Here is a 57,048-nt window from a genome sequence, read left to right as displayed (position 1 = left end):
ACTGACATGCACAGGGCTGGGCAGACCGGACTTTTTCACATCCAACAAAAACCATGATGACTTTTCAAATGTTTTTCTTGCACCAGAAATCCTCAAATTCTTAAAGCTAAACAGTGTTTAAATCAAGGTAGCACTGCATGCCTATAAAACATCACATTAAGTGTTTACATTAAAAATAAAAACAATGATAACAGGATCTGGATTTAAGTCAGAACTCTGCAAAGGTTCCACTGAAAACCCAACTCCAAACACTACCACCCAGGGGGAGAACTGATTGTGAAATACCTTGTTCGCCAGAAAATATTCTGACTGTGCCTCTTGGCCATTTAGGTACAAATATTCCCGTTAAATAACCAACTTTTTTTTCTTTTTAGGGCCGCACCTGTGGCATATGGAAGTTCCCAGTCTAGGGGTCGAATCAGAGCTGCCAGCCTACACCATAGCAACTCAGGATCCGAGCTGCATCTCTGACCTACACCACGACTCACAGTAACGCCGGATCCTTAACACACTGTGTGAGGCCAAGGATCCAACCTGCTTCCTCATGGATGCTAGCTGGGTTCTTAACGAGCCAAGCCACAACAGGAACTCCCTAACAAACATTTCTTAAAATATGTCTTTAAAAAATAGGCACAAGAAGCAAAACTAAAACCTAGACAGCATACGATCTATGCCTAAAAAAGCAAAATCTCCCTAAATTTTCTTGTTCTGTATTAACTGAGTTTAAGAATTCTACTGATTCTTGCCCCACAAAAAGGGAGTAAGACAAGCACTCAAGAAACCCCTCACAATGAGCTCTCCTAAGGAAACTCTCCAAAGCCCCTGGAAGGGAATGCTGCCAAGGCCAAGCCCAGCTCGCGGGGCCCCTGGAGACCAGGGGTGTTTGCACACTCAGCCCCTCCCCCACAGGCAAATAGCTGGTTAATCAGTCACCTTCCAGTCTGGGGCCTTTCCTTCTCTCCCACATGGAACCTGTCACCAGAACAAGTCAGATATGCCACTCAAGCCCCTTTTCAAGCAAATGACTGCATCCACGACATCTTTGGGCAAAGATGTGTTGAAAGGTCCATGCTTGATCCATCTTGAAACGCCATCCCGTCCCTTCCTGTCAGTGGTCTGAGTGACCCTCTCGTCACTGCCTTCTCTTGGGGCGTGACTGTCCCAGTGATGTTCTAGTTAGCATTTGCTGTGGGCAAAGGGAGCTTCAAACAGGCCGTCAGAAGTCCCCGGGTTCCTCTGTTCCTCCTCAGGAGAGGCGGCAGGTCGCCCGCTCAGCAGGGCACAACCAGCTCAGCAGAGCATTTACTTACACGTGAAAAGCTGTCAAGGTCATCGTTAGGGGGTGAGGGCGGCTCTACTGGCTCCCTGGGCAGCACTGTCTGCAGCTGGGCCCTCCCTTCCTCCTGGGTTGGGAAAGTGGGCAGCAGGGTTCCGGGCAGAGCTGGAGGCAGACGCTTAGAGGTCCCCGAGACAGGACACTCCTTTCAGTGCCCAGGGGGCCCGGGCCGCTGCCCTCCTTCAGGCTCTCCACTGGAGCCCCGTGCCTTCGGGGCATCTCCTCTCAAGGACCCTGGGAAAGAAGTGAACTTTGAGGACACCAGGAGTGTCTGAGTCCTCGTCTCAACCCACGGGCAGCCTGATCCTGCCTCGCTCTCACTCCCTTAGGCCAGCAGAACCTGCCCCATGTCACTCCCAGCCTTAGGAAGCCCGCCTCAGCCTGTGCCAGGAAACCTAGGGGTCCAAGGGGGCATCGTCCTCTAGCTGCTGTTCTAACTAAATTAGTGAATGCTGGCCCCCGGTGGGCCCAGATTGCTGCCCAACATAGAAGGCTGCTGTGTCCTCTCTTGAGTCCGCTTCTCTCCTCAAACCTCCACACCCCCCTCGTACTCACTCTCAGAGTTCCTCCCAGTTCACTGAGCAAATAGAAACAAAGAATTCCCACCGCCACATCTACCCACCCGCCTGCACCCGTGCCCGCATCCTCCGTCGTGGGGTGTGCCGGTGACCCTGGGTCCCCTGTATTCCCACCCAAGGCCTCCCTCCCTCACTGTGCATTCTCATTCATTAGAGTGTGCTCAGCAGCATCTCATATACTACAGGTCGTGCTTATCTGCTGTGTGTCTCCCTCACTAGCTCCACGATGGCAGAGATTCTCACTGTCCCGTTTCCTGCTCTGTTCCCCACATCCAGAACGGCATCTGGGATGTGGGAGGCACCCCCCTGTTTGGTGCAAGAATGCACAAATGATTGAGCCTACCCACTGAAGCCCTGGGTCCTCCCTCAGCTGCGGTCTTGGAGCTCAGGAGAACCCAGACCAGCACCCCGGCAAGAGCCCCACTCACAGCTCTCGCAGTGGGGGCCCTCCCGGCCATCCCGGCACTCGCAGCGGTAGCTCCCGTTACGCAGGATACAGGTGCCCTCGTTCATGCACGGACTGGGTTTGCAGAGATTAACTGGCTGCTTGGCTTCTGCAAGGAAGGACGTGCCAGCAGGTGCAGCCTGGATCGGGCCCCAAGACCCTCCCCCCAGGAAGCCCAACACAGAGGCAAGGCCACAGGAGCGGAGTCTTATACATATTAATGTCGCTGTGGGCCCTTGAGCCACAGCTGGGCACGTGGTTGGGCCCCACACTGAGTGGCCAAAGACCTGACTTCCACCCAGCCTTCCTACACACATACAGACTCCTTCTCTTGGATGGGCCATGCACACAGCAGCGCTTACTATGATGAGGGCCACATACTTTTTTAAAGGTGAAAGGGGAGTTCCCTGATGGCCAAGTGGTTACGGAGTCAGCATTATCACTGCTGTGGCTCGGGTTCGATCCCTGGCCTGGGAACTTCTGCATTCTCAAGTTTGGGACAGGGTGCCTGTATTCAATTCTCTGCACCTTAAACAGTGAGGTGTGCCTCCTGCAGGGTTTTGTGAGTGTGGGATGTAGCACACAACCTAGCAGGTGGAAGGTGCCTGGTAGCTGGGAGGAGCTGCCGTCCTTGTAATGAGGTAAAGGCTCGGGCTGAGGTCCCCACCTTGGAGGGAGCCCCGAGGGTGCGGACCCCCACTCACCTCTGCATATCCACTCGATGAGCGTGTCCTGGTGATGGCTCAGGTCTTCGTAGGCCGCCACGTGGATCAGGGAGTCCCGGGGACCTGCGAGCCTCCGCAGTGCCTCCCTCAGGACAGGCCCCACGCCCACCACCAAGACAGAGACGCCGTTGTCCCTCAGCTTCTCAGCAGGGACAGCCGCGTCCTCCACCCCCTGCCCCCCCGTGACCACTATCACAACCTTGGGGACACCCGGCCGGGCGCCCATCTGGACCGTCATCACCTTGTCATAGATGTGCAGCAAGGCTGTGCCTGCCGAGCCCGCCCCACCCAGGTAGGGGGCCTGGCTCAGGGCCCGCAGCACCGTGGCGCGGGTGGTGTGTGTGTCCAGCCCGAAGGCTGTCTGGACCTGGCCGCCATACACCACCAGGCCCATCTGCATCACGTCGGGGTTCACGTCAAACTGGAGGGTGCAGCTTCTCAGGAAACTCTGCATCCGGGCGAAGTTCTCGGGCCCCACTGAGGCCGAAGCATCCAACATGAAGACCAGGTCCAGCGGCCGGGCCTGGCAGCCTGCAGAACAGCAGAGTGGGCCTCAGGGGGTGGCCAAGCGGGGACTCTCTGGGGTGAGCCAATCTGCTGTCTGTCCACTGCAGGATCCACCCGCCACCCTCTGCGAGAGGTTAGCAGGATACAGGAATGCCCGGCTGGACGGCATTCCTAGCCTCCCTGGCAGCTGGGTGTGGCCACGTGACAAGTTCTATCTGATGGGATGTGACAGAAAGTAATCGTGCAATTTCCAAGTTTTGGCCTCAAAGGGAGGATGCTTGCCTTTCACTTCTCCTGCCCTCTTCCTGTGGTCTGAGAAATGGTGACCTTGGGGTTAGAGGTGGAAATACAAGACAGCGGAGCCACTCTGCTGGCCTGGGCTACTCACCTCTGTTATGTGAGAGGAATAAACGCCCTACTATGTGAGCCCCCGAGCTCCGGGGCTTCATCCACGCTCTGGTGGATGCACTATACCCAGGCACTAATAATACCGTGTGCACATCAAAATGCATCATACTGCCTACCCTCAATGGGCTCACAGGCATAAAACCAATGCACAGTAACAAACTATGTGAGCAGCGGTGGAGGAAAAGAGCAAGGTGCTCTGAGAGGGACCAGCAGGGGTGGCTGGGGTTAGGGGCTGGGGGGTGCTTCCGGCTGGTGTGGCCCCCCCTCCACCCCTCTAGGCAGGAGCCACAGAGGGGCCTGCAGGGGCTGGACCACAGGAGCTCTCAGATGCCAGCGGAAGGAGATCAGCTGTCATTCCAAGTGCAGAGGGGAGCCACTGGAAAGGTGTCAAGTCTGGAGTAAGAGGCTCTCACTGATTCTTAAAAACCTCTCCAGCACAAGAGAAGTCTGAGAAACTGTCACAGTCAAGAAGAGTCTAAGAAAAAGGACATGAAGACTAAATACAGCGTGGTGCCAGGATGGGATCCTAGGAACAGAAAAAGGGCATTTGGGAACAACTAATGAAATCTGAATGAAGTGTAGTCTTTAATAAATAACAGTGCATCCGTATGGTTTCACTTATTGTGACAACTGTACCTGGCTAACATCTTCTAAGAGGGACCCTGGGTGTGGAGTATCTGGGATAGACTCCTTACACAGTATACGATATACTGTTACAATTTTCCTGCAATTCTCAAATATTTTTTAAAGAACCCCTTGGGCTGCCAAGGGGAAATGAGACTAGAGGGGCACAGTGGAGGTGGGCGGGTGGACACCTGTTCCTCGTCCCCGCCCACAGGAAAGTCTCACCTCCAGTGAGAGAGACAGCTGGGGCTGAGGAGCTGAATTCCACAGGCAACTTCCCACTTCCCACCTCTGCAGAGAAACCGGGGAGCCCCGCAGAAGAAGCGCTGCAGCTGCTACACCTCTGACTATGGGCCAGGCTCCTGCCCACGCGCATGTCCACCCCCCCAGACAGAACTCTCCGGAAATCATGAAATCCACACAGGTGGGGAAGCTGAACAGAGTAATGTCAGAACGCACCCCAGGGAGAAAGGCCAAGCATTGTCTCGTGACGGTTTTGTTCCACTCGTGTCTGCCTGTGGGCATGAGCATGTGCTGGAATGCATTTTTTTTTTCTGTGGGCTGCCAAAAAGAAACTGGGCCGCTGCTCTTTTAGAGCTTGCATAGTAGATCCAAAGCTTGTTATCAACAGTGACCATAAAGGGCAGTACCTACAATTCTGAGTGCCCACGCTGAGCTTACTCTGTACTAGGGAGTATGTTGCTTGTTGTACTTCATCCTCCCCAAGGCCCCTCTGGAGGTGCTACTGTTGGTAAGCTGAGAAGTTACTCCTTGCACGGGCTGGTACGTAAACAGATTGGGCTGTGGTTCCAGCCCCCAGCACTGGCCCTGGTTAAGTAGGAACCAAAAGGAGCCAGAGCCTGCCACGAACCTGCTGGCCGACAGCTGGTACCGGCATGGGTACCGGTCCTTACCTGGGGGTGGCTGGCTGCACAGGTGCCCCCGCAGCTTTGGGATTTGGTTGAACAGGTCCTGTGGGCCGGTGTAGACCATGACGCGCTCCGGGCTGCCCGTGATCTCCTCCAGCTCCGCCTGCACAGCCTCACTGCCCACACCCAGCAGGAGCAGCTCCCGGGCCCTCGCGAAAAGTGCCGGGCCGGCCACCTCGTCCTGCGAGCGCGCCTCAGTCATCAGGACCACCACCCTGCGGGGCCGGTCCTGACCTGTCCAGGCGGCGCTCCCGAAGCCGCGCTCTGCCACCTGCTGCAAGGCCCTGCCGGTCAGGGTGGGACCGCCGCCGAAGGGCATGCCGTCGAGGCTCTGGACCAGGTCCGGCACGCCCAGGTACTCACCCACGGGCACAGCCACTGCCAGCTTGGAGCTGTAGTGGGCCACGCCCACGCGTGCCCGGGACGCCTCGCCCAGCACTGCCTGTGCAAACCGCTTCACAAAGGCCTTGGCCCGCTGGAAGCCCTCTGGGGTGGCGGCCGCCGAGCTGGCCAGCAGGAAGAGGATGTCCACTCTGCACTCCACGCTCAGCTTCGGGGCTGTCAGGACCACAGCAGCTGTCAGGCTGTGGGGCCCACAGACCACTGTCCCACCCGGGTCGCCCAACCGCCACGTGGGGCCTGGGTTGCCTCCTGCCCAGGAGGGGGATGGGGCCGGACACAGAGCCCCCTGGCTGCCACCAAGCATCTCCACCTCTCACTACTTTTCCAAAAGAAAAACCTAACCTGTAAATTTTTTCCATTATGGTTAGTGCTTCCTATGTCCTCTTGGGGAAATCTTTTGTCTACCCCGAGATCACAAAGATAACGCTCCTGTCTTTTCTTCCAGAAGCTTCACAGCTTTGCCTTTTACATTGAAATCTATGATCCATCTGGAATTGCTTTCGTGTAGCTTGTGAGATAGGAGGTCAAGATATGTTTTTTTCCCATGTAAGCTCCTATTGACCCAGCACTACAGTTTTTAAAAAGGTATATAGAGAGTTCCCATGGTGGCTCGGGGGTTAAGAACCTGACTAGCATCCATGAGGATGCGGATTTGATCCCTGGCCTCGTTCAGTGGGTTAGAAATCTGGTGTTGCTGTGAGCTGCAATGTAGGTTGCAGATGTGGCTTGGATTTGGCATGGCTGTGGCTGTGGCTTAGGCTAGTGGCTACAGTCTGCTTTGACCCCTAGCCTGGGGACTTCCACATGCTGTGGTGCAGCCTTAAAAAGACCAAAAAAAAAAAAAAAAGAAAGTTATCATTTAACCAGGCCTGTCCTATGTGTGAAGTACTCTACACAGTCTTATTTCAAACTCCCATAACCACAGGGGCAAAGTCGATTATAATCTTCATTTCACAGTTTTAAAACCAAAAGGAGTTGAGGTTCCTCACTCTTCTTGGAAGAGAGAAGGAGACTCTGCCACAGCCAGGACCCAGTTGGGCTGGCTCCAGCCTGCAGCTGGGCTCAATGATGCTCAAAGGTCAAGCAGCAGCCACTGTAAAGCTAAGAAGCCAGGAGCTGGGTCCTACCTAGGGCTCTACCACCTGAGACACATGTCCACAGAGCCCTCGGGGTCTCATTTGAGACATCAGATCAACGGTGAACTTAGGAAGCAGGTGGCACTAACTCTAGGTCCAGTTTCTACCTCGTAGCTGAGAGGGTGGCAGGTGAGAAGCAGGAGCATGGGCGCCACTGCTCCACAAAGGTCAGAGTCTGGGACGCCCCCGCCTGCACACGTACCGCAGTCAGCCTCCCCTCTGAAGGCCGGTGGGCAGAGGCAGTGGTACCTGTCCGGTCCTTCTGGAACACATGTGCCTCCATTCTGGCATGGCTGCGAGTCACAGGGGCCTATCAGAGAGGGGCCTGTCAACAGCCTGGAGTGAAGGGATTTGGCCGCCCTGCCCACCAGGGCCCAGCCCCTTCCTCTCCCCAGATGCACTAGGAAAAGAGCCTCAACACGTGTAGTGAAGAGAAGGGAAACAAGAGAAGTGCGTAAGGGGGACAGGGCGTGGGTGGGAAGAGACACTCAGTGGTGGGCTCAGTAGGGCCCTGTGTGAATTACCCAGGTCCGGTGGGATCTGGCTCCTGGCTTTGATACTGGGAACCTGTGTGATGGACTTAACTGTGTCCCTCCCCCAAATTTATGTGTAGGAGTCTGGACCCTCAATACTTTAAAAATATGATGCTATTACTTAGTCACATCACTGTAATTAAAGTGTATGCTTTTGTAAAGGAGGAATTAATGGAGTTAATTCTGGGCACTTAGGCCTGCAGTTCTGTCAGCTGGAGTTTCGTGGAAACAACTGGGTGCTTGTAACACCACCAACAGTGGCCTTTCCCTGAGCAGCTACTATGGGCCCAGGTACTGTGCTAAGTCCTACGGGCATGATCTTGCTTCATGCATTCAACCAGATGAAGCAGACACTGTGAGTCCCCATGTCACAGACAGGAAGCTGAAACTCAACAAACAGAAATCATGTCCTGAAGGTCACAGACTCGGAAAGGGGCAGAGCTGGGACTCAAACCCAGGTCACGCAGGTTCCAAAACCCTAAGTCCTTGAGTTTTTATTTCTGAGCAGAAACAACCCCACCTTCAGTTCCTTCCATGTGTTGAAACTTTAATATGAGATGCACATAAAGCCCTTCGCTGAAGGTCAGTAATGTTGAAACTTTAATATGAGATGCACATAAAGCCCTTCGCTGCTCTGCCTTCAGAGGGCAGGCTCCTGACCTCATCAGGCGTAGCAAATCCACACGAGGGCTGATGCCAACACACTGCAGTGCAAGTCTGTGCTCCTGGGTCCATGCGTGCACCAGACCCTGGGCGAGGAGCAGGGAGGGCCCACTGGGGAGCCCGGCTGAATGATCTTAATGGTTCTGACCGGTCCTCCTGTTTGCATGGGACTCTGTGGCTGAGGAAGCCCCCCAGGGAGCATCATCTATTGCACCTTCACCAGGATCCCAGGCAAGATACGCCCTATCATCCAGAGCAGGGAAATGGGGGGTCCAGACATGGGGCAAACATTATCCCCATTTTACACAGGAGGAAAGTGAGGCTCAGGTGTCTCGCCCAGAGTCTGGTGCTGGATGTGAGGCTGTGTGCAAAGCTGGTGCTCAGTGCAAGCCCCTCCCTGCCTGTTGTCAACGCAAGGCGACCTGGTTAAGGAAGTCATTCCAAAGCCTTCACCCCATCCTCGGTGAAAAAGCACCACTGAACGAGGGAGGCAGAAGTACGGTGTGAACACGTCTCTCTACCCTGGAGCTGGGCCCAACAACCCCCCTTTCTGCCCCAGGAGTCCAAATGCCCCTGGGAGCCAGCTGAGTCCCAGGGCCAGAAAGAAGAGGAGAAGCCAAGAGGCAGACTGTACCTGGGCAGGTAGTCCTGTAGCAGGTGGCAGGGTGAGATAAGAACACTCTCTTCCAGCTACAACCCAAGGAAGCAAATGGTAGAGATGAGAAGTTTAACAGGAGAGGTGATTTAGAAACTCAGAGCTGACAGAGGATGCCGATGCAGAAGCGAGTCAAGACACTGTTTTCTTTCTTGATTCTACCCCACTTTTACCTGCATGGAGAGTGGGAGGTGTTTCAAACTACTCAAAGGTAATTAAAAAAAAAAAAAAAAGATACTGTCAGTTGGTTATCATTTCAGAAGTTAAAGCAATCCATGTCCAATACTCTGAACTAGGGGAGCAGCTTTCTCTTACAAGTTCCTTTCTGGGCCCCACACGATGCAGCAGGCGCAGGAAGTACTGAGATTAGATAATAGGCAAGTTACGCTCCTTCTCTGATCTCCAATTCCCTCTTCTACGCAGTCACTCTGTCTGTAGGTTTCAGCTGCTTTCCCCGGAACCTCAGCGGAGAGGGAAGGAGATGGTGTGTCCAGGGCTCCCCCGGTGCCTCAGCCCCCACCTCGAATGTGCTTTTTCTGGTTTGCACAACAAGTGTCCACACAAGGCTCCGCAGCTCAGGAGGGTTTGCAAACCACTCATCTCCACCTCTGAGGTCTATTTGACCGCCACCATTCCTGTGCTGGCTTCCATACTCCAGCTGTCCCTATTGTCACCTCAAGTCCACAGCTACCTGAAGAGTCAGTAATCTCTTCCAGATGGGGAAATGGGTTCACAGGGCTGAGTTAAGTTGCCCAAAGCCACACGGCTATCAGAACGCAGCAGAGCTGGGATCCAAGCCCCACCTCCAAAGCCCAGGCACCCTGCCCCCTGGGCCTCCCTGCTCTCCTAAGTCTGTAGGGCAATGGGGCGGCTGCAGCAGGAAGGGCTCCTTGTCCCTTGGGCAGAAAGTCTGCCCTCTTGGCTGGTGGCAGCTCTAAAGATGGCGTCATCTAAGGAGACTCTCTGGTCCTTGGCCATAAAGTTCTCTCAAACTTTCTGAGAGGGCTTCTCGTAGTGAGACTCCAGCCAGGGCTGCCCACCTGAGGGCCAGGCGAGCTCAATGGGCTCACCTGAGGGCAGGGTCTTTCCTGAGGCAAAACATCCACTCGGGATAAAAGCCAAGTCTATTAAGGACTCAAGGGGTTGCTGACATCAACTTGACCGAGCCACCAGCTCATTACCGAGGACTCTTCTCCCCCTCTGCATCTACTCCCAGTGGCCTCATAAAATGACGTGTCCTAGCCCAGAAAGCTCCACAGGCCCTGCCCTCCCCACCCAAGCCTGCACAGGGAGCCAGCCTTGAGCAAACACTGTCCACAGGCCATGGCCTGTACTCAGCTAGTCCTCCACCTCCTTCAGGTCTGGACTCAGATGCCACATGCTGCGCAAGGCCTTCCTTGTCACAAAACCACAACCCCAGCCTGCGTTCTTTCCCGACAGCACTTAGCGCCACCTAAGAGCTCACTTAAGGTATTCACTGTGTTTATGGCTGCCTCTTGCTCTCCAGGGCCGATTTGTTTGTGAGGTGCTCATGCAGAATCCCCAGGACCTGGGGAAGTTCTGGGAGCTTAGAAGAGCCTATTTCTTTTTCTTTCTTTTCTGTTTGTGGTCACCCTGAGGCATATGAAGTTCCCAGACTAGGGATCAGCTCTGAGCTGCAATTGAGACCTACGCCACAGCTGCGGCAATACCAGACCCTTACCCCACTGTGCCGGGCTGGGGGTCGAACCCGAGTCCCAGCACTCCCAAGACACCACTGATCCCATTGTGCCACAGTGGGAATTCCCTGTATTTCTTGAATGAGGGGATTGATGAAAAGCTTACAACATGCATTATTCTAGGAGCCCGCAGTATCAGTGCGTTCTACATATTAACTCCTGTGTGCTCCCACCAATCCTGGGGCAGGTCCTGTTATCACCCCCTTTCTAAATACAGAGATAGACAGCAGGGGCTTCCCAGCTCATTAGCAGTGGCGCCTCCAGGGTCTGAGCACAAAGCCATGATGTGTACTCGACCCCCCAGCCTCTCCCAAGGCTCCTGGCTCTGGATGCCTCTGGATGGTTCCCACATCTTTCCAGTCCGCTCAGGTAGCCCCTTCTCCATGATGGGCAGCACCTGGAAGGCTCTCTCTGGAGTCATGAGTCACCATGCCATCTCCTCGTTGCCCACTGTGTGGCTCAGAGTGGGCATTTACACGTGTTCACCAAGGAATGAAGAACTACCTCCTTTCACTTAAAAGCTCAGGTTCAGAGAGAGCCTCTAGCAGCCCCCAACAGGGCTTGAGGCCCCACTTCCTGTGACCCAATGCAGGGCACAGCTCTTCCCTGCTGGGATGGCGTTTGGACTGTGTATCGGCCCAGCACGGCCCCCATGGCTTCTTGGCCAATCCACTTATTGCTGTGTGCGTGCTCTGATCTTACTGCCGAGGCCAGGCCCAGGCCCAGGGGTGTCCGGATTAGCAGGGCAGTGGCTAACAGCCGGGCAGCAGGTGCCCCTTGAATGCCTGAGCTCCGTCCTGAATCCAGCAGCCCCCACGGCCTCCACAACTGGAATTCATCAAGGATCTTGAGCCACTTGCCTCACTCAGCCCCTACAAATATGGAAACTGGTGCTCAGAGGAACCAAATTACCGGACCACTGTCCCAAAGCCAGACCACTTCTCTGTGGGACCAGCTTTCGGCTGACTTACCAGCCTTCCAGAATGGCCGTGACTCTGCCCCCATCACTCACCCTGGGCGCCTAGGGGGTATGTCTACAAGACTGTGACAATGAGTCACTGGGACTCTGCCTGTGTCCCAGAGCTCTGTGCCTGGCTTCCTCCCAGGTCTCCTCCGATCTTTGTCACATGCTCCATGGCTGTAGCTCATGAGGACTCGGCCATCCCTGCCCAGGCTGTGCCCTCAGGCTCTGGCCCCAGACCTTTGGACGAACCTGGAGAAGGGACAGAGTGCAGCCAGCACAGCGTCGGTCCCCCGAGATCCTCTCCAGCATGGGGCGTGGCCGGCAAGCTCCCTGACCGTCTCCAGCGTCTTGCGCTCACAGGGGTGAGGCTGGACCTTGCAGTCTGTGTCCGCCGCGCACGGGCGAGATGGGGAAGACAGGGTTATGCCTCCTGTGCGACCTGTGGCTGTACCACCCTCAGCCCTGGTTCCTGCTGCGCAGAGCACTCGGGGGAGGGGCAGCCAGTCTGCGAGCATCTCCTCTGCACAGGCCCCGCCCCACCCAGCTCTTCCATCCTGTGAGCACGTGAATGTTTTATATAAAACACTTCACTCTAGCTCCTGGGTGGACCCTGACAAAGATGACTATGAATACAGGGGTCTCACCCCCAGATGGAGCCCACCCTGTGATGACCATGGCGGGGGAGCTGGCTCGTCTTCCCAAGCAAGAGATACAGGCATGGGAGCCCCACCAGATCTGGGACCTGAGCCCCGAGCCTCTCTATCCTATGAGACAAGCTCAGAATTTCCAGCCAAAGACCCCATAGGGCCTGACACAGGGGGGCAGAGTGGAGCAGAGGGCCCCAGGGCCAAGTTGCAGGGGCCCGTTCCTCTTGCCCTTCCTCTCTGGGGAGTCTCCTGAGTCCTGACCTCTGGCCTTGGGGATCCTTCCCCACCCCCACCCCACATCTGTGTGGGCAAGGCCACTCCTTCCAGCTTCTTACTCACCTGGAGAGGTGACGGTACAGATGGCAGAGCTGCTGAGGCTGCTGAAGAGGCCGTTGGCGGCGTCCTCCACCTGCTCGGCCATCAGCACGTGCTGCTCCGTTGGCTCGCTGGCCAGAATGTGCAGCTCCTCCCACCTGTGCCCCGGCCCCAGCGGAGAAGTCACTATAGCTCACTGGCTGGCACTCACCCACCTCCTGCCCACCCCCTCCCAGATGCTGGGCTCCTCGGAGACAGCCCCTGCCACCCACTGACGCAGGAGCCACTTTGCTGCGAGCTCAGCCCTCTAGGATGCAGGTAAAGGCTAGAAGTGGGCCAGAGAAAGACCTCAGCTACGGGTCGTGATGTGCACAAGCTATAGTGGACGGATTTCCTCGGAGGGTAGCCTCGCACTTGAGCTGTCAGCTCTTATCTAAGACACAGTCCCAACAGATCTAGCTGTCTGGTTTTGGAACCCATAGCTGGTGAGAAAAATTTAACCAGAAAGGAAATGAAGGCAAGTGGTTCTGGGTGACTGCACGGGAAGAACACACAGGAACAGCTAGTAATCCCAAGCAGTGGAAAGAGCTCAAAGGCCAGCGAGCGACGTGGGGCCTGTAGAGGAGGCAGCTGGCAGACTTCGACAGCCAGAGGGCACTGCTAGCACCCAGAACAGAAACAGTGTGCAGGTTATCCTCCCCTCAGGCAGGAAGAAAGGGTTAAATGATGGTGAGAAACCTGTTCTTACGAAGACAAGACAGTCAGTAATGCATATAGCATCCTGCCCGTCAAAAATTCACCAAAACAGACCACGGTTTGGCAATATGGCAAAACCCTCATGTATCGCCAGACTCCCTTATGTAAAACTCTCCATTCTGTGAAGCCACCTTTTGCCTAGTACCTAGGACAGCGCCTGGAACACCCAAGGGGCTTCTCAGTTCCCAGCTCACATTAGCATTGGGTGGGCAGCTCCCCGGGCCCCCAAAGAGACCTTTTTAAAAGCTCCCTGGGTAATTCAGATGCTCAGCCAGAGGTGAGACCATCAGAGAAGCGGCTCAATATACACTAAAGGAATCTGAAGCAGCAGCAGGCTTTACTCTCAGGCAGAGCCTCATGCTGCCCGCTGCAGTGGTTCTCAGACCTGGGCGGGCATCAGAATCACCGAGGGCCAGAAGACACAGACTGAGCCTCCTTGCACTCGAGTTTCGGATTTGAAATCCACGTGTGTGCATTTCTCACAAGCTCCCAGGTGATGCTGATACTGCTTGTCCGAGGAACACACTTGGAAAACCTCTGGTCGACAGCAGGCTGGCCTCTTGCTAATGGTGGGGGGAGGGGTCAGGTGGGCCTGGGAGCCCAGCAGGCTTCCTCAGAGGCTTCCTGTGTCTGCAGCTCAGCCCTTCAGATCTGGGCGATGGCCCCTCTCTCCTGGGCAATAGCTTCTTGACTTCTCTAAGCCAGGGATGCTCAAAGGATGCCAGAGCAGTCCCCAAACTGTTTCACCCTGATTCAGAATCTGATAAGCACAGACAACAGCATTTAGAAACTAATTGTATGGCAACTTATCAGAATCACTGCATGTCTCTTGGGTCAAATAATAAGCATCTGAACTTCTATTTTGTCTTTTTTTTTTTTGTCGTCACATCTATGGCATGTGGAAGTTCCTGGGCCAGGGACTGAATCTGAGGTGCAACTGTGACCTATGATCCTTAACACACTGTGCTGGGCTGGGGATTGATCCTGAGCCTCAGCAGCAACCCAAGCCACCACAGAGACAACGCTGGATCCTTAGCCCACTGTGCCACAGTGGGAACTCCAATTTTGTCTGTTTTTTTATAGTTCGAGAAGCACTAGTCCAGCTAGTAGTTGAAGAAAAAGCCCAGGCACAGGCCAGTATTTCCACCCTGTAGGAGATTCCATCCTCCGTGACAAACCTTTGGGCAATCACTATATGCAAGGCCCTCTTTTTAGCACTGTGTGGGGACGAGGGTGGGCAGTGAGCCGTGAAGCAATGTCCCCTCTCCTCTCTCAAAGGGCTTAGATTCCTTATATCTGAGGACACAGAAAGAGCCAATGAAAAGGCAGCGTGTGTTTAATACCAACCTACTGGCAGTGCCAACAATGACAGCAGTGGTCACCACTGCCACCAGGACACAGCATAGTGCAGGACAGCCCTGCAGTACCTGCAATCTCAGATGCCTCCTCTCATCTTCCTCTTTCTGACCTGGACATGCTGGTCCCTGGTCGTCTTCTCACGCTGCACTCTCCGACCAGGTGATCTTATTCAGGCTTTAAATACCATCCTCAATTTCAGTCTCAAGGCCTGTCCTTTCTCCTGGGTTCTCTTATATCCACCTCCCTGCTCAGCTTTTCTACTCAGAAGGGGCTGACACAGAACTCCGTTTGCCTTCTTCCTCTCCTGGTCTTTCCCATTTCAGTAAAGAGCACCAGCGTTCATGCTGGGGCTCAGGCCAAAAGCTTCGATTCTCCTCTCAACACACCCACATCCAGGAAGCTGGTCGTGCCACTGGTCTGCCTTGCCCAATAGGCAACCACGCCTCAGCAGGGTCACAGCTGCTTCCCTACTACAAGCCACCATCACCTTGCATGTGAGCTGCTCCCAAGCCTCCTAACGAGAGTCTCCACTTCCCCTCTTACTGTTTCTCCCTCTGCCCCATCCACCAGCCTATTCTCTACCTGGCAGCCAGCGTGATCTTCTAAAAATATAAGCTAATTCATGGAATCTCCCTGCTCCAAAGCCCCTAAAGATTTCCCAGACTACTCACAACAAACTTCCAAGTCTCTACAGGAACTCACAAGTCTCTAGACCTGGCTCCTCTTCTACCTTATTTCTTGCCATTCACCTTTTGCTTGCTGGGCTCCAGCCACTCCCTGGCTGTCTTACTGTTTCTCTAACACACGAAGCTAGCTGCTCCTGCCTCAGGGCCTTTGCACGTGCCATTTGCCTATCTTGCCTCCTCTTTTCCCTGTTATCTGGAAGGCTTGTTCCTCACTTCACTTGAGTTTCTGCTCAAAAAACCAACTCCTCAAAGGAGCCTTGCCAGAACCCCCTGTCTGAAATAGCTGTCCTAGAGTTCCCGTTGTGGCTCAGCAGGTTAAGGACCCGACGTGGTCTCTGAGGATTCGGGTTCAATCCCAGGCCTTCCTTGGTAGGTTAAGGATCCAGTGTTGCTGCAAGCTGCAGCATAGGGCACAGCTGCAGCTCTGATTTGACCCCTGGCCCAGGAATGTCCATATGCTGCAGGTGAGGCTGTAAAAAGACAAAAAAGAAAATAGCTGTCCTCTCCGTGCCCACCACTCCGTAACCTCTTACCAATTTTATTTTTGTCCTTTGCATTTTATTTCCACCTGAAATTGTATTACTTATTTATCCCTTCACTTGCTTGTTACCTAGTTCCTTTCTTAGAACAGAAGCTCCAGGAGGGCAGAGTTCTGTATTGTCTCTGCACCTGAGAACTAGAATAGTGTTTGGTGCAAGGAAGACAACTGATGTTTACTGATTGAGAGAATAAAAAACGTAGTTGGTCCTCCCTATCTGGGTTCCATATCCACCGATATGGGGGGCAACTAAGGGACATAAGCATCCCAGGGTTTTGGTATCTATGGCAGCCCTAGGACCAATCTCTTTGGATACCAAGGAACAACTACACTAAAAGTCACAGAGATTTCTATGCAAAAGCGAGGTGCCCAGACAGGAGTCACTTCACTCGATCCCCACAATGACAGCCCCAAAGGTCTTCTCCATTTTTAGGGCTGAGAGCATTGAGGACCTGTGCCCCCTCTCTTCTAGGAAGGCCTATTTCAGCATCTGGAGAAATGGAATTAGAGAAGGGGGCAGCCAGGCATGGACCTCCACTCTCCTGGTCTCAGGAGTGGGTCTGGGACACAGACTAAGCAGAACACATTCTTGGATTATTCAACTTGAAACTGGGGAAATGAGTCTTTGTTTCTCATGGCAAGATGTGAGCTGGGGAGCTGTCCACACCCACAGTCCCAGCTTCCTGAGAGAATCAGGCTGAGCAAACGGCACAGACAGTGGAACTGGGAGACAGAAAGAATCTTAATGGCACTGAAGTCCCTGACCCACTCAGTGCAGTGAGGTGTGTCCATGAATTTCAACTTCTGTCTAAATAAAGTTTCTGGCATGTGAAATCAACCATCTGGACTAAATTAAAGATGATGCAAACTCAGACTCACAAAGACTTGGAGCTCCCGGTGCGCAGGCGACAGACGATATGGCAAAGCAAGGGAAACACAGATCCTGGAAGGACCAGGATGGCTTTCCAGCTCCCCTCTTTTCCACGGCTATGACGTCCCCAGGCTGACCCAGAGGGCTGACCCAGGGTGACCAAGTCTCTTACCTGGGGAAGCGGATCCCCACGGCAAACACAGTGACGTCCCTTTGCTTCAGCTGCTCGGCAGGCTCGGCCACGTGCCCTTGGGACCTCCCGTCGGTGACGATGAGGAGGACCTGGGGCACAGAGGCATTTCTGCCCCCAGGGAACCCTTTGCGGAGAAGGTACTTCAGAGCAAGGCCTGTCTCTGTGCGCCCTCCTCTGAGCTCACCGAGAAGGAAAAAGCAAAGAACGAGTCAGTCCTCCAGCGGTGAAGATGGAATGAGAGCCTGAAATGACACTTCTCCCAGGAGAGGCTCAAAGGGACAATTCCAGCAATGAGACGTCACCCCCTCCCCATCTACACCATAGCAAGGCAAAGAGAAATGGAGTTTTCCCCTGGACACTCACTGCCCAGCTGTTGTATTATGCAATAATGCCATTCTTGCTGTGTGTATTTGCTTTCTCTCCCCACAGATGTCTGGGGGACAATTCCTACCCCATCTAACACCCAGCCCCTAGCCCTGTGCCACGCCCTTCTTGTTATAGGTCAGTATGTCCCGAAGTGGGAAAGCAGGTAACTGAGCTGCCTAAGAATCCATGAACATGAAGGACAGAGCTTTCATATAAGGTCTGATGAGGGTCCTTTCCATGATCAGGCCTTTCTGGCCCACTTCCAAGTTCAGGGTTGGGTGCTGAAAGGCTGAATCATTTGACTCCTTTCATATCAGGGCAGGTGAAGATGGTCCCATCTCATCAGGATGCCAAGATGCTCTAATGCTCACGGCCCAGTTATAAAGACTGTTGCCTGAGCCTGGGATCCTAGTGCAGAATCCCTACTAAATCCTGCCACAGAATGCTGGTGGACAAGTCCTCAAAGGGAGGCCTGCCAGCTCTGGGTGTCAACTGGGCAGAAAAGAAGGACTCACCACAATAGATTTTAGGCAAATCTGTCCATGGACGGTAGCCGAGGAGGAATCCCCTGCTCAGAGACCAGTAACACTAACTGCTCTTATTAACTGGGCACTGGCCACGTGCCTGGCACCACTGAGCTGTGAGAGAGTGTGTGTGTGTGAAGGTACTTGGCTCACACCATTCTCAGCACAGCTCTGAGATACATAAGTCCAGAGAGAGGTCACACAGATCGTGAGTGGTGGAGCCAGGACTCGAACCCTGAGCCCTCCACTTCCAGAGCCCAAGTTCCTAACCATCGCATTACACGGCCTGTCCAGTCACCTGCCTCACCAGGTAAGGGGAGGTGAGAACTGGAGTTTAAACCCAGCCAGGCTGATTCCAAAGCCAGTGGTCGTTTCCTCTCCAGGGGCCAGCAAATTACAGCCTGTGGGCCAAATGGGCATGAAAACGGGGGCGCGTTCATTTACGCACTATCAATGCTGAGACCACGTGGCGGCAAAGCTTTAAAATATTTGTTCTACGGCTCCTTGCTGAAAAGACTTGCTGACCCCTACTCTGTAGTTCTGCCTAAATTGTCACAAAACCCCACTCACCAAAAGCGGGCGCTCCAGGCACCTTCCTCCTGGCACTCTCCCCATGGCTCTGGCTGAGGCCCTGTATCCTTACCTATTTGCCAGCTAGGCTTTGCCTTCTCTCCTCAAAACAGCGCCCTTCCCCACCCATCCAAATAGTACTTCTTTCCTAGGGGTTCAAAGCTTCGGGATCGGAGAAAAAGCGCTTGTGGTCCCCAAATCCATTCTCCTTTCTCACACAGCTCTGCCCTCGGTCCCTCCAGAGGTACGCTTTGGTTTTCCTTTTCAATCCAGATTTCCCGAGTGGGTCTGGGCCCCCCTCTTCATAGCCACCAGCCTGTGGTCAGAGGGAAATTTAATTTCAAGGACATGAGGGACCAGGCCACACCCCACATGCCTCGGCACACAAATGCCTGGGCCGCCCACCCTCTCCACCCCTGCACCTGACCTGCTCACCTCTGACCCTGACCAACCAAGCTCAGGTAAGAGTCCTGCCAGCTCCTAGACCCTGGGAAAGGAGAAGAAACCCCACTCCCTCCACTTTCTTTATTCCGTGCAGTGTTTCTAGCTGAGTCTGTTCTGAGCTCAGTGTCTGGCTCCAGACCCGGATGTCTGAAGCCAGAAGATGTTTCTAATTTCTCTCCAACAGGACTAAACTAGGCAGACAGTGAAGGCTCACAGACAGGCTGCTGTTTATGTCCGCTGACAGCAACGCACGGACTGCAAGGACAAGGACACAGATCCTAGAGCTGTGACATACTGGCCAGCTGAGCTGGGCAAAGTCACGTAACCAGAGACTCCTGTAACACCTGCTAAAGTAGGGAACCTAACAGAATGCTGGGCCCAGTGCCCCCTGGTACCTAGTAAGCACTCCATCAGTGGTAGTTCTAATGAACCAACTAGCAGCCTATTCCAAGAAGTTTATCTTTTTAGTCTCATATTCTGATGAGCATGAAAGTACCTCAGGAGACTTGATACTGGGGATTCTCAGATTCCATCCTCCCAGAGTCCATATGGGTGGGTGTGAGACCAGGCCTGAGCATCTCTATTTAAACCTGTCTCCCCACCTCCACCTCCTGCGATTCTGATGCAGGTAGTGCATGGAACAGACGTGACAAGTAATTCATAAGAATACTCACTACAGGTACAGGGATGGTGATTACAGGAGTTTTTGGTGGTGGTGGTGATGGTTTTGGCAATGCACAAAAATCCTGGAATCAACCTAAATGTGACTGATTTAACACACTGTAATAGCTCAGTTCACTGCAGTATTACATAACCATTCAAAAGGATCCCCATGGAAAATAATGCAGCTTTATGGAAAAACACACCCAAAGTAAAAGTTTTTTTAAAAAAAGAGCAAAGTGCTTTGTCATTTTAACTATTCTAAAAATGATATTTAAATGTGAATGGGGTTTCTGAGTTCCCATTATGGCTCGGTGGTAACAAACCCGACTAGTATCCATGAGGACAGAGGTTCAATTGCTGGCCTCACTCAAAGCGTTAAAGATCCCGCATTGCTGTGAGCCGTGGTATAGGTCGCAGACGTGGATCAGATCCCATGTCACTGTGGCTATGGTGTAGGCCGGAGGCTACAGCTCTGATTCAACCCCTAGCCTGGGAAATTGCATATGCCGGGGATGTGGCCCTAAACAAACAAACAAACAAAAATGTTAATGGGGTTTGGACTAAGGGACTAAGCTGCTATAAAAGGCTTTGGGCTAAGGTGAAACGGTGTGTGCTCTTTCTGCAGAGCCTAACACAGTATAACTCTCACAAAGCTACAGATGGGCTCCAAAAAATTTAATCGCACAAAACGCAAAGCTTTGCTATGGTGAAATTAATGAGATGATGGAACAAGCTTGTTATAGCTCCTTGGCCAGGGTTCTAGGCATTTGGGAGCCAATTGCTGGCTGCATTTTACCAATTTTGTGTTACCATGAGGTACAGCATTGGGAGGTCTGATGGCAGTATTTCTTACCACAAAGTAGCAAGGTGGCTGGTGACCTTGGTTTCTTAGCCATTTCAAAACCTGCTTTTAGGGGACTGCCTTTGTCTGGGAAGGGGAGTGAAATGGGTTTTGGGTAGAGCTGTGCTCATCAGTCCAGAGTTTCAAACTGCCCCCAAAGAAAAGGGGTGAAGGGCTCTGGGGAGGGTGTTGATCCCATTCGGCCCACATGCCTCTGTTCTGATTCGTGACAGAGTGTCTTAATCTTCGGTGTCCTCGGTGACCCCAAGACCGAAGCCAAAGAACCAGTTACTGCCTCTTTTCCTTGCTTGTTGTCTTACAGTCGTCCTGGGATACCCAAGGGCCAACCACACACGTCCCCGAGGAAGAGGTGACCTTGTCCAGACAAGTAAAGAGGCCCTTCCTCCACCCACAGGGCCCTCATCAGGCGCATGCTCAGTGCGCCTCTGCACTTCTTGGGTCGTGAATCATACGCTCCAGCCTGTAGTTATGACTTTCGACCCTGCTGAGAAGAGGCTCAACTCATCACTGAGGGAGTAGAAGGGGAGGGTGGGGTGAGGTGGGAAAGGACAGTCCCATGGGGGCTACTGGACCAGCAGTGCGACCCTGTGGTCCGGGCCAAATCCCCTGTCACCTGCCCCTCCTCGACCTCAGCAACCTCCTCCAGAAAATAAGGGGTTGGAAGAGACACCAGGTGAGCTCTAAAAAGTGCCTCTCGGTACCAAATCCCTGCAACTGGCTCATCATTTTCCACATGAGAGCAAGGCGGAGTCGTTTAAGTCAAAGTCACCCAATCATTTTTGACTTTCAGTCCTAAATTTACAACAGTAGGTAACTTCTTCTGCAAATGTTTGTGTGTATGTAACGGGCACAAAAGTTTAACGATCAAATATTATATCAATAGTAACACAATTCACATACCATAGAATTCACCGTTTTAAAACACACAGTTCAGTGGTTTTTAGTGTAATTCAAAATTGCACAACCATCACCACTAAGCCCAAAATATTTTCTTCACCGCCTCCCCCAAAAAAAAGCCTTACATCCATTAGCAGCCAGTCGCCACTCCCTCTCCCACATCTCCTGCCAATGATGAATCTACTTTCTGTCTCCACAGATTTGCCTACTCCAGACTATTTTATATAAACGAAATCATATAATATGTGGCCATTTAGGTCTTGGCTTCTTCCACGTAGTATGTTTTAGCTAAGTGTGTTTTTCACTTGCCTGCTGGCCATTTTGATGTCCTCACTGGAAAAATGTCTACTTAGTTCTTCTGCCCAACTTTTTAACTAGACTGTTGGGTTGTTACTGCTCGCATGAGTTCTTTACATATTTTAGATATTAACACCTTACTGATACATGGTTTGCAAAACTTTTCTCCAATTCAGTCAGCTGCCTTTTCATTTTGTTGTTTCTTTGGTTGTGTGTAAGGTTTTGAGTTTAATGTAGTCCTGTCTGTTCCTCATTGCTTTTGTGTGTGTATGTCTTTTTAGGGCTATACCCTAGGCATATGGAGGTTCCTAGGGTAGGGGTCAAATTGGAGCTGTAGCCACCAGCCTACACCATAACCACAGCAACACCAGATCCAAGCCATGTCTTCGACCTACACCATAGCTCACAGCAACGCTGGATCCTTAACCCACTGGGTGAGGCCAGGGATCGAACCTGCGTCCTCATAGATGCTTGTCAGGTTCATTTCCGCTGAGCCACAATGGGAACTCCATGTTTATTTTTGCTTTGATGAATGAAGCACATTTTATTTAACCATTCATCCATTGGAGTTTTGTATTGTTTCCATATTTTGGCTATTAGAAATACCCCTTCTGCAAACATCAGTGTACAAGGCTTTGTGTGGGCATATGTCTTCAATTCTCTTGGAGTAGAGTTGCTAGAACACATGGTAACTATTTGTTTAACATTTTGAGGAATTGCCCAACCATTTCCTAAAGTGCTTGCACTATTTTGCAATCCAACTAGCAGCATAGGAGGGGTCTAATTTCTCCATATCCCTGTCAACACTTGTTACTGTCTGTCTTCCCTTTTAGCCTTCCTAGTGGGTGTGAAATGATACCTCATTATGGTTTTGACTTGCATTTCCCTAATGACCAATGACATTGAGCATCTTTTCATGTGCTTACTGGTCATTTATGTATCTTCTCTGGAGAAATGTCTATTTAGGAGGATTCTTACTGAGATGATGAAGAGGTTCTAAAATTAGATTACGGTAATAGTTGCACAACCCTGCAAATATACTCAAAACCATTGAACTGTACACACTGAGTCTGTGAACTTCATGGTATTTAAATTATATCTCAAGAAAGCTGCTTAAAAATGTGAGTGTGTATAACACTCCTAGGGCAGGAGGGTGGGAGGCAGAGAGAAGAGACCTTTTGGAAGTGCAGATTCCAAGCAGCACTGCCCAGAGTGATGTGGTCGATCTGGGAGAGCCCAGGCACTTGAACGTACTCCCTAGGCAATTCCGACTCAGACCATCTGACCAAAGATCCACGTTGACAAGTATAGCTCAGTGTGCTTAGGGCCTCGATACAGAAGCGAGGCCACCACTGTTCTCAATAGGAACTCTTCTTGGAGGCCCCAAGGAAACAGGGAAAGGTCAATGTATATTAATATCATTTAAAATTTTTTTTTTTTTTTTGGCCTTTTCCAGGGCCGCTCCTACAGCATATGGAGGTTCCCAGGCTAGGGGTCGAATTGGAGCTGTAGCCACTGGCCTACACCACAGCTCATGGCAATGCTGCATCCTTAACCCACTAAGCGAGGCCAGGGATCGAAACTGCAACCTTGTGGTTCCTAGTTGGATTCGTTAACCACTGAGCCATGACGGGAGCTCCTAAAAAAATTATTAATATGCTTTTTATTTGAACTTTCTTATAAATAACTTGCCCCTCATTCTGTTCAGAGCACCCATGGGCAGAGGAAAGGAAAGATAAACAGCCTGAGATTGCTGTGCCCAGTGTGGGTACTACTGAGAGCACGGGGGGCCTACAGAGAGAGGTCTGAGGCTGATAAATGGATCTCACAGCTTTGGCCTTTGCAAAATAAACTCAAAATAGATTAAAGACCTAAATGTAAGACCGGTGACTATAAAACTTTTAGAGGAAAACATAGGCAGAACACCCTTGATGTTAAGTTGCAGCAATGTTTTTTGGATCCACCTCCTAGAGTAATGAAAAACAAAAATAAACAAATGGGACCTAATTAAACTTAGCTTTTGCACAGCAAAAGAAACCATAAACAAAAGTAAAAGACAACCCGGAGTTCCCAACATGACTCAGTGGTTAACGAACCCAACAGGATCCACGAGGACAGGGGTTCGATCCCTGGCCTCACTCAGTGGGCTGAGGACCCAGTATTGCTGTGGTGTAGGTCGCAGATGCGGCTTGGATCCCACGTTGCTGTGGCTGTGGTAAAGGTAGGCAGCTACAGCTCCGATTCAACCCCTGGCCTGGGAATCTCCATATGCCACAAATGTGGCCCTAAAAAGACAAAAGCTCCCCCTCCCCCCAAAAAAGGTAAAAGACAACCTACATAAGGGTCTGAGAGAATGTTTGCAAACGAAGTGTCCAAAAAGGGATTAATCTCCAAAACATACAGATAGCTAGCTCATGCAGCTCAATTTCAAAAAAAACAATCTAATCAAAAATGAGCAGAAGACCTAAAGACATTTCTCCAAAGACAACATACAGATAGCCAGAAGCACATTCAAAGATGCTCCATCTTGCTAATTATTAGAGAAATGCAAATCAAACCCACGATGAGGTACCACCTCACACCAGTCAGAATGGCCAGCATCAAAAAGTCTACAAACAAAAAATGCTGGAGAGGGTGTGGAGAAAAGCAACCCTCCTACACTGTTGGTAGGAATGTAAATTGGTACAACCACTATGGAAAACAGTATGGAGGTTCCTTTAAAAACTAGAAATAGAACCACCATATCATCCAGCGATCCCACTCCTGGGCATCTATCTGGAAAAAAATCCAAACGCGAAAAGATACACACACACCTCAAAGTCCAGAGCAGCACTATTTACAACAGCCAAGACATGGAAGCAACCTTAAGTGTCCACTGACAGAGGAATGGATAATTGAGATGTGGTATGTATACACTATGGAATGACAGGCCACCATAAACACCAATGAAATAATGCCACGTGCAGCAACACGGATGGACCTAGAGATGATCACACTAAGTCAGACAGAGCAAGACAAATACCCTACGATATCACTTATATGTGGAATCTTAAAAAAAAGGATACAAATGAACTTATTTACCAAACAGAAAGAGGCTCATGACTTGGCAAACAAACTTATCATCACCAAGGGGGAAAGGTGGGGGGAGGATAAATGAGGCCTGTGGGATGAACATATAAACACTACTACATATAAAAGAGCTAATCAACAAGGGCCTACTGCATAGCACAGGGACCTCTGCTACTATTCTGTAATAGCCTGTGTGGAGAAAGACGCGGAAAAAGAATGGCTACATGTCCGTGTATAAGCGAATCACTGTGCTGTATACCTGAAACTAACACAACATTGTAAATCAACTATACTCCAACGTAAAATAAACACGGCTGGCTCTAGGGACTTGACTGGGACTTCAGTAGACACTACGGCAAGGGGCAGCAGGGACCACAGAGGATCCAGCAAGTTCATCCGCGAGGGCTTATGAGAACACTGTGTGTGTGTGTGTGTACACATATATGTATAACACACACTCCTATCCATATAGCTGTGTGTGTGGGTGTGTATAGGATACACATAAAAATATTCATACACAAAATATATGTATCACACATATGTACGTGCATATATACACATAAGCCGACATAGAATGTGAGTAAAACTGACCCACTATCTATATATACTTATAGGGTGTGTACGTGTGAGCACACAAACAGCTAGTCTCCATTTTTCAAGCACTCTCAGTAACAGAGGAGCGCTTACTCTTTCCAGATCAAAAAAAAGGAGGCTTGGAGTTCCCCTCATGGCCCAATGGAAACGAATCTGACCAGGAACCATGAGGTTGCGGGTTCGATCCCTGGCCTTGCTCAGTGGGTGAAGGATCCGGTGTTACCGTGAGCTGAGGAGTAGGTCACAGATGCTGCTCGGATCTGGCATTGCTGTGGCTCTGGTGTAGGCCGGTAGCTGTCGCTCGAATTGGACTCCTAGCCTGGGAACCTCCATGTGCCACGGGTGCAACCCTCAAAAGACAAAAAAAAAAAAAAAAAAGGCTCTGAGAAGTGTGTTGAATCCTTCTAGCTGCTTGGTCACCGGGGACAGAACTGGGAGAAGGACCTAGGGTTCCTGCCCACCCCACCCCCACCCCCACACTTTTAGCCCATCTTCACCTTTACAAGCCCGTTCTCCCAGGCCACCGACAACTCCATACAATAACAAGAAATACTGTCTTTTTTTAAACTTGCATTTAAGTTTCCACCTGGGACATCAATGTGTCACGATCAGGGGCAGCCCTGAGAAGGGAATTCTCACTCTGTGTGAGGTCAAGAGGCGGCCCAAGCCTTGAAAGGCAATTCCAAGGTCAGCCAGCTTCATCCCAACCCTGATCGTACTTACTTGAAGGCCATCCTCTTGATTTCTGCTTTCACTTCCTGCTGGGTTGAAAATGCATCCAAGGGGAACTCCAGCCGAGGAGTGGAACCGAACTGGACGGCTCCCACTCTGACCTGCAGTGGGAGACAGGGGGCCAGGGGCCGAGAGCGGGGTCGAGTCACAAACATCCCCAAGAGGAGATGAAAAGGGTTAATGAGAAAGGTTAATGACCCTGCCTCCTGCCCACTCACAAATACCAGTGCTGGTATTTCTCTCATCTCCCTAAGAGGAAGTTCCAAAGGCCGGAAGGAGAATCTGGAAGGAGACAGTCAAATCTGCCGGCTCTGCCCTGTCCTGCCCTGCCCTCCACAATTGGGTCTCTGTTCTGACAGCTCTCTGGACTGAGCTGTGAGCGCTTTCAGGGTCTCTGCTCACTTCCTGACTGCCTCCCAGAGGTAAGCGCTGTTTTAAGCACCTCGACCCATTATTTCATTCCATCCACGGAGATGCTATTCATACCCACATCATTGCTGGAGAAATACAAAAATACCAAAAGGCAGAGGATATGTCTGGCCCAGAGCTAATAAGAAAGGGAGCCTGGCCATTGTCTGTGATTTTCACTAAGGCTCAGTAACAGTTACGAATTCTTTAAAGCCAGCACAGGCCTTCAGCAAAACCCCCAACCAGGGACATCACAGAAGCTAAACACAGCCACCATCATTGGAGGCTCATGGCTAATCGTAGCCACCATCCACCCATCCTTGGTTGAGGGAGCAGCCCTTCCAGGCCTGCTCCTGCCAAGCTAGGGGAAGGTTCAGACTCCCAGGCCACAGTCAGACTAGGGGACAGGCAGCTCCCTAACTGGAGTCAAGCAATATTGGAGCTGAAGTTCCTCTGTAGCAGAGAGAGTGAGAACTGCTGGTGATTCCAGATTCTGCATCCTAATTCAGAGGGCCAGGTGAGAAAACCCAACACCTTGCAAAACCAGAGAAGGGAAACTGAGTAAAGTCATTCTCTGGACCCTTACGATGAGCCTGTGCCGGGAGCTCCCCCTGTGGCTCAGCGGGTTACCAACCGGACTAGTATCCATGAGGATGCGGATTCAATCTCTGGCCTCGCTCAGTGGGTTAAGGATCCGGAGTTGCTGTGAGCTGTGGTGTAGGTCACAGACGCAGCTCAGAAGCAGCGTCACTGTGGCTGGGGTGTAGGCTGGTGGCTGAAATTCCAATTTGACCCCTGGCCTTGGAACTTCCATATGCCGCAGGTGTGGCCCTAAAAAGCAAAAAAAAAAAAAAAAAAAGAAAGAAAAAAAGAAAAAGAAAAAGAAAGAAAAAAAAGCGTGTGTCAAGTAGAGACGAGTTCAAACATTTAAGTTTCATCTCGAGGGCCTAACCCCTATACCCAGTCACTGGCCCTCAAAACTTCTGGAGAAACTACATTCTCAGTTACTATTCTCTGGCCAGGACTGCAAATGCGGCAAGTGAGTCATATTTAAACAATGACTCTGACTTTTGCTTGCTCTGTGAATTCCTTCACTGCTGAGCCCTGAGCAGGCCTGGTGCTTGGGAGCCCAACAAAGCTATTGGCCACACCAGACCGGCTGTACCTGCTCCCAGCGAGCACGGCCCATTGGACTTTCCTCCCACAGGAGGTTCTGAGGAGGAGCCATTGGGCATCTTAAGTAGGAAGAAATGTAAGTCCTGGATGGGCATGTGGGGGAGATGGACACTGGAAAGCAGAGTAGTACAGAATCTCAAAAATGAGTTTCTGGAGTTCCTGTCATGGCTCAGTGGTTAACGAATCCAACTAGGAACCATGAGGTTGCGGGTTCAATCCCTGGCCTTGCTCAAAGGGTTAAGGATCCGGCATTGCCATGAGCTGTGGTGTAGGTTGCAGACACGGCTCGGATCCTTCGCTGCTGTGGCTCTGGCGTAGACTGGGAGCTATAGCTCCAATTCGATCCCTAGCCTGAGAACCTCCATATGCCATGGGAGCGGCCCTAGAAAAGGCAAAAAGACCCAAAAAAAAAAAAAAAAAGGAGTTTTTGGAGTTCCTGTTGTGGTGCAACAGAAACAATCCCACTAGGAACTATGGGGTTGTGGGTTCAATCCCTGGCCTCGTTCAGTGGGTTAAGGATCCAGCATTGCCATGAGCTGTGGTGTAGGTCGGAGACGTGGCTCGGATCTGGCATTGCTGTGGCTGTGACATAGGCTGGCAGCTGTAGCTCTCGATTAGACCTCTCCCTTGAAATTAGCATGTGATAAAGCAGGCATCTCAAACCAGTGGGAAAAACATGGTCTAGTCAGAAAGAACAACAGGAGAGCCTCCCGCCAAAGAACAAAGGATAAACTGCAAATGGTTTCAAGATTTACATGTGAAAAATGTAACCATAAAAGCTCTAGAAGAAAAATTGGGAGAATACCTCTGTAACCTCAAAGTAGTAAAGTCCTTGCTATGACTTGCAATCCAGAAACTGTGAAGGAAAACTGATCAATCTGACCACAAGAAGAAATACTCTACAGGGTCAAACATACCATAATTCAACCAAAAAAATGAAAACAAAAGGAAAAATTACTTGCAACTCATGTCAGAGACAGTTAATTTCCCAAACACATGAAGAGTGTCTAGGAATTGACATATAAAAGACCAACAATCCAATAGAAAAATGGGCAAAGGATATAAACAGAGATCACAGAACAGGAAATATAAAAATGCGTCTTTAATAAGAAAAGATGCTTGGAGTTCCCATCGTGGTGCAGTGGTTAACGAATCCGACTAGGAACCATGAGGTTGCGGGTTCGGTCCCTGCCCTTACTCAGTGGGTTGATGATCCAGCGTTGCCGTGAGCTGTGGTGTAGGTTGCAGATGCGGCTCAGATCCCGCGTTGCTGTGGCTCTGGCATAGGCTGGAGGCTACAGCTCCGATTCGACCCCTAGCCTGGGAACCTCCATATGCCGCGGCAGCGGGCCAAGAAATAGCAACAACAACAACAACAAAAAGACAAAAGGAAAAAAAAAAAAGAAGAAAGAAAAGATGCTTGACTGTGTCATGTTGAAATGCAGCAAAATGCCAGATATGAAGTTTGCAGGGGGAAGCTAGTATTCTCAAACACTTCTGTAAGAACATAAATGTTCTGGCATCCATAGATGGTAATTTATCAATATTTACTGAAAATTACTACGGTGTGGAACCACTGGGAGTTCATCTGACAACTATACTTCCCCATGTGTGAAATGATGTCTTTACAAGCTCACAATACATTTGTTATAGCAGATGCCCATCAATATGGGGTTGGCTAATTAAACCTTGGTAAACTGCTACAATGGAACATTAATCAGCTATAAAAAACGATATATGGGAGCTCCTGTTGTAGCTTAGCAGTAATGAACCAGACTAGTATACATGAGGAAATGGGTTCAATCCTCGGCCCTGCTCAGTGGGTCAAAGATCTGGCATTGCTGTGAGCTGTGGTGTGGGTGGCAGACACGGCTTGGATCCCATGTTGCTGTGGTGGCCGTGGCAAAGGCTGGCAGCTGTAGCTCCGAGTCGACCCCTAGTCCAGGGAACTTCCATATGCCATGGGTATGGCCCTAAAAAACAAACAAAAAAGGACATATGCCTATATTAATACCTGTATTACCTATCTACCTAGAGATGGGAAGACTTTCAAGAGAACACGAAGAGAAAAAGGCAAGGGGTAAAAGAGTGTGTATAAAAAGGGCAAAAATTAGACTATACATTCATACTGCTTGTATTTGCATGAAGGGATTCTGTAAGGATGCTCAGGAGAGCAGGTGTGGGGGCTGAACAAATGGATGGGAGGGAGACTTTTCACTGCCTTTTTTTTTTTTTTTTAACCATGTGAATGAATGACTTTAAAAACGCCCTTGAGACCAACAGCTGGGTGTATTTACTTGAATTAAACAGGAAGGAGCCAACTTCAAAACAAAACAAGATGGAAACAGCCTAAGTCAGTAGTTTAGGCATTTAATTTAATTGGCAGTTTAGGAACAAAATGGGTACCTTTTATCTTCAGTTTACTGTATGCTCAGAAGCAAGCCCGCCCAGATTTCTCACCACACTGTAATCACTCTGCCGCAACCATGATATTAGAGCCAGGAAGTGAACTTCTCAGCTTAAGTGTCCAGAGGGAGACTTCAAACGCCTTCAATCCACCTCAAGAGCAGAGCCTCCATAAAAAGCTTTCCTTTACAGCTACTTGAAAATTTCTTCCCGGCAAGTAAAATAAGGTGCAAATCAAATCCCTTGTGTATGGAGGTAACAAGACAATGACACGAAAATGCAGCAGCAAAACCAGAAGACCTGAAGCCACAAGTCAGACAGAACCACCTGGAATCACCCAAATGCAAAAACCCTTTGCTAGCAATTCCAGCAAGTCTGAGCAGCTCGGAGGTGGAGGTGCTCATTTGCTCATGGAATAAACAACTCCTTTGCTCCACAAGCCTTGCTGCCAGAATGTTTTCTCAGGACGAGCCCAAGTGTAACTCACACCAGACTCTGTCCTCTTAACACAGTGGATTCACTTGGCACCCTCATTCCCATGAAAATGACATCAAATTCCTTCATATGGGAATGTCCAGGCCTCTCACTGTTTTGTCTTCTTGTTGTGGGCACTGTTGGTTTGCCAATATTTAACCTGAAAATGCCACATTCTAGATGTGGTTCGGCAACACTGAGATTAAATTCCCTGTGTTCTGGGGACCTATGGGTCAGAGTAGCTGCTCCCAAGAGCAGCACCCGAAGTTTTCTTGTCATGCTTTTCTCACCCTCTCTTTAAGGACGTTGAATTCCATCAGCAGCCCCCACTTCCATGTACACACACACACACACACACACACACACACACGTGCGCGCACACACCCATACCACCACAGTGCCAGCTGTCCACATGCTATGCGATTGTGACAGCAGAATGTGAAGCCCTGGGCTGAAAGACAAGAGCCCCAGTTCTTCCACAATTAACGCTCCTCTAAGACTGCTGTATGACCCTGGCAGTCACATGGCCTCTCTGAGCCTGTTTCTTCATCTGTAAAACATTCTCTAAGAATCTGTACAGCTCTTCAGGAGTTCCCGTCATGGCTCAGCAGTTAACGAATCTGACTAGAAACCATGGGGTTGTGGGTTCAATCCCTGGCCTTGCTCAGTGGGTTAAGGATCCAGTGTTGCCGTGAGCTGTAGTGTAGGTCACAGACGCAGCTTGGACCTGGCATTGCTGTGGCTCTGGCACAGGCTGGCAGCTACAGCTCCGACTGGACCCCTAGCCTGGGAACCTCCATATGCCGCGGGTGCGTCCCTAGAAAAGGACAAAAAAAATCAAAAAATAAAAATGAAAAATAAAAAAAAATAATCTGTATGATTCTTCTCTTCCAACCTGCCATCTGCCAGGCGCTTCAGTCTACCCATTTCAGGACCTCCTACATCCATGCCAAAGTCAACAGTGTTCGATCTTTTCTTCCATGAAAAAATTAGAAAAACTTCACAGGGAATCACTTCCTTTTAAAAGCAGGGCCCTTGGAGTTTCTATCATGGCTCAGTGGTTAATGAACCCACCTAGTATCCATGAGGATGTGGGACTGATCCCTGGCCTTGCTCAGTAGGTTGGGGATCCAGCATTGCCATGAGCTGTGGTGTAGGTTGCAGATGGAGCTCGGATTCCATATTGCTGTGGCTGTGGTTTCAATTGGACCCCTAGCCTGGGAACCTCCATATGCCGCGGGTATGGCCCTGAAAGACAAAAGACTATAAAAGCAGGGCCCTGTAAGGAGGAGGGTACAGATTCAGCAGTCCTTGGCCCTCAGCCTCTGAGGGGCTGCGATGGGTTGACTTTGTGGTTGGAATGTGTGGGCTCTACATGCTTAGATGGAATGATGTTGGCTCTGACCTTGCAAGACAGCCTGAGGTCTCGAACATGCTCACCCTCCCCAGGTGCTAGGCCATCCTGGAGAAAGTCTGGCCCTTGTTGAAAGCCACTTCTCCTCCTAAATCCAAGAGGTTTTTCTAGGATTAACCCAGGAACGTCATCTTGGAAAACCACTTCCTTATCTTGTATTGTGACCAGTCCCTAATTCAAGTAATTATAGTTTTCCAGACCAAAATACCCTTCTGAAATTCTTAGTGGATTTTTGAGTCAGTTCACATGGTTCAAGACCCATAAAAAAGTTTATACTCATGAGCCTCCCCCTGGATTTGGGCCCCGTGTGTTCAGTTCCTACCCCCTCCCCCTCAATGGGAAGCTACTGCTCTTAGCCTCTCACAGATCCCTCTGGAGTTTCTTCCTGTACATACGAGCGAATACAGAGACAGACCCTTTTCAGCTCCCTCTATTTTTGATAAAAAATAATATATTCCACATGCCGTCTATACCTAACTTTTTACACTCAATTTGTTTTGGTGTCTTTCCCCATCAGAGAATTTCCTCATTCACTTCCTGCACCTGCCCCGTGTTTCACCATATGAAGGCACCATAATGTATTTACCTGTCCCCTGTGAGCAGACATTTGGGTTGCCTGAAATCTTTTATGACTGCAAACAACACTGCAAGGAATAATTTGGTATGTGCACTATTTTGCACCTGTAGGGCTATCTGTAGGATAAAGTACTGGGTCAAAGGGTCCAAGCCTTTGCAATTTTGATGGGCCCTGTTAAGAGTCTCCCCACAGAGAGGCTGTACATTCCCACCAGTAGTGCATGAGAACACCAGTTTCCTATATACTTGCCAGTGGAGCACCATACAAAATTTCAGATTTTTGCTAATCCAGTTAAGTGGAAAATGGGATACATCAGCCGGAGGTGTGCTATTATATTGAGTGAGATTGGGCATCTTTTCTTACATCAAAGGGGCACCTGTGTTTCATTTTCTGGGAGCTGCCTGCGTTCACTGCCCGTTTTTCTACTGAGTTGTTCCAAAATGCCCCCTTTACCAACAAGAGCTGCAGCTAGCACACGCTACTGATATTTAAGACTTGTCATCTAGAACCAGGATGAACAGATGAAGAGACCAGCTGGATTTATCAGGCAGGGGCTGTTCCTTTCAAGTGCACAGAGAAGGTAAGGAGCTGTGTTTCAGCTATGAAGACCCTAGCCGTTAGAGGAAGTTGTCGTTTTAATCTGCCAGCATGCTTTCCCTGTCCCACTGTCATGCAAACACACCCTCTCTTTCTAGTGAGAAATCCAAGTGTTCCTCCCCAACCCCAAGGCTGAGGACAAGCACACGACTTAGGTCTGCCTAGACAATCTTTTCCCTCTGACTCCTGTGATTGGTCAAGGGATTGTCATGTGACCTATATCTACCCAGTCAGAGCTCTCCAGGGAAAGAAGTCCACTTTCTTTCTCACAGAGTAACTAACTTGAAAGATGCTATAGGGCAACTTTGCTATGTAGGGAAAATCTGCCTGGGAAGGAAGCCAACAGAAGAAAGCAAAATAAGAGAAGAAAAGGAGAGGGACTGAGCTCCTGGATCCCATTGTGCCTAGAAACAGGATTCACCCCCTGGGTCTTCCTGGTTCCACAAGCCAGTTAATGCCCTCTTCTGCTTAAGATGAGATTTCTGTCACTGTGACCAAAGACGCCCTAACACCAAGTCAAGAGACGTGCACTCACCCTTGCGGGGTCGACATCCAGAGCATCACAGACCGTGATGGCAAAGTGCTTGGACCTTTCAAAACTCCCTTTGCCGATGCTGTGAGAGCCATCTATCAGAAACAGGATGTCCACCGCCGCCGAGCACCACATCACTAGAGGAGGGTGGGACAGAAAGGGTGACAACCAGCTTCCCTGCAGTCTGGTCCCAAGAATATCTTATTCCCAAAGCAGAGTGGAGGCGGAAACAATCTTGAGGTGGGCCAAGCGCCTCTTGTCATAATGGGAGATAAACACTGGAGAAATTCTGGGCCAGAGGCGGCCCTCCTGTGCAGTGAGGGGCACCTACCTACCATGGGCATGAGGTTCATAGACAGGACTGTATATGAGCATCTGTGTAATAATGGGAGAGCCTAATTCGACAACACTAACTGAGCCATAGGAAAGGAAGGGGCTACCAGGCCAGTGACAGATACCCAAGAGCCTGGGTTCCTGCCCTTGGGGGTCACGATCTCGTCTGGGACACAGCCAGGCACCTTGGTACATGAGGCTGCATCACCTAAGAGTCTAAGAAATGATAACCAGCACTGACTGCTTCTTTCCTATACACCAGGTGCTGCTTTAAATACTTTATATGTACTGATGTATTTCTTTCTCATAACCACCTTGAGATAGGTGATTTTTATCTTTCAACAGTTACATTGAGATATCATTCACATACCATGTAAGTCACCCATTTAAAGTACACACTTCAATAGCTTTTAGTCTAGTCACTGATATAGTCTATCACTATTATAGTCAAATAGAGAACATTTTCTGCCTCCTCAAAAGGAATATCTGTACCCTTTAGGTGTCAGCTCCCTAGCCCCCCACCCCCACCCTAGGTAGATTTACAATTCATGTTCCCATAGGCGAGAATGAGCAGAGCAGGGCACAGGGAAATGCAGGAACTTTCCTGAAGCCAAAGTACCGGGAAGCGGTGGGGCCAGGAGTCAACCCCAGGCTGTCTGGCTCTAGAGTCCAAGCTTTGTCACCTCGCCATGAAGATGCCAGAGAGCAGAAGTCAGAGAAGCACCAGGGAGAAGGTGCCACCCAGTAGCACCGGGTGGGGGGGGGGGGTCTCCAGGAGGGAAGGAACTGCAGGGCCTCTGAGAGGGTGGGCATGGCCTGAGCATGCGGAGGGATGCTGAGTGGGGAGGAGTGGAAGGAATATGGCAGCAGACGAGGCTGGCTGGGGGGACGGTGGTCACCTCACGGAAGACCTTGACGCTCACGCCAAGAGACTTGGCGACAGGAATTTTCCTAGGGTTTCTACCCAGGAAAGGAACTCGGTCAGGCTCCTGCGTGGGGCAATGATACGGGCCACAGCACGAAAGGAGAGGCGTGGCGTGGTGTCCCTAGAGTAACACGGCATCCCTTGGATCCATCACGCAGAGGCGGAAGTGGGTTGTTTGGAGGGTCGAGTAAAACGTGGACTTACTTTTGCTGGCGGCTGAAATCTTCCCCACAATCTCCTTGCTTACGTGGATTTCCTGAAGAGAGAGGGATGGGGGCGCTAGGAGAGAAAACCCCAGAAGCTGTCATTACGAGGTGGGGAGGGGAGGAGTCTTAGTCCCCACGTTATGTGACCAGGACAAGCAGGTAACAAGAAAGAAAGAGCAATGCAGAGGAGTTGAATGATAACATGTTTTCAAAATTACCAGATAGACAACATAAATAAACCCTGTCACCCTACTTCCGTCAGGTACCTCTGATTTAAATTTGGGTATTTTGGAGTTCCCAGTGTGGCGCAGTGGTTAGCGAACCTGACTAGGAATCATGAGGCTGCGGGTTCAATCCTTGGCCTTGCTCAGTGGGTTAAGGATCTGGTGTTCCTGTGAGCTGTGGGGTAGGTCATAGGTGTGGCTCGGATCCCACGTTGCTGTGGCTCTGGTGTAGGCCGGCGGCTACAGCTCCAATTAGACCCCTAGCCTGGGAACCTCCATATGCCACGGGTGTGACCCTAAAAAGCAAAAAAAGTAAATAAATACATAAATAAATTTGGGTATCTTGAAGACAAAAATGAAAAGTTTTCATTTTTTACAGAGATATCGGATACAGAGAACCTGTGAGTCTGATGAGCTTCCTCCCAGGTTAGGCATAATAACATAATAACTGGGTGCCCCTCAGGGTGCAGCTCTCTGTCTTAAAAGTTAACCTCGGATGTGAATGGATGACTCACAGAAGAAATAGAATGCATAGAAAAGCACAAGGGAATTTTTTCCAACAGGTGGCAAAACAATTTAACTCAACTGGATACCCTTTTAAATGTGAAATTTAGATGATCGAGCTCTAAATTTAAATGCAACTCAGCCATCAAAAAGAACAAAATAATGCCATTTGCAGCAATATGGATGGACCCAGAGACTCTCATCCTGAGTGAAGTAAGTCAGAAAGACAAAGACAAATACCACATGATATTACTTATACCTGGAATCTAATATATGGCACAAAGGAATCTTTCCACAGAAAAGAAAATCATGGACTTGGAGAAGAGACTTGTGGTTGCCAAAGGGGAAGGGGAGGGACTGGGAGCTTGGGGTAAATAGATGCAGAATGTTGCCTTCGGGATGGATTAGCAATGGGATCCTGCTGTGTAGCACTGGGAACTCTTGTCTAGTCAATTATCATGGAACACGTAATGTGAGGAAAAAGAATGTATACATGTAAGTGTAACTGGGTCACTATGCTGTACAGTAGCAAAAATATATATACAAAAAAATGATTTAAAAAAAGTGCAACTGGAGAAAGGTTAAACCAGGAAAACCTTTTCCCATGGTGGCACTTTAAACTGGTACCACTCCTTTGGATAACAATCTGGCCAAATGAATGAAGAATCATAAAAATGCTTACATCCTTAGATAGACCCCATAGTATCACACCTAGGAGTTGATCCAAAGGAAAAACAATTTCAGAGAAGAGGAGGAGTTCCTCTTGTGGCGCAGCCGAAACAAGTCTGACTGGTAACCCTGAGGATGAGATCCCTGGCCTCACTCAGTGGGTCAGGGATCTGGCGTTGCCGGGAGCTGCGGTGCAGGTCTCAGACGTGGCTTAGATCCCTGCAGTGCAGTGGCATAGGCTGGCAGCTGTGGCTCCGATTCAACCCCTACCCTGGGAACTTTCATATGCTGCAGGTGTGGCCCTAAAAAGCAGGGAAAAAAAAGAGAGAGAGAAGAGAAAATGAGCACCAAGACACTCCTCCAATGTTGCTTCAGAGGAACACTGGTGATGACAAATACCCAAGAACACAGGGCACGAGTAATCACTGATACATTCAACCAGCTCAACTCATATGAACAAGGGCTAAAAAGTCAGGGTAGGAAGTTCATGGACGTATTTTTTTTTTCTCCTCTATGATTCCCAGTAAAACGGTAATAATGGGATGTGAGCAGTCAATAACATTTACAAAATAAATTTTGAGGGCAGGTTAACACGCCAGGAGTACTGAACAGCGAGCCAACCATGAAAGCCCTGAAGACAATGAGGTGCCCTTTGGAGGGATGACTGGAAAAGCCTGCTGTACGTGGTCAATATCAGAAGTGTACGTGCAGGTGCTTATAAACATCGGTGTCCGGTAGATAAGCACAGAGGGCACAAAGTGGGTGGGCAGAGCCCAGGGGCAGGCCAGGCCTGGAGGGGGGCAGGAGAAGGAATGTGAGATGAGGGTGCTGCTGGGGAAAGAGGGAGAGGAGAGGGAGCCAGCTGGGGGCGGGGAAGGACTCGTACAATAATAGAAGGGAAGGTGGGCTCTGGGGGATTTGCCAGTGCCAGGAGAAAGAGCTGGAAGAAGAGGCCAAAAAAATAATGTCAAGTTCTGGTTCATTAGTTGGCTGCCCATCGGCTGGTCCCAGCTCCACCTTCTGTGGCTTCTGCCCATTCACTAGTCCCCAGATAACAAACCAAACCAGTGTCTAGTTCTCCCCCGACCCTATCCTGGACTTTCCGCTCACCTAACATGCCCTCCCTTCAATCTCTACTTGCAGAGAAGATGCTTCTAGGCCGAAAATGCTGAACCAGCCATTAGCTCCACAGTCAAAAGCTGTCAGACAAATACGTATCTTTCATGAGGTTGAAGAGTCAGCCACTGCCGTTTTGCCACCAGAGGCAGAAACAAGCTACAGTAGACAGAATTAAAGGGGAAAATTCCTCCCCTTCCATAAAATACAACAGATGTTGGGACAGAGGCAGGGGTAATGCTTCCCCTTGCCAAAACCCCAAAACAACACGATAAACACGCCTTAATTCAGCAAATTGGTCTTCCAGAAAACAGAGGCTTTCTGCTTCACTGCATCCATATGTCCTCAAGATCTTGCCAACTCATGGGACCCCACTGCAGCCCATCCCACGATGCAGCGGTGCCCCCATGAGCGCCCACTCCCCCGGAAGCTCCCCGAGGGCGGGAAGATTTCCACTTGTCCTTCCCAGAGCCCAGCCCAGCCCTCTGCACAATTTGACCAAATGAATTACAAAACTGTTCACATCCTTGACCCTGTCGTCAAAGCAGCGAGGCACTAAACTTTCCTGAACGAGCCCATGAAGGATTGGCAAAGGGCCCAGGAGCTGAGGAATCCCTAAGGTCCTATATGAAAATACTAAATGTCTTAGCAGCACATTCTCCAGGTGGCAACTAGCAGCCATTGTCCCTGGATGGGAGGGAGGAGGAGCTCCGAGAGCAGGGACAACTTACCACAGAGGTGACTTGGCTCTTTTAACTGTACCACATGCTCAGCGTTATGGCAGATGCCAGGTGTTAGGGGAGCAGGTGCCTGGGTGACATCCCCACTGTGCCCCTGTGAAACTACCTCAGGACTCTGAGGAAATTACCGTGGAAAAGGGAGCCACTGCATATGGAACTGCTCCTTCCTCTCCCAGCCAAGTCAGCCCACACTTCCGAGGACCACCTACCTGGGATTCAGAACCTGAGTGTGCTGGGGGTTGGGTGGTGCTAAGAGCTGGCAGGACTGAGAATCACTCCTCTCCTTAAACCCTTTCACTGTACAGTTAAGAGAGCCAGGGCTTAGAGCGAGATCTCAGGGACACTCCTGTCTCCCCAGAGGAGCCCAGAGTCAGGCGGCGGTTGGGGGGGTGGTGGAGCAGCCTGGAAGGGAGGGGCTTGGGTGTTCATTCCAGCCCTGCTACTAATAGCTGTGTCACCCCAAGCAAGTCGCACAGCCTCTCTGGGCTTCCCCTGAACAACCTAGGGATGGTCAGATCAAGTGTTCTATAAACCAGACAGGCTACAAAGAACTGCTGGTGGAACAGAACCTCTCCTGTGCCTGGGCTTCCAGGGACCCCATTTAGGCTCTGTGTCATTTTCCCCCAATCCCTTGGCCATGAAGCTACTGTGTCACAATGACCACCCACATCGCTTCAAAAGAGGGGACAGTTGGGCTGAGCAACCACACCCTTCCTCCACTCTCCTATCTCCAGAGGCTCCAGAGAACAGGCAGGTGGTGACAGCTCACCCCCATTCCCAGGAAAACTTACCTCCAGCAAACAGGAAAATGCAGATGGCTTCCAACAACGGGAAAGAGGGCATGCTGATTTAACTATAGGGCCAGGACAAGGAAAAAAAAAAATCATCAGCAATCAATTCTGTGAGCTCACAGTCACCACACCAAACAAGATGACAATGGCTCAGCCTTTCCCAGGGCACAGATATGACCCTAGAGGCTGCTCCTCGCCATGATAACTACGGCGGCCTGGGGAAGACTCAGATCCCCAAAGCCCTGGAAGACTTTATTCCAGTGCCTTTGATTTTAAAGGACAGCCTAACATCTTCCCCAGACACCTGCCCCCCCCCCCCCAAAGCCCCAGCTCCTTCACAGACTCTGGCAAGGTGCGCTGTGTCCCAGCTCAGGCTGGGCCCCGACCAGCCAGGTGACCCCGAGGAAAGCCCCTCCCGGCAGCCCCTCACTTCTTCACAAGGTGTTAGATTTTGACAGATTCGATTTCTAGGTGTTCATTTTCCAAAATCTAGCAAGGTCACCCAGCCTGTACTGTCTACATGACCTCAAAAAAATAACACGGCTGAGGAAGAAACAAAAGCATTTTTGTCAAGGTTTTTGTTGCCTAATGATGCTTTCAGTGTGGGTAAAATTCAGTTCCACGGGGCCTGATAATTTACCAATTTTTGAGGGAGATGCTACGGATGGGAAGTGAGTAGGGGGAGATGGGCACAAGTGTGCAGCACAGAGCAGGGAGACTCTCTGCAACCTGACGCTCACCAAGTCCCTTTAACATCCTAAATAAGGGCCAGCCTCCTGCATCTAAGAATGTGGATGGTGGAGTTCCCGTCATGGCGCAGCGGAAACAAATCCGACTAAGAACCATGAGGTTGCGGGTTTGATCCCTGCCCTCGCTCAGTGAGTTAAGGATCCAGTGTTGCCGTGAGCTGTGGTGTAGGTCACAGACGTGGCTTGGATCTGGCATTGCTATGGCTGTGGCATAGGCTGGCAGCTGCAGCTCTGATTCAACCCCTGGCCTGGCCTGGGAACCTACCTCCATATGCCATGTGTGTAGCCCTACAAAGCCAAAAAAAAAAAAAAAAAAAAAAGACTGTGGATGGCAAGGCAGAAGCCCCACATCTTCATTTATGGATTTAGCCCCTCGCCCCCTTCCCTACCTCCCCCAGGGACACCACTTCTCCAAAACACCCAGCAGGAGCCTCCTGTCATCCTCAGCAACTCAGGCACGTGCCATGAACTTAACCTGCACTAAAAGGAATTGTCTTATGTGTCTGATGCACCTGCACCTCTGCCTGGGCACATAAAACACACCTCCCAGCTGCAGGAACAAAACAGAACTTGACCCTGAATTCAGAGGATTTGCTGACCAGGCTGAGAGCCATGGCTGCCTTGACAATCCGAGCTACCCGGGGAAATGTAGATTCAAATGATTTGCAGAAAAAGTAAAATGACCTAACTCGTGTTTCGGAAGGTGCTTTTGCCAGACCTCATTTGGAACTGCAGGAAATCAGAACAACCCGTGGTGGTGGGTGTGTCTTCATGGACAGTGCCTGCGCACCCACCTCCCCTCGGCCTGCACGCCCACCCTCAGAGGGTGTGGTATAGTGTGAAAGAGGAGACTCAGTGAATGAGTGCACACACCTCAGAAATGATCAAAAGGGGTCACTGGGGGAGTTTGCGCTGTGGCACAACAGGATCTGCAGCATCTCTGCAGCACTGGGACCCAGGTTCAATCCCCGGCCCCGCACAATGGGTTAAGGACTTGGTGCTGCTGCAGCTGCAACGTAGGTCGCAACTGCAGCTCAGATCTGATCCCTGGCCAGGGAACCCCATATGCCGTGGGGTGGCCAAAAAAGAAAAAAAAAAATAAAAGGGCCACTGAGGCTTAGAAGGGGATGGGTCCTGGGTGATGACACAGCTCAACTCTCAGGCTTCTAATACAACACACACTTACTACTCCTGGAGGCCAGGTCACCTCAGGATCCCTGAGCCACGGCCCTGAATGCCACCCACACTGAGCCAGCAAACTGTGACTCCCTGACAGGCAGGAGCCACCCCTGCCCCATGGTGGCAGTGAGCCTGCACCCTGGATCCAGAGACCCTGCCTCTCACCTGATGCCGGCGACGGTGAAGGGAGCTGAGGTTCCTCACCTTCACGATGGGGAGGTGGGACCAGATGCTCCTCAACTGTCTTCTGGCTTAAAAAAAAAAAAAAAAAATTCCCTTTTGATCTCCCCTCCATCACAGACTTATGATGGTCAGACCTTACACCACTGTTTATTCAGCTCATTGGATTTCAAAACATTCTTTTATATATATATTTTTAATTTTTTATATATATATTTATACATATATATATATATATATTTTTTTTTCCTTTTCTAGGGCCGCTCCCATGGCATATGGAGGATCCCAGGCTAGGGGTCTAATTGGAGCTGTAGCTGCTGGCCCACGCCACAGCCACAGCCATGCCAGATCCAAGCCGAGGCTGCGAGCTACAACACCACAGCTCACAGCAACGCCAGATCCTTAACCCACTGAGCATGGGCAGGGATTGAACCTGCAACCTCATGGTTCCTAGTCAGTTTCGTTAACTACCACGCCACGACAGGAACGCCTCAAAACATTTCTGAAGCAAACGAAACCAACTGTTTGAAGAGCCTTTGTGCTTTAGGCGAATCAGAGGCTTTGCATCCTGATTGAATCAAAGTGAGAATGGGAGACTCAATCCTGGAAGAGGGAGGAAGGCAGGCACTGCCAGACCCAGGCAAAGGGAGAAAGGCAGACAGAGAGGAAACAGGCTGATGAGGGCTGACCTGCCTGCTGCCAGCCTCCAGCACATGACAGCGAGACAGACCTTCCTTTTCCCCAGGACCTGTTTTCTTTCCTTTTACACCATACAACCGTCGCAAGACAAGTCCCCACCTGCTGCCTGGGGGCCAGGCCTGGGTGAGGCCTGGGGACACAGGCCAGCACAGGCAGAGGGACAGGGTTTCTCGATGTCCTCTAGTCCTGAGGTTCAGAATGGTTTTCTGGGGTCACAGCTTCGGCCCTTGGTCGCATGCAGGACTCTGAGGCTCAGGCCTGTTAATTTTTTACAAGACCAGGATTCTCGCAGCCTGGGCAGGCTGTTGCGAGGACAAGGCAGGAGGAGGTACAGAAGGTACCTACTGCAATGTGCACCCCTCCCTCCACTAGGTGACAGACCAAAGCAGACCTATCTTGTTCTGTCATGCGTCTCTGCTTGCCCAAGTGAATGTTTTTCCAGAGCCGCCGAAAGTTTGGCTCATTTAAAAAAAAAATTTATGTTGGAGTTCCCATCGTGGCTCAGTGGTTAACAAGTCCGACTAGGAACCATGAGGTTGCGAGTTCAATCCCTGGCCTTGCTCAGTGGGTTAAGGATCCAGTGTTGCCATGAGCTGTGGTGCAGGTTGCAGGGCTCTGGCATAGGCCGGTGGCTATAGTTCCGATTCGACCCCTAGCCTGGGAACCTCCATATGCTGCAGGAGTGGCCCAAGAAATGGCAAAAAAGACAAAAATATATATATATATGTTGGCAATCCACAAATCTAAGAAATCAGAAGCCTCCCATAAGTGCTTGGTTCCGGTGGTGCTGACTCTGAAACCCCAGCAGCGCTTCCCTCCCCCACGCCTCCCCCGCCACAACGCAATCCTCAACACAGCCCACAGTGAAACTGCCCCATCTGACCTGCCGGTCAGGTGGTAATTGCCTGGAAGAGTAAGGACTACGTCTCAGTCTCCACGGGAGCCCCAGAAAGCTGCACGTGCCTGGCACAGAGGAGGTGAGAAACACGCCTGCTGGGTAGGTACACCGAGCATCAGAATACTTCTGGCAGGTGGACTCAAGGGTCACTTCCTGATGAACCTTTGGGCTGGCTGCACTCACTGCAGCCTCCTTTACACCAAGATAAATGCAACTGATGTTATCTCAATGCTAGTCAAAGGAGTTCCTGCTGGGACTCTGCAAAAACAAACCCGACTAATGTCCATGAGAATGCTGGTTTGATCCCAGGCCCTGCTCAGTGGGTGAAAGGATCCAGGGTTGCCATGAGCCACAGTGTAGGTCACAGATGTGGCTCAGATCTGGCACTGTTGTGGCTGTGACGTAGGCCGGCAGCTGGAGCTCCAATTCAACCCCTAGACTGGGAACTTCCATATGCTACGGTCGCGCCCTGAAAAAAAAATGCTTGTCATGGGTTCATAGCACTTTTTACTATCTATTCCCACCCAAGCACCTCAAATACTCAGTTTATTTATTATCCCACCTCACACAGCAAAACTTTCTCGCAATACCAAACCAACATTCTAAATGCCATCTTACAGCTGAAAAAGATTCTTAAAAGGATGAATTCCACAGTAAAAACCAACAACTGTCACCATCTAGTGAGCAACTCCTCACTCAAGTGCCCAGTTCCTGGCTTGCTGCTTATATGTCTTCTCTCTCCTAATCCTCGCAGCCAGCCTGTGATGGTGCATTACTCCCATTTTACAGATGAGAAGACTGAGACGTGGAGAAGCAAAGCGTCCTGCCCCAGGTCAGCAGCTAGTCAGTGGATCTGACTCCCTTCTGGCCTCCCTGTGATCTGTTCAATCTGTCACCTTCCTGATTCTGGGGGAGCAGGGTAGAGGAACAGAAGCACAATTAAAAATCTGCCACCTAACGAGCCCACCTAGTACATGGGTTCAATCCCTGGCCTCACTCAGTGCGTTCCGGATTCAGCATTGCCATGAGCGGTGCTGTAGGTCACAGACGCGGCTTTGATCCCATGTTCCTAGGGCTGTGGTGTAGGCTGGCAGCTACAGCTCCAATTCGACCTCGAGCCTGGGAACTTCCATACGCTATGGGTATGGCCCTAAAAAGACCAAAAAAAAAAAAATCTACTGGGTATCCCACCTGTTGCCAGTCTTCCATCCGCTAACATCTGTCAGCAACTCCCACACTTGAGCACAAACCCTGAGGTTTCCAGAACGTTCTGTGTTCTTGTTCAAAGCAGTTGGGAGTGATCTGCAATCCTGGGGGAGAAACAGATCCTCCGTTCCCAGGTACACCTGGTGTAGCCTCTTCCATTACACAAGGCTTGCAACATCCCACTTGTTCCTTTCTGTTCCATTACTCATGTGAACCCCACACATTGTTCCTGGCTTCCGGGGGTTCTCACACATGGCCCTAGATGCCCCTCAGCTCTAAGTCTTATCTGATGGTTGCCTTCGAATTCTGGTTCCGCACGGCACTGGCAGCAGCGGGACAGCAGGTGAGTGAGGCTTGCTGCCTGGTGCCGCAAAACAGTGCACTCTGAATCACCTGGGGATTATGTTTCCCGTGAGAAAGGAAGAAAGGCAGGACAAACAAGGCTACCATAGTTGAAGGCAGTTTTGCAGGACCATTCCCACCCTCCCTTCTAGGACTGGAAATGAAATGAAGGCAGGGTGCAAAAAGAGGCCACGTCCACCTCCTTACAAAACGCAATTCCAACCCTGACTATCAGATGAGCCCTTGGCAGCCTCCTCTCCCATCAGTGGGATGGAAAAGCTGAACCCTTTACAAGAACAGTCAACACCTGAGCAGGAAGACTTTAAAACTGGAGGTAAAAGTCTCCAGCCAGGAAGCTCCCAGTCTTTTGCCATTCTTTGGCCACCTGGCAAAACCCTGGCTCAGACCCAGGGAGTCAAGGGAAGTAGATGACACGGTTCTCGCCTGAGAAGGCAAGAAGAGTGCTTTAAACGTTGCTCTGGGCAAGTCATGCTCCTTCTCACAGAATCACCAAGTTTCAGAACTCAACAGTCTGGCAACCATAAATCAGCACCGGGGGACAAAGAACGTGCCCCTTAGACCCCTGGATGGTTGGGGAGAAAGGTGGGAGATGGGGCGTAAATCTCAGGCTTCCCACACCTGCCATACCTGCTAAAAAGCACTTTTAGCCAAAAGAGATTTTGATATTTATTTCGATGCTATTTAAAAATCCTTTATTAAAATTGTACAGGACCCAAATTCACTGCCATGGGACTCTGGAAAGCGCACACACAGGACTGGAAGTCCCGACCAAGAATTCCAGACTGGCCCCCTTCTAACCAGGGCAGGGTAGGGGCAAAGACACTGCAAGCAGCAACTTTGCTCCTGCCTCAGTTCATTCAGCCATCTCACAAACTGACAGTGTTGTAAAGATCCAGTGCAACAGTGTGTGAAAGTCTCCCCCCAATGGTAAAAGACTAAGTGCATGGTGTTAAAAGATGATCACTGCATTTAACATATTCATGTCACTGGACTACACTCAGACCCCACAGGGCAGACATGATCAGGACCACTTTTACATGAGACAAAATGGTCTTAGAGAATTTGGAGCCCAAGGTCAAAGATCTGGTCAATCACAAGTTTGGAGTCAGGCCCGGGTCCTCTGCCGTGACCAGGACAGACATGATGAGCAGCTTATGGTACAGAGTTGGAGTGCAAAGAGCACCAATCTGATGTCGGGAGTCAGCGTGAACCCCTCAGGTGAATTCCTTCACTTGGTCACTCGATTTTCTCCTTTCAGGAACAGGGGTGACTTTACCTGTTCTACTTACCTGGAAAGGTTGTTGACAGGGATCGAGGGACTACAGTGAGTGCAGAATTCCTCGGGGCCAGGGCAAAGCTGCTGAAACAGAGATCAGAGAAATCCAGTTGAGAGGAGGGACTCGGGGTCAGGAAAGGAAGTGAGGGATGAGGATGGCCGTCAAGTTTAGTGAAGCCGGGCAGGCAGTTTTTTGGTTTTTTTTTTTTTTTGTCTTTTTTTGTCTTTGTTGTTGTTGTTGCTATTTCTTGGGCCGCTCCCTCGGCATATGGAGGTTCCCAGGCTAGGGGTCGAATCGGAGCTGTAGCCACCGGCCTACGCCAGAGCCACAGTAACGTGGGATCCGAGCTGCGTCTGCAACCTACACCACAGCTCACGGCAACGCCAGATCGTTAACCCACTGAGCAAGGGCAGGGACCGAACCTGCAACCTCATGGTTCCTAGTCGGATTCGTTAACCACTGCGCCACGACAGGAACTCCTAGGCAGGCAGTTTTGAGGGCGGAAGGGGAAGAGGAAGCAGGCGGGAGCTGTTTAGAAGAGGAAAGAGTGATCTAAAGGAAGGAACTTCAAGGGTCTTCAGCTGTCCTGGCCTGCTGGCTCTGGGAGCGGCTAAAGCAGAGGCGTCGTATGGGTTAGAGCCTCCCTTGTGCAGGGTCCTCAAAGAGACCTCCAATAAACAGCCTTGTAGATGATGGGAGGGATTTGTTTTAGTTTTTTCTAAATATCCCTGTGGGAAACTACAATTCAAAAAGATGCATGCACTCCTATGTTCAGAACAACACTATTCACAGTAGCCAGGACATGGACATGACCTAAGCGTCCATCCACAGAGGAAAGCATTAAGAAGATGTGGTAGGGGAGGACAAGATGGCGGAGGAGTAGGGGGACACGCTCGCCCTCTCCCACAAACACAACAAAAAAAGCACATCTACAGAATAAATGACTCACACAGAACAGCAACCAATCGCTGGCAGAGGAACCTAAACTCCAATAACGGCAAGAAGTTCGTGACATTATGGGGCAGAGCGGGAGAAAAGAGGAGAGTGAGAGAAGGTGAATCTGAGCGGGACGGGCGCTCCCGAAAGGGAACTGCGGAGGAGAAAGGGATCCCGCACCCTGGAAAGTCACCTACACGGGGAAAGACCAAACGAACCGGAGGAATCTCCAGATGCAGAGAAGAGTGTAGCAGTAAGGTGGAGTACGGAAAAGCCGATCAAGAACCGAACGGACCATCTGAACTACGGGCACAGTCACCAAAAATTGAGACGCCTGGGTGGGGGCTGGGCACCGAGTCCTCGGCTCCAGAGGTTAGTCCCCAGGCTGGGGGGGCGGGGCAGAGCGGAAACTACTTGGGAGGTCTAGAAACCATTTGACAGGGCAGAGACTGCCTGGGAGACTAGAAAACAAAGCTGTCGCAGAGCAATACTCTAGGGGCGGGGAAGTGGAAAGCCACATCAGAGGGAACCTGGGAGAAGAGCCTGGTCTGCGCCCGTGCTGGGGAGGGGAGAGAAGAAGGGGTGGGTCCCCATAGAATACCCCCCATGCCACAGCGAGCTTACAGGCCCACTAGCTAGCTGAAAGCCGTGCTTCCCAGTGCATCCCCTCCCCCCACCCCCGCCACCCCTACGCTCTCACCGAACCTGGGGCTGCCTGCCATCCAGGAGGGCTGGCCTCAACAATTGCCTGAAGCCTACCACCACAGGGGCTGTCCCTGCACAGGCCTGCTTGCCCTTTGGAGGGGCTACACTTCCGCAGAGCAGCACCAAACACCACCAGCCCCCGAGAAAAGGCCTGCAGCCCAGAAAAGCTAGAACAAGCCTAGCCAGGCAGTGAATAGATCTGCCTAATTCTCGGACGGTTTTTCTGAGTCAGGCTGCCCCGGGGAGGAGCCTCTTGGATTTCCAGTGGCCCTGCTACCCGCCCAAGCCCCCAGGGGGTGCCAAGCTCTAGAGGATCAGCTGCATAGGACTGCCAGCTCCAGGCAGGACCCCCTGCAGCCCAGAAAAGCTGCAACAAGCCTGGCCGAGCCGGGAAAAGATCTCAGATGATCTTTCTGAGTCGGGCTCCCCTGGGGAGGAGCGTCTTGGGTTTCCAGCAGCCCTGCTACCCGCCCAAGCCCCCAGGGGGTGCCCCACTCCTGCAGAATAGCTGCTCAGCACCACCAGCCCCCTGGAGGACCCCCTGCAGCCCAGAAAAGCTGCAACAAGCTTTGCCAGACTGTGAAAAGATCCGCCTACATTCTCAGGCCGTCCTTCTGAGTTGGGCTGCCCTAGGGAAGAGCCTCTTAGGTTCTCAGTGACCCAGATAGCTGCTCCAGACCCCAGGGGGTGCTGCACTCCTGAGGAACAGCTGCCCAACACCGCCAACCCCCTGCAAGAACCCCACAGCCTAAAAACACCAGAGCAAGCTCTGCATGACCAAGTGAAATCTGCTACCATCGTGGTGTGGACCTCCCAGTCCTGTCTGCCCTCAGGAAGTCCTCCTTTGCTTAAAAGAAACACTGTTAGTCCCATCAACACTCCAGAAAAGCCACTGCCTCAAAAAAGATTGACCAACAACGCCAGACCTCAGGAAATATTCCACAGCAGTGACAAGGCAAACACTGCCCGATAATGGATAGTACAACTCCCTCAGGAGAAAGAAAACAACAAGCAAGATGAAGAAGCTGAGAAACCACCCCCAGTCAAACCAACAGGAGAACTCACCTAAAACAGTCAACAATGAAACAGATCTCTGCAGTCAGACAGACCTGGAGTTCAAAAGAGAAATAGTGAAAATACTGAAGGAATTAAGAGAAGATATGAACAGTAATACAGATACCCTCAGAAAGGAACTAGAAAATATAAGGAGGAGCCAAGAAAAACTAGAACATTCATTTGCAGAGATGCAAACTGAACTAAGGGCAGTAAAAACCAGAATGAATAATGCAGAAGAACGAATCAGTGATATGGAAGATAGAATAATGGGATTCACTCAATCCGGTCAACAGACAGAAAACCGAATCAAAAAACAGGAAAGCAATATAAGAGACCTATGGGATAATATAAAGTGGGCCAATCTACACATAATAGGAATTCCAGAAGGAGTAGAAAAAGATAAGGGGATGGAAAATATATTTGAAGAAATTATCGCTGGAAACTTCCCAAATCTAAAGGATACTGGGTTCAAGATACAAGAAGCACAGAGGGCCCCAAACAAACTGAACCCAAACAGACCCACACCAAGACACATCATAATAAAAATGGCAAAAGTTAGTGATAAAGAGAGGATCCTAAAGGCAGCAAGAGAAAAACAGAATGTTACCTACAAGGGAACCCCCATAAGAATATCAGCTGATTTCTCTACAGAAACACTACAGGCCAGGAGGGAATGGCAAGAGATATTTAAAGTGCTAAAAGGAAAAAATATGCAACCTAGAATATTCTATCCAGCACGAATATCATTTAAAATAGAAGGGGAAATAAAAATTTTTTCCAACAAACAAAAACTTAAAGAATACAGCAACACAAAACCCAGGTTAAAGGAAAGGAAGGAAAGGGAAGAAAAAAGAAAAGAAAAAAAAAGAAGAGGAAGAACTAGGACTGAGGAAACCGCAATCAGAGAGCAGTCACTCAAATAAGCCAGCCTACAGATTTAATCATGAACATGCTTCAAACAAAATAAAATTAAAAAGAAAAAAAAAGAGTCATCAAAACCATAAAATGTGGGCAAGGGATGTTAGGAAGTAAATAACCCTTTTTGTTTGTTTGTATGTTTCTCTTCTTAATTTTAATATAGTAATGAAGTGTTTGAACTTACAGGACCATCAGGCTAAAACACACAATTATGGGAAGGGGTTAGCATACTTAAAAAACAGGGCAGGAGTTCCCATCGTGGTGCAGTGGTTAACGAATCCGACTAGGAACCATGAGGTTGTGGGTTCAGTCCCTGCCCTTGCTCAGTGGGTTAACGATCCGGCGTTGCCGTGAGCTGTGGTGTAGGTTGCAGACGCGGCGCGGATCCTGCGTTGCTGTGGCTCTGGCGTAGGCCGGTGGCTACAGCTCCGATTCAACCCCTGGCCTGGGAACCTCCATATGCCACGGGAGCGGCTCAAGAAACAGCAACAACAACAACAACAACAAAGACAAAAGACAAAAAAAAAAAAAACAGGGCAACCACAAGCCAAGAGCAAATATTGCATTTGCAAAAAATGAAAAAAAAAAAAAATACACTCAAGCAGATAATAACAGGAGACCATCCAACCAAAAAAAAAAAAAATAGAAAGGAAGAATGGAGAACCATAGAATCAACTGGAACACGAGGTTCAAATGGCAATAAATAATCATCTATCAATTATCACCTTAAATGTCAATGGACTGAACGCCCCAATCAAAAGACACAGAGTGGCTGAGTGGATAAAAAGGCAAAAACCTTCAATATGCTGCCTACAAGAAACTCACCTTAGGACAAAAGATACATATAGATTGAAAGTGAAAGGGTGGGGAAAAATATTTCACACCAATAGACACGACAGAAAAGCAGGAGTCGCAACGCTCATATCAGACGAAATAGACTTTAAAACAAAAGACATAAAGAAAGACAAAGAAGGACACTACTTAATGACTAAGGGATCCATCCAAGGAGAGGATGTTACTATCATCAACATATATGCCCCAAATACAGGAGCACCCAGATACATACAACAAATATTAACAGACACAAAGGGAGATATTGATGAGAATACAATCATAGTAGGAGACCTTAATACCCCCCTCACATCAATGGACAGATCCTCTAGACAGAAAACCAATAAAGCAACAGAGATCCTAAAGGAAACAATAGAAAAGTTAGACTTAATTGATATCTTCAGGACACTACATCCAAAAAAAGCAGAATACACATTCTTCTCAAATGCTCATGGAACATTCTCAAGAATCCACCACATATTGGGACACAAAGCTAATCTCAATAAATTGAGATAGAAATTATCTCAAGTATCTTCTCTGACCACAACGCCATGAAATTAGAAACCAACCATGGGAAAAGGAAAGAGAAAAAACCTACTACATGGAGACTAAACAACATGCTACTAAAAAACCAATGGGTCAATGAGGAAATCAAGAAGGAAATTAAAAACTACCTTGAAACAAATGATAACAAAGACACAACCGCTCAAAATCTATGGGATGCTGCGAAAGCAGTGCTCAGAGGGAAATTTATAGCAATACAGGCCTTTCTCAAAAAAGAAGAAAGATCCCAAATGGACAACTTAACCCTCCACCTAAATGAATTAGAAAAAGAAGAACAAAAAAGGCCTAAAGTCAGCAGAAGGAAGGAAATTATAAAGATCAAAGAAGAAATCAATAAAATAGAGACTCAAAAAACAATAGAGAAAATTAATAAAACCAAGAGCTGGTTCTTTGAAAAGGTCAACAAAATTGACAAACCCCTGGCCAGACTCACTAAAAAGAGGAGAGAAAGAACCCAAATAACCAAAATTATAAATGAAAAAGGAGAAATCACAACGGATACAGCAGAAATACAAAAAACCATAAGAGAATACTATGAACAACTCTACGGCAACAAGTTTGACAATCTGGAAGAAATGGACAATTTTCTAGAATCTTACAGCCTGCCAAAACTGAATCAAGTAGAAACAGACCAACTGAACAGACCCATCACTAGAAATGAAATTGAAGAGGTCATAAAATCACTCCCTACAAATAAAAGTCCAGGACCAGATGGTTTCACAGGTGAATTTTATCAAACATATAAAGAGGAATTGGTGCCCATCCTCCTTAAACTCTTTCAAAAGGTTGAAGAAGGAATACTCCCAAAGACATTCTATGATGCCACCATCACCCTCATTCCAAAACCAGACAGAGATACCACCAAAAAAGAAAACTACCGGCCAATATCATTGATGAATATAGATGCAAAAATTCTCAACAAAATCTTAGCCAACCGAATCCAACAACATATCAAAAAAATTATACACCATGACCAGGCTGGGTTCATCCCAGGTTCACAAGGATGGTTCAACATACGCAAATCAATCAGCATCATACACCACATTAACAAAAAAAAAGTCAAAAATCATATGATCATCTCAATAGACGCAGAAAAAGCATTTGACAAAGTCCAACATCCATTCATGATCAGGACCCTCGCCAAAGTGGGTATAGAGGGAACATTCCTGAATAGAATCAAAGCCATTTATGATAAACCCACAGCAAATATAATCCTCAATGGGGAAAAACTGAAAGCCTTCTCACTCCAATCTGGAACAAGACAGGGATGCCCACTCTCACCACTGCTCTTCAACATAGTTTTGGAAGTCCTAGCCACAGCAATTAGACAAACCAAAGAAATAAAAGGCATCCATATAGGAAGAGAAGAGATCAAACTGTCACTGTATGCAGATGACATGATACTATACATAGAAAACCCGAAGGACTCAACCCCAAAACTACTTGAACTGATTCATAAATTCAGCAAAGTAGCAGGATATAAGATTAACAGTCAGAAGTCAGTTGCATTTCTGTATACCAGCAATGAAACATTAGAAAAGGAATACAAAAACACGATACCTTTTAAAATTGCACCTCACAAAATCAAATACCTCGGAATACACCTGACCCAAGGAGGTAAAGGATCTATATGCCGAGAACTAGAAAACTTTAATCAAAGAAGATGTAAAGAAATGGAAAGATAGTCCATGTTCCTGGATTGGGAAAATCAATATTGTAAAAATGGCCATACTACCCAAAGCAATCTACAGATTCAATGCAATCCCTATCCAATTACCCATGACATTTTTCACAGAACTAGAACAAACAATCCAAACATTTATATGGAACAACAAAAGATCCAGAATCGCCAAAGCAATCCTGAGAAACAAAAACCAAGCAGGAGGCATAACTCTCCCAGACGTCAAGAAATACTACAGATCCACAGTCATCAAAACAGTGTGGAACTGGTATCAAAACAGACAGACAGACCAATGGAACAGAATAGAGAACCCAGAAATAAACCCTGACACCTATGGTCAATTAATCTTTGACAAGGGAGACAAGAACATCAAATGGGAAAAAGAAAGTCTATTCAGCAAGCATTGCTGGGAAAGCTGGACAGCTGCATGCAAAGCAATGAAACTAGAACACACCCCCACACCATGCACAAAAATAAACTCAAAATGGCTGAAAGACTTAAATATATGACAGGACACCATCAAACTCCTAGAAGAAAACATAGGCAAAATACTCTCTGACATCAACCTCATGAATATTTTCTCAGGTCAGTCTCCCAAAGCAATAGAAATTAGAGCAAAAATAAACCCATGGGACCTCATCAAACTGAAAAGCTTTTGCACAGCAAAGGAAACCCAAAAGAAAACAAAAAGACAACTTACAGAATGGGAGAAAATAGTCTCAAATGATGCAACTGACAAGGGCTTAATCTCTAGAATATATAAACAACTTATACAACCCAACAGCAAAAAAACCAACCAATCAATGGAAAAATGGGCAAAAGACCTGAATAGACTGTTCTCCAAGGAAGATATACAGATGGCCAACAAACACATGAAAAAATGCTCAACATCGCTGATTATAAGAGAAATTCAAATCAAAACTACCATGAGTTATCACCTCACACCAGTCAGAATGGCCATCATTAATAAATCCACAAAGAACAAGTGCTGGAGGGGCTGTGGAGAAAAGGGAATCCTCCTACACTGTTGGTGGGAATGTAAACTGGTACAGCCACTATGGAGAACAGTTTGGAGATACCTTAGAAATCTATACATAGAACTTCCATATGACCCCGCAATCCCACTCTTGGGCATCTATCCGGACAAAACTCTACTTAAAAGAGACACGTGCACCCGCATGTTCATTGCAGCACTATTCACAATAGCCAGGACATGGAAACAACCCAAATGTCCATCGACAGATGATTGGATTCGGAAGAGGTGGTATATATACACAATGGAATACTACTCAGCCATAAAAAAGAATGACATAATGCCATTTGGAGCAACATGGATGGAGCTAGAGAATCTCATCCTGAGTGAAATGAGCCAGAAAGACAAAGACAAATACCATATGATCTCACTTATAACTGGAATCTAATATCCAGCACAAATGAACATCTCCTCAGAAAAGAAAATCATGGACTTGGAGAAGAGACTTGTGGCTGCCTGATGGGAGGGGGAGGGAGTGGGAGGGATCGGGAGCTTGGGCTTATCAGACACAACTTAGAATAGATTTACAAGGAGATCCTGCTGAATAGCATTGAGAACTTTGTCTAGATACTCATGATGCAACAGAAGAAAGGGTGGGGGGAAAAATGTAATTGTAATGTATACATGTAAGGATAACCTGACCCCCTTGCTGTACAGTGGGAAAATTTTAAAAAATTATATAAAGAAAAAGAAAAAAAAAAAGATGTGGTACATATACACAATGGAATACGACTCAGCTGTTCAAAAGAACGAAGTAATGCCATTCACAGCAACATGGATGCAACTAGAGATTATCGTACCAAGTGAAGTTAGGAAAATAAAGACAGGGAGTTCCCGTCATGGCTCAGTGGTTAACGAATCTGACTAGGAACCACGGGGTTGCGGGTTCAATCCCTGGCCTTGCTCAGTGGGTCAAGGATCCGGCGTTGCCTTGAGCTGTGGTGTAGGCAGAAGATGTGGCTGGGATCCCGCGTTGCTGTGGCTGTGGCGTAGGCCGGCGGCTACAGCTCCGATTAAACCCCTAGCCTAGGAACCTCCATATGCCACAGGTGCTGCCCTAGAAAAGACAAAAAAAAAAAAAAGAAAGAAAACTACCATATGATATCATTTATATATGAAATCTAAAATATGGCACAAATGAACCTATATATAAAACAGAAGCAGATTTGTGGTTGTCAAATGGGAGGGGGGAGGGAAAGGGATGGACTGGGAGTTTGGGGTAGGTAGATACAAACTATTACATTTAGAATGGATAAATAGTAAGGTCCTACTGTGTAGCACAGGGAACTACAGCCAATCTCCTGGGATAGACTGTGATGGAAAAGAATACAAAAAGGATGTGTGTGCATGTGTATAACTGAATCACTGTGCCGTACAGCAGAAATTGGCACACTGTAATCAACTATGACTTTCATAAAAATTCATTAAAAAGTATCCTTGTGGGATAAAATTAAAAATGAGGAATTCTGGGAGTTCCCCTGTGGCACAGCAGATTAAAGATGCAATGTTATCACTGCAGTGGCTTGGGTCACTGCTGTGGTGCAGATTAGATCCCTGGCCTGGGAACCTCCATATGCCACAGGCGCAGCCAAACATTTAAAAAAAAAAAAAAAAGTAGTAATTCTGTTCCAGTCCTAATTAAAACAGCTTTCTTTTTTTTTACTGATCTGTGAAGTACCGAAGTGTGAGGGCCACTATTCTAAAACACCTCATAGTGCTGCTGACTCTTCCACTGATCATTATATGAAATTTACTTTATTCAATAAAAGCTATTAAACACCTGCCCTGTGCCCAGCACCCTCCCAGGTGTTGTGGATGCAGTGAAAATGCTCCATAAGATGCGCACCTGGTGGGCACACTCTTAACAAAAGGCTTTCACATTTTTGCCAGTAGCTTATCCTCAATGTCATCACCTCCCAATTAATGCCTGTGCTCTTTAGGAAGCTCATTAAAAACCCAGGCGTCAGTGTTCCTGGCAGGTGCTCCCATCCTCCCTCCAGTCGTCTTCAACCTTCTCTGGGTCTCAGTTTTCTCATCTGTAAAAACATGGGCATCGGACTATAATTCATTCCAGGAACCTAAGCCTATTGAAGGGGAGGGGAAACAGCGAGTCTAAGCACTGGATGACGGACCCAAAACCAGATTTAAAAAAAAAATGTCACTGATGGTTTTCAGTCAAACAGACAGGTGTGGCCCTCTGAGATTTGTCAGGGGGGCGGGGGAGCTTACACAGCCTAGGAAATTCTTACGCATTAAGAGATGGCTCTGAACCAGATTTCTACGAAGATGAGTAAGGGCCATATCCCAGAACCGCCTTGGGGAGATCTGTACCCCATCGGCCATAGGAAAAAATAGCTGCAGGCAGCTGAAAGCCAGCAGCCTTTACAAATTAACTCCCGAGAGGCCTTTGCCAACTGCAGCAGTACCTGAGTTTTCTTTCCGACTTTCTCAATAAATGCACATTTGTTAACATGTCACAGGGGAAGCAAAACAGACCATGACTTTTCAGACCTCAATTCATAAAACACTTAGAGCTTCAAGAAGTTTTGTTTTTAAATTAAAGGTCTGCGTAATCTGAAAGTTATAGATTCTATTCAGTTCCAAGACACCAACAAACACACTGCACAGCATCCCTATGGGTGCGAGGGGCCACTGATTCCACAAGGCAAGGGCAGCAAGGTGCTCTCCTCCCTTCTCTTCTGCCTGTGTGGCCACCATATTTTTAAATCCATGCCCCCTGGGCAAGTTTCTCAAGTGCCACTAGACCCTCCCCTTTCCTTTCCTGTTTCAGAAGGCAGCAGAAGGGCCCACCTTGAACTGGAAAAGTGCAGGAGGCTGGGCTGGGCCAGCTGGCCAGACTTGGGGGTTGGAGGGTTGCAGCAAGTGCCATCACCCTGGAGGATAAATCTCTTGGACTTACCACAGGTCAAGGGCAAGTCTCTGAGGGCAGTGGGCCCCTCTAAGACTGTGCTTTGCAGAGATCGCGCTGGGGAAAACCGCATAGGAGTGACTTTAACACCTGCATATGCTCCGTAGAGTGGGAGGAGGAGGCTTAAGTTTGCCTCCACAGCCTTTATTCAAAATCCCACGCAGGTTTGGGGGCTGCTTGGGGACCTTGCCAAGCAGATCAGGTGTGATACGTGGCTCCCTCCTCCACCCACAGCCACCGAGCCGCTGCCCTCTTACCTGCAATCCGCGGCCCTCGGCTCGGCGCTCGTGCTGGGAACCACAGGAGGGGCCGCACCCGGGCTCGCACCGGCTGCTCGAAGGCCAAAGGTCGTGCACGCGGGGGAAGCGCACGCCAGGTGCGCTCTGCCGGGGACCCCGGCTTGCCTGAAAGGCACGCCGGCCTCGCGGCCGCGGTCAAACACAGCGCAGACAATGCAGAACCCCGCCGCGCCGACGCCGTGTCCTGGGTGCGGACGCTGCAAGTCTCGGCACCCAGGGCAGGGGCGCCTGGGGACCGGTCGTCTTCTGTCCCGCGAGCTCGAGGAAGCAAGGGGCGCCCTCCGAGGCCGCTAGCGGCGCGGGGCGCGCGGACTCCTGCGGCGCGGAGATGACTGCGGGCCGTCCCTATCCGGGCCGGCGCGGCAGAGGAGCGCGCGGCGGGACTCGGGCAGGGGGCGCTGCAGGCCCGTGGGAGGGGCGCCCGGGTGGGAGCCACGTGGGACACCT

At 49.6% G+C, this 57,048-nt stretch overlaps 1 protein-coding gene across 2 annotated transcripts; it reads right to left on the bottom strand.

Moving 5' to 3' along the window:
* Positions 1-581: 581 nt before the first annotated feature.
* VWA2 (von Willebrand factor A domain containing 2) lies at positions 582-45,716 on the bottom strand. Of its 2 annotated transcripts, none has more exons than XM_047762110.1 (14): positions 45,662-45,716; positions 39,099-39,160; positions 35,053-35,127; positions 33,594-33,727; positions 25,998-26,107; positions 16,968-17,162; positions 12,610-12,743; positions 11,873-12,005; positions 8,921-8,976; positions 7,293-7,400; positions 5,538-6,110; positions 3,064-3,615; positions 2,343-2,468; positions 582-1,570 (listed from the first exon to the last, which is right to left on the bottom strand). In XM_047762110.1, the coding sequence occupies exons 2-14, from the start codon at positions 39,148-39,150 to the stop codon at positions 1,485-1,487; spliced, it is 2,334 nt and encodes a 777-aa protein (XP_047618066.1). In that variant the 5' UTR covers positions 39,151-39,160; positions 45,662-45,716; the 3' UTR covers positions 582-1,484. The 2 variants fall into 2 exon arrangements, with proteins under 2 accessions (XP_047618066.1, XP_047618067.1); XM_047762111.1 differs by lacking the exon at positions 45,662-45,716 and adding an exon at positions 41,192-41,255.
* Between the last annotated feature and the right edge of the window lie 11,332 nt (positions 45,717-57,048).

The sequence above is a fragment of the Phacochoerus africanus genome, chromosome 15 (assembly GCF_016906955.1).
Source record: "Phacochoerus africanus isolate WHEZ1 chromosome 15, ROS_Pafr_v1, whole genome shotgun sequence".
In the NCBI taxonomy this organism is placed as follows: Eukaryota; Metazoa; Chordata; class Mammalia; order Artiodactyla; family Suidae; genus Phacochoerus; species Phacochoerus africanus.
The sequence above is the reverse complement of the archived record's forward strand: the minus strand, read 5'-3'. Positions and strand labels throughout refer to the sequence as shown.

Excerpts from the sequence above, each read along its gene's own strand:
- VWA2 (XM_047762110.1), bottom strand. The coding sequence starts at position 39,150 with ATGCCCTCTTTCCCGTTGTTGGAAGCCATCTGCATTTTCCTGTTTGCT. Across the intron at positions 17,163-25,997 it reads ATCAAGAGGATGGCCTTCAA|AGGAGGGCGCACAGAGACAG; the intron begins GTAAGTACGATC and ends CGGTGAGCTCAG. Across the intron at positions 7,401-8,920 it reads CTACAGGACTACCTGCCCAG|GCCCCTGTGACTCGCAGCCA; the intron begins GTACAGTCTGCC and ends CCTCTCTGATAG.